At 33.8% G+C, this 72,089-nt stretch overlaps 1 protein-coding gene across 1 annotated transcript; it reads left to right on the plus strand.

Annotated features, from left to right (window-relative positions):
- Window positions 1–40,744: 40,744 nt before the first annotated feature.
- LOC149549175 (uncharacterized) lies at window positions 40,745–43,088 on the plus strand. Its single transcript, XM_089794279.1, has 3 exons — window positions 40,745–41,157; window positions 41,991–42,137; window positions 42,277–43,088. The coding sequence occupies exons 1-3, from the start codon at window positions 40,745–40,747 to the stop codon at window positions 43,007–43,009; spliced, it is 1,293 nt and encodes a 430-aa protein (XP_089650405.1). The 3' UTR covers window positions 43,010–43,088.
- Window positions 43,089–72,089: the final 29,001 nt, after the last annotated feature.

The following is a 72,089-nucleotide window of genomic DNA, read 5'->3' on the forward strand; positions in this document are numbered from 1 at the left end:
ACATTAGACATTACTCATACTCTGATCTAAATCATAAAGATCCAACTTAGCTTGTGTAATCCATGAACTATCTTCAACTAGTTTGGCTTTCCACTGAACTAGGTATTTCGTGTAGTCTTTTCTTTTGGTGCTCTTTCTTATTATACTCTTCAAAATCCTTTCAATTTTGTACATCTTCTTCTTAGGATAATCCAGGTTATTTTTCATCTTGTCATCTAATGCAAAATACTCAAAGATATATGTAATGTTGAATATAAGTTAAATGCCCATGTCTTATGGTAATTCAACTTTAAACAAATTCTCACTCTAAAACTTCCTCAAAACCTTATAAGGACCAAATTTTGTCATCTTCACCTTGCTATAGGTACCAACTAGAAATTTGGTTTTCTTCAAATAAATGATAACCTTATCACCAACTTCAAAATGTTTATGTCTCTTCTTTTTATCATCTCTTTGTTTGTATCCCAAATTAGTGTCTTCCAAGTTCATTTTCACTTCCTCATGAAAAGTCTTCATGAAATCTACAAATTCATTAGCTTTTGTACTGTTTTTTGTCTCAAGGTTCAAATCCCTTAATTTAGTAGTTCCCTTAGGATTCATTCTAGTAATAATCTCAAAAAGTGTCTTCTTAGTTCTCATGTTCATAGAATTATTGTATGCAAAATTTTCTTGTGCCAAAATCAAATCCCAATTAGTAGGCTTATCTCCAGCCAAACATCTCAACAAATTACCCAAAATTTTGTTCACAACTTTTGTTTGTCCATCTATTTGTAGATGAAATGTAGAACTAAACTTTAACTTTGTATTTATTTTCTTCCAAAGTGTCCTCTAAAATAACCAAAAAAATTAGTATCCCTATCTGAAACAATTGTTTTAGGAAAATCATGCAATCTTCCTACTTCCTTAGAGAATAATTCAGCCACATGTACTACATAAAATGTCTTCTTACAAGATATGAACAGAGCCATCTTTCAAAAAAATTCAACTACTACCAAAATAGAATCATTACCTCTCTGAGTTCTAGGAAATCCAAGAACAAAATCCATATTGATATCTTCCCAAGGCTTATCAGGTATAGGAAATGGTGAATACAAGCCCACCTTAGGACTAGTTCCTTTTGATGTTTAAAAAATATTTTAGCTTATAATCATCTTCTACACATCCTTGTAAATCTTTGACTCTACCACTATGCTTCTCCTTCATGATGTTCTCTCTCATAGATCTTCTAGGTATGCACAACTAAATTCCTTTGAATAACATATCCTCTTGAATTAAATATTAGTCCACTTATCCCTTACCATCTAATCCTTAAAATCTTTCCAAGGTTTTTCAAAATTAGGATAAGTTTTATACAAATACTTCAAATTATTAAAACTAAGTACCTCAACTCTCATTTCTATTAGCAAATTCCTTCTTCTTCTCAAATCATCAACAACCTTATTTAATTTTCCACTCTTATGTTTCAATGAAAAGGAAAAGATCTACAAAAACTCAACCCACTTCATATGTCTCTGATTCAACTTAATCTTACTTCCCAAATGCTGTAAAGCTTAATGGTTAGTATACAACACAAAATCTTTAGGCATCAAATAATATCTCCATTTCTTCAAGGCTTGAACAATAGCTTATAATTCTTTATCATGAATTAAATATTTTCTCTTAGCATCATTCAATTGTTCACTACTGAAAGCTACAGATTTTCCTTCTTGATCAGAACAACTCTTATAACACTTCCACTAGCATCACATTCAACTTAAAGAATTTTATTGAAGTCAGGAAAATAAAGTGTAGGAAATTTTGCAATCTAATGTTTCAATGTTTCAAAATTATGTTGTGTTCCACATGTCCACTTGAAGTCCTTTTTATCTCCACTCATAGTCTTAGTCATGGCATTACAAATAGAACTAAAATTTTTGATGAACTTCCTATAAAAACTTTCCAATCCCTGAAATGATCTTACCTCTCCAATATTCTCATGTATAGGCCAATCAAGAATAACTTTCATCTTTTTAGGATCCATCTTCAAATCATCAGCTAAAATGACAAAACCAAGATACACAATTTCTTCCTTCATGAATGAACATTTATTTAAGTTAATCATTGATTTCTCCTCCTTTATTTTCTACAATACTTGTCTAATAAGTTCAAGATGTTCTTCTTTAGTTTTATTGAATATTAAAATGTCATCAAGATATACAATTACAAAATTACCCATGAATCTCTTCAAATCTTCATTCATCAACCTCATAAAAGTAGTAAGTGCATTAGTTAGACCAAAAGGCATAACCAACCACTCATACAAACCCTAGTTAGTCTTAAAAGTAGTTTTCTAGTTATCTCCTTCTCTAATTATGATATGATGATAGCCACTTTTCAATTCAATCTTTGTAAAATAGTTCACTCCACTCAAACTATTCATTATGTCATACATCCTAGGAAAAGGGAATCTATATTTCACTGTGATCTTGTTTATAGATCTAGAATTAGTGCACATTTTCCATTGTTCTAATGTGCTAGCACACCAAGTACTACATAAGGACTCAAAATTTACCTAATCAGAACCTTCTTAAGAAATTCTTTCACTTTTCTATTTAATGCATCCTTTTCATTAGGTGTTAATCTATGTGGTGCTTTATTAGGAAAACTAGCTCCAAGTATCAAATCTATACAATGACTTATGCTTCTTACAGGAGGCAAACCATCAGATACATTGTCAAAAATAATGTCTTGAAACTTCTCTAACAAGGATTCAATCTCAAGTGCATGCTCTAACTCATCTTGTTTCTTAGTCTTTCTAGGAATCAAAGAAAACCAAACATTTTGTTCTTTCATATCTCTAGCAAATTAATTACCTTAAACCAAGCATACTCTAATTGTGGTACAATGATTCTCCTCAAATTTTTCTACCAAAGGAAATAATATTTATTTATTTCCATCTTACCAAATAGTATATTGATTCAATCTACCATCATGAAAAGCTTGTCTATCATATTGCCAAGGTCTACCCAAAAGAATATGACAACAATCCATAGGTATAATATCACACAAGACTTCATCATGATAATTTTTAATTCTGAATTTAACAAGGCATTTCTCACTTACAAATAATTTATGTTCATTTTGGATCCAAACAATATGATAAGGCTTTAGATGTCTCAATCTACTCAACTAAAAAATTTTAACTAGCTCCTGAGATGCCAAATTATCAGAACTTCCACTAGTAATTATAACCTTGCAATATTTTCTAGCGATCTTACATCTAATTTTGAACAAACTTATTCTCAAAATAGGCTCTCCATCAACTTCTTCATTCCAAAAGATCATTCTTAACATTAGGTTCTCACCATTTTCAAGTGCATTAGGTGTTTCAACAACTTCTTCACAAGCCAAAGTGTTTCTACTATTTCCTCCAATCTTCTTTCCAAAGTTAGTACATTCAAAGGCTCTATGTCCTTCTTCAGCATACTTATAACAAGTACCTTTAAACCAAGATATTTATTCTATCTTTCTAAAATTATTGTTTATAGTGTAACCAATATAGCTACCTCTAGTGTAATTACCTCGTTTACTAGTAGGTTCTTCCTTCCATTATAACTTTTCGTTATCCTACATTGTGTTGTCAAATCTTTTATTTTCTCCATATGCTATGCCTTTGCTTCTTTGAAATCTAACACCTCTTCCTCTCTATCTTTGATCATGTCTCCTTGTATTGATATGCTTCTTCTACATTGTCCATCTTCACATAGATGATCTCATCTTGAATTGAGGTACTCAAACCATTCAGGTCTCTAGCCACTTTCTCAAATTCATCATCCTTCTGTTTAGATTTGGTATCTAACTTGTCAAATTATTTAGTACACTCCTTCACACCTATGTCTTTTTTCCTCAAATTTTGTATTTTCCTCATCAAATTTGTTGGTCTAATTTTTTGCATAATAACTTTTCTTAAAATCATGGTATAAAAAATTAGATGTGAGTCCATTTTATTAGATCCTAGGGTTTTAGATTTTGGTCTTCTATTTTTAATACCTTTTAAAATCTATGTAAAACCCTAGGTCTTGCCCTTTTAAAGTTATCCTAGCATGAAATCTTTTAAAAGGACCAAATATTCTTTTCCCGCCTAGTTTGAAGTCATTGTTGAGTCCTTTTTGAAAAGTCTTGTCCCACTGTTGGATCTTGTTTGGATCCATGGATGTCGCATGCTCATTATAAAAAGTTATGAGGCTATTTACTATAGTGATATAGTGACCATCAAAAAACTCTATTATGGTACTACAAAATGAGGTCTGGCATCGAAAGTGTGCATTGATTTGAAAACATTATGGTCACATGCTCTATCTTAGGGTTGTCAATATCAAAAAGGATTCACATTGAGAAATTTTCAAGTGGTGTCACTAGATTTCAAGTTTTTCTGATGATTTTCTATGTTGCGATCAAAAAATCTATGGACCCTTTCGGTAGTGACATAGCGAATGCTTAGAATATAAAGAAAACAACAACCTTTTAAAGTTGATGGTGACTGTGGAATTCCCATGCAATTTCATAAATGTGCACGACCATTGTTTCTAACATCAATATTAATTGGTGAAATTTCAATTGATGTGTTATGCTTTCTTCATCATTGTAATTTAGTTCTCACTGAAGGTTGCTATGTCATGATCAAGAAATCATTGTGCTTCACCATAGTGACATAGCGACTACTTGAATAATGTAAAAGATGGTGTTCTTTTAAAAAGGGCAGTGATTATAAGGATCCCAAGGAAGATATCTTGCAAAGTATACTTTTATTTCTGTAGCAGTCATATCATGTATGGTTATTCTATTTAATTTTCTTGGTACCAAACTTTGACGGATCACCAGAAGTCACTATGTTGCTACCGGGAAGTTAATGACTTTCACTAGTAGCGATGTAGTGACTAGCTGGAATGTCATGATTTAATGATAGTTTAAAAAGGTGGCCCCAAATAAGTGTGTCATCAAAAATGAGTTGTGCATATCCAATGACATGGTGGCATCCTACTAAGCATTTATACTCCTGAAGTTCTGAATCAACCAAAGGTCACTATGTCACTATCAAAAAGTTAATGACTTTTTCCAGTAGCAATGTAGCGACCCACTTGAAAATAAAAAACATGAAAAAGTCAAGGAGGTGTGATTTCACTAGGGATTAAAATAATATATATGTGCCAGCATGTTAAGCCAAGTCAGCATCACCAAGAAATGTGGACCCACTTCCAAGTCAGAAGCCAGGTAAATAATTGTGATCGTTTGATTAAGTTGAGATCAACGATAATTGCTAACTTGCTATGGGAAGTTGCTCAAAGATTATGTATAATGATATAGTGAGTAAGGCAGATAAAGATGGGGCCCACCGTGTTTATATTGTATAATGCATTGAATATTCTCCACTTGATCAAAGGGAAATCAACCATCATCGCTTTGTCGCTATTGAAAGTTACTCACCTTTTATGTATGGCAACATAGCGAACAAGGAAAGTACACAAGGGACCCACCATTATAATAATAAGAATGTAGTAAAATGCCTACCATCATAATATTATCAGATCAAGGGTTATGGCTTCCTCGCTATAGCAATGTGCTCACTCTTTATGTATAGTGAGGTAGCGATTCAGTGATACGTATCCTCAAGGAAAAGTGGGTCCAACTTCAAGCGCCAACAATGAAGGAAAGGTACAGGTTGAAACATATCATTGGTTTGACTTCCAGCATGATAAGAAGAAAGATGAGTCAGGCCTATTTTTATCCTTGAATCGTAGGATTTTTCAATGATCAATGACACAAATTTAAAAAGAAAGGTGATGCCACTCTATTTTTCTACTCTGTGCATTTATGAGGAATGAAAGCTTCACATGTCAGAAGAATAGAGTATAATATAGGAGATTTCATCAGTTCCAATCTCACGCAAAAAAATATTTCAAATTTTCTTAGCACAAGAGCCTACTGAGAATATTGTGTTAAGACTAGCAAAAATGTGAAGCAATCTCCCATCTATTTGTGAGCTATTGCAGAGGTTCAGAAAAGAACAAGATTAGAAAATCAAGTAAGTACTCATATTATAACCTCTATAGCATTTTAGTTCCTATGAATTACATTCAAGATGCCTCCTAAGAAAGCAATTTTTGGGCAAGTAAATTATATGGATAGAAATGTTCATGATGATTTGCTAGAATTACTCCTAAAGTCCACCACTGAAAATGTATAGGTTAAAAATTTAATTTACTTAAACCCTAGGCTTAAGATTATTGATGGCTTGTATGAAAAAGGGAACTAGGTTAGGGATGCAATAACTTCTCAAACTAGTCTTGTTTTGTTCAAAAAATGGTTTTCAGAGAGAAATTTGTTTGCCTTGAATGCTAATATATGGAATTTTGATTTGGGAAAACTAGTAGTCCCAAGTGTTTTCATGGACTATGATTTACTTGAAACCATTACCAAGAATTATGACCAAGCTGTTAGGGTGGTGAGAAGAACTGATGGTGTGCCTCTGACCTCAATTAGCGCTGAGGAAATTAGAGAGGTTTTTTGCCTAGAGCCATTGACAGATTGTCATGTGCTAATTAATCTACAAGAACTAGAAAATGAATACAAGGAAAAGAAGGATGTGATTAGGGGAGGTGCACTCAGGGCACATATTGGCACAATAGGAACTTTTCCAGTAATCACTGCAGCCTCTGGGGAACCTTTTAAAAAGAGTTTTTTCACTTCTTGGGCTATAGAAATATACAGGACCCTATGTCATGTTTTTGGTGAAGACGAATAGGATTTCATGCCCATCAATCTTATGTATATGATGGTTCAAATTGCTTCTTTTGGTGTAGATGTTATTTTTTATTTTGCTTCCCTTTTGGCTGAAGAAATTCATATTGGTTTGGTTGGAATTGCGAAAGGAAAAGTAGAGAAAACTTTTGGCCATTATTCTCTATTGATGCATATGTTCTTATTTAAGGGAGTAACATACTTTGGTAAAGAGATGGATTTGAATAGAGAGAAGCATGGGGAAGCACTACCAGTCTAGTTATGGAATGCAGATATGACTTGGAATGCAGAGAAGGCTACCTTTGTTAGGTTTGACAGGTATTTCACTTCCAAGATGAGATGCTTCATATGAAGTGACAATCCTAGAATGCCCAAGGCACTAATGAATCTTATTAGGCCTATAGAAAATTCTTATGGTTTGAAAGTTTCACATAATTGGGGAGATATTATCCCATACTCTATTTCTACTATTTTAGAATTTATGGTTTTAAGGGGAGCCCTCATGTGTTGCCATACCAAGTACCTTTAAAGGTAGGAATGGCTAAAGTTTTGTGGCAGTTAGGAGGAGTGGAAGAGATGTTTCTATTGAAAAAGTCACTGGGGTTAATTTTTCCTTCTTGTATTGTGGCACACCAATTTGTGATTACTAAAGGGGGTTGGCTCTTTTTGCATAAAATTTTGGATTAGTACAAAATGGTTGTTTCCCATCCCCATTTTTGTGATAGTGAGGGGTTTTATAATTGGACCTTAAGACATAGGATTAAATTGGGAAAGGTCCAACATGACTCATACTATCTAGAGGACATTATAAGGAATGAGTTCTCATTGCAGGAATAGGAAACCAAAAAGGAAAAGTCGAGAGCCTATTCCCGAGTTTTAGAATTCATTCATTGTTTTTATTAGAAATATAGTCTTCTAGATAATGCTAATATAGAGGCTGATAAAATAAATAAGCTCATGAATACCTTCCCTAAGATAATGGAAGCTATGAATGAAAAGAAACAATTTTGTATTGATTCGTACCTAGATAAGGCCAGAGAGGTCATGAGGAGGTTGGCTTTCACTCCTAATGTAGGAGCTGCTCAAATAATTGTTCAAATGAGACCGGGCTATACTATAATTCAAAATAAGAAGGCCACTCCGGATAAGGGCAAGAAAATAATTGGATCCACTAGTGCAGTCCTAGAGGAAAGACCTGATGAACCATCTCCCAAGAGGCAGAAGAAAATAAAGGAAAATAGTCCTCAAGTTGAGGAATATTCACCCACTCAATCCCCTTTGAGGATTGGAGAAGAAAAACTCATTTTTGAGAAAATTGAACAAATAGGATTACAAGGAGGTGTGTTCATCACCCAAGTAGAATTGGATGAGGGAAACCCTCAAGAGCCTCCTGTACCAAGTTTGGATTTGACAGTTGCAGATTATAGAGGTAGGGAATTGGACCCTGTATTAGAATAGGCTACCTATCAATTTTTGTCGGATGACAGTTTTGTTAGATCTAGGGCTTTTCTCCAATTTTCATGGAGGGCCAATATGGGCAGATTTGAAGAAAAGTGCAATAAGCTGAGAATAGAGCACCCACAAAGGGATGAAACTACCCCACAAAATCAGGTGAAAGAGGAAATGATGAGGGAGTTTCAGGGTATAAGCCCTGAGGAAGGAAGGAAAATGGTCAGAGCATCAAACATTTTTTTTTCCCCCAATTGGGACATTGTTGATGCTCTTGTGTTTAATTTTATTTCAAATAAACTTGATTTACAAGATCAAAATAAGAAAGACTTCCAGGGCACTGCTTTTAGTGAAGATCAGGTTGCCTTGGTTATCTGGTCATTAAGAAGGGGATCAGGAGCCACCTCATCACAACCAAATGATTCTAGTTTGATGGGAACTATTGTTGTAAGAAGAGTGGCTGATATCTCTCATGTGTAGGCTTCACATTGGAATGTAGATTCATCTCAATTTGTTTTGGCCACTACAAAAAAGGAAGAAAAAGCCATGTTTGAACTACAAAGTAAGCATGGAACAATTTTGGAAGCTTACAATAAAGAGGTTCAAAAGAGGATTGAGTTGGAAAATAAGGTTATGAGAAGGTCTACCAAGCCAAAAATAAAATATCCCTTGCCCTCCAGTGGAGCCTTTTAAATCCACTCCTCTTATTGAAATACCAAACACCCCACAGAGGCCTCAATATTATACAGCAAAAGATTTTGATTAAGAAAAATTAAACTTTGGGCATTACATGTAGAGATGGAAGTACAATATGAGGATAAACTTAGAAAGGTGTTAATTTACTTAGTAGATAAAATTGAATGGTCCATGTTCTATGATCAATTGGAAAAAGTAATAAGTATATGGGAAGAACTGAAAACCCCTGATCAAGCCCTCAAGCCTATTGTTAATATGTGGCGAAAGAGGAAGAAAGAAATTACCTTTTATATTATTCAGTTATAAGGTCTTCCCATGACTATATTGAAAAAATATATGATGTTGCTAATGATCTGTCAAATTTTGATAATAGGAGAGTTGTTTTGCAACTAAAAGTTGTTTCTTGTTTAAGCAAGTACAAGAATCAAAAATTTGATTTGTTTCCTCATGCCTTGGATACAAAGAATAAATTAAAAAATAAGGATGAATGGGCTAAAGAATTGGATGACCTATTCTGCCTAAGGATGAATAAAGTTGTAAATGAAAAAGGGCATGCTTGGTGGGCCACCACAATAGAGGAATTGGTTAAAGTTTAGTTATTTTTTGATTCTTTGAGACAAGAAATTTTTGGTATTGATAATGAGGCTAACCATATACTAAAGAAGAAAAATGATATTTTGCAATTCAACCAGCCATATGATGTACAATCTAACACATAGATGGCAGATATTGCTTCTAGTGAGCAGTTAGAAGAGGTTGGTATAGATGATGATGAAGAACAGGAAGATGAGGTGCAGATCATTGACATAATAGCACCAGATCCAAAAGATGAGGAAGATCAAGCTCACCAAATGGTTCCATCTACAACCTTAGAGACCCAGGATGTGGACATGACAAAAGATCAACTAAGGGTAAAAGTGGTTTTGATAGTTCAAGATGAAAATAGTGCAAACCCATGAGTAGGAGTTGATTTATAAACATTACCACAGGATTCTTCATTGGCTATCCTAGTGGCTACATATTCAGAAGAGTCAAAATAGTGGTGGCAAATCAAAAGAGCCAGTAACTGGTTGTGATGTAACAGAAATAGGACCTACCAAAGTATAACTTGACGTGTTAGCTTTTTGTTACGTCATTGAGTTTTTTTTTTTTAGAGACTTGTCATTTTTCTCCAAGCCTGAGGCTTGTTGCATCTCACATTATATAAGTGAGATCCCAGGGTTGGAGAAAGGGTTCAAATACTTGTATATTTTTCAACTTTCAAGAAAAGTACAGTCGGTCCAGTCATGTGTAGTTATTTTTGAGCTTACTCCCAGTTATGTACTTTTCTAATGACAAATTGAAATGATAGTATCATTATGAATTCATGGATTCTTCATTGAGTTTCTATTGGTTCCTGTATTAGTTAGCAAAGGGATAATACAAAATTGTATTTACACTAGATATGTGTCATCATTTTCTATCTCTATTTCATGATTTTAGAAATTTTGAGATCATTTGAACAAGGTTCATTCAATTGAATGCAATCTGGATGGGTTGTATATTGGTTTATGGTTGCTTTTAATTAAAGGGAATATGTAAATGCTTCAGTAGATCAGTAGAATTCATGAGTTTATGAAAAGGATATCTCATAAGAATGGAAATAGGTGATTACGGTTGATAAATTCAATTACAAGTTAATTGAACAAGATCTCGTACTAATATTTGACTCTTTGCCCCATGGATAAAATGTTGGTCATATAAATCAGACATGTTTGAGAGTAAATTTTGCTTCTACATGTCAAAAAAAATTTGAAATTCGAAGTCATTTTCATTCCATTGTGTTCAAGACTATAATGTTGGTCACCACTTGTTTACATCTAAATTTGGAGTCTTAGGTAGCTGCTATTTCCAGAAATACTTGTAAATTATGGGAGAATTATGACCAGATCTACTTATGAGGGATGTATATAAACTTGAAAGCATTAAGGAAATTGATAAACTGTGTATGTACCTAAGGGTAGAAGATGAAAATCAAAATGAAAGTAAGATAATTTTCATACAACAGTTTGTATTAGAATCATCCCTAGGTATACCCACCTTGGTTTTGCAGATCCTAAAGAGTAGGAAACCATCCTTGGTTTTGTTGAAGTTGGGTCCAAATGGTTTACTTATGTAATTGTTAATGGGAAATGACTGATCCTTAGGTTATATGAGTGTTATCATTTTGGTATTGAGTATTTTGTTGATTCACTAGTTTTAAACACCAACAAAATTCACCTGCTAATCAATAGGGAGAAACTTTTTCTTAATCTTTCCAATCATCTTTTCTCATGTGTTGATCTTTGTTTTTTCCCCTTTTTCTATCTTTTAATTTGAAAATGATCCCACCAAAGTGAAGCATGTCCTTTCAACTTATCAAATGCTATTCTAACCTTCTTGTTATCATGAGTACCTTCATACTCAAAGTATTTATCCATCTTAATGATCCAATCCAATACAAAAAATTTCTCAAGTCTTGCATCATAGCAACAAACTTCAACAACATATCAAGCATTTTCCCTAGGAAAAACTCTATAAAGCCTTTCCTCATCTTGTTCAACCTCAAGTACAATATTAGCATTCAATTTTTCCTCTTCATCATCACTAACATCCTCAAGATGTACATATATTATTTACATTATCTCAATAGGTTCAAGTCTCTCTGAAATCTGCCTCAGCATGTCCATAATTGCATTATCAACATTTCCTTGGCCACAAACCAACTTGACAATAGTTCCTACAAGATCATAATCTTTTGCAAGTTATAGGTCAAATTTTAGATCTTTCACCCAATAATCAAATTCAAAAAGGTTCTCCATGATCCAAGCCCCAAGAAAGAACTTTCTCTAATACCACTTGAAGTGGGAGAAAGGAAAAAACTCATGAACATGTGGAATAAACTCAACTTAAACCTACCAATACTTCCCTTCCTAGAGTTACACATTGAAGCTACACACAGAAATTAGATAACCAAAAAGAACAAAAGGCAAAATGCAACACATTTCATAGGTTAATTATTTCACTTCACATATAAATAAATATCAACATGTCTAGTTATGAGGTGTTCCAGGTTGCGACCAATTATAAATAAAATTATGAAATTAGAGTCCTAGCTCTCATCTTCTATCTCTTCATCGAACAACGTTGCCTTCCTACATCTAACCAAGTTTCTTTTATAGTTAGATAAGCCCCAAGTCATCTTGTCAAGCATTTAATTACAATTTAGGTCCAATCTTGGAAGAGTAAATCAAAACTTGAGAAAATGACAACATAAAGTCATGCACACTTAATGATAGGTCCACACATGTGTTAGGAGTCAACTCCCAACTATGCAAGATTCCACATAACCATAGGAAAATACACCAAACATAACAACACACTACGCTAGATGAAAATAGAAGGGAAATAGAAAACCAAAAATAATGACATAGAAATCAAATCAGATGAAATATTAGAATTTGTACACTTAGGAAAAGGATCTAGAAAAGGTCCTCGACATGATATCAATTGTGTACAACATGAAACAAAAACCAACAACGACTACTTTGCAAAAAACTAACTTGTACAAAAAATAAGAAATATTTTTTGGTTGATGCAAGATTACTCAAAGACCCAAGATGCTCTTACATCGACTTTCCTTCTCATGTGTAGGGAGTATAAAAGATTTCTTTCCTTTTCTACAACTATTAGTATAGTCCAATATGAGAACACCAAAAATATTTGAATTAATATATAAGTTTAAAAATATTCGATTTGTTAATCTCATATTGGTTTTGACATATGAGTTTTTATACACTTAAGTCATTTACAAGTTATAACTTAGGTCATATTAAACAAATAATGCATGTCGAGCATAACTTGTGAGATAGCGTATTTTGAGTGAGATACTTAGTATGTGTTGAGAAATTAGTTAGTGCCAAGTCACTCAAGTGTCAAGTAAATAGATGATGTTAAGTGATTCAAATGTCAAGTAACCAATGGATGTTGAGTTGTTCAGATATCTAGTTACAACATTGAAGTTGCAATTGATGTCAAGCATTAGGGACTTCAAGAGCCGAGTAATACACTTTCAGCATAGTTGTTTGTAATAGCTCAAACTACTGTTTAAACCATTTTGGAGCTGACTTGAGGATTTTTTTATGATTCTAAGATGATAAGGATGAATCTTAATTGAGAATCCCTATGTAGTACATGCAACCAATCAGTTAAAGGAATTTTTTGTGTAGCTAGATGGATGAATTACAATCATTGATTCATACCTAACCCTAAGTCACCTAGGTCTTCTTAAGGAGGACAAGCCCTAAACTTTTTAAGAAATGTGGAAGGAGAAAAGAGAGAATTTTTGCATGCACAAATAGGGCATTCATGGTGGCTAAGGTGTTGTGAATTGAGATACATTGTAGAATCAGTTAGAAGAGAATAGAGAAAAGAGGTTAGAGGATAGAAGAGATACATTTGATTAAATGAGGATTAAGAATATATGCAAAGAGGTGATATATTATCTAGCAGTATAGTGCTAACCATAGGATCATTGTTGAGACATTTTAAGAGGTGAATCAATTAAATCTCTTAACAGAGTAGTCTTAACAGGTTGTTGTAAATCCTTTAAAAAGGTTCTTACTTCATTGTAAGTTAAAGTCCTTTTATCAAGCACACTTCTAACAGGGTAAAATCTAACAATCTTGTAAGCCTTTAATAGGGTAGACCATTCATAAGGTAGATCATGTTTCATGATCAAATATTGTAACCTTCATTGGATACACTTTATTACTATAATAGTGGAGATTTGTGGCTATCATCCCCACCCTAGTTTTACCTTCTTATTGGAGGGTTTCTGGGTAACCAAATATCTTGTGCCATACATGTGTTGAATGCTATTTTCTTCCATACTATGGATGAATATGCTTAGCTAGTTATTTCAATTTACATGCAAATTGTGAGATGGATGTGTGGTGAGTGAATTTATGGATAAAGTTTTGAAGGACCAATTCACTCTTGTCTCTAAGAGTTTACTTTCCCTATTGTATTTTTAACAATTGGTATCAAAGCATAGTTCTTTGGAAAGGAAAGCTTTGAGGAAAGATCTTGAAGATGGAAGTCTACAAGTTGGAAAGATTATTGGTAACCATAAGATTAAAATAAAACTTGCCCTACATTAGTTGAATGAAGCAAGAGATGAGTTGAAGTGATAATTGAAGAGAAGGAAAGGTATAGATATTGAAGAGAGTGACACTATTTACCAAGAGATTGACACTATTGAATTATTTGCAAATGGAAACACAAGTAAATTTGATGCAGCAGTCATATATCTAATGAAAAGAATGGAGCCCTAACTAAAGAGGTCAAAAATCTCAAGATAGGACAAGAATTCCAATCAATATTGCTATGTGAGGTGACTGAGAAGAAAAAGAAAGATAATGAAGACAAATTCATGATTGAGGATGACAAAAGGACACTGACCAATAGACTAGAAGAGAAGACATTAGAGGTGAATAGGATTGCTCACATGAAACTAGAAACATTTTATCAAATGATGATTTTTGATCATGAATTGAACAGAAAAGATATTGAAATCACACCACTGAAGTTGCAAAATGAACAACTGAGAAATGATTTGAAAAGAGAAAAAGAATTTGTTAAAATTTTCAATAGACCTAGTGAAGTCATCAAGTATTTTGATTAATTGATGAGATCTCCTAGATCCAACAATGATACTATTGGATTGGGTTACACCAGTACTAAATGAGGAGAATCATTTAAAAGTGGTGAAAAAAGGAATGTCAATGGTAAGAACTCCAAACCTAATTTTTATAATTATGGAAAATGAGGACATATTGCTAATATTTGCAGAAGCAAGACTACAAATCAAAAAAGCAGAAGTTCATGGGTCACTACCACAAGTGCAACGAGCAAGACATTAGGCACATGAATGTAGAGCCAAGACAATAAGCACATAAAGATTTGAAGGATACTTCTATAACTATCACAAGTATGGACAAAGGGCATATGAGTGTAGATCCAAGCCCAAGTGGTCATCAAACAAGCAGATAAATGTAAAGCACAATAGAAATTCTTATAATTGGGATTATAATACTAAGTATAGTTGTCACTATTGTCAAGAATATGGACATGTTCCCGAGAATGTCATAAGAACACATTTTAGAAGTGATTACAGTAGACAGTTAATTTAGACTACATGTTTTAGTTGCTTAAAGACTAGTCACATAAACAGACATTGTCCAACAAAGTCAAAGGCACCAAGCAGTAAGCTCAACAAAGGTAAAGGAAAGGAAAATGTTGAAGAAGTAAAAGTGTAGATGAAAAAGACATGGAAGAAGAAGGAATATTACGGCACATCAAGTTCATATGGGATCACTTCATTCAATGGATCAAGTGATCACACCATCCACAACTAGGCAATTAAAAGTTATGTGTGGGACTGATATTTCAAAGTTTAATTATACATCAGTTGCAAGGATTGAGGATTGAGTTCTAAAAAGATCATATATGCATGAAGTAAGATGCAAATTATTGGTTAGAACTTAGAAGAAATCTATAAGTTTCCATGTTGTTGTCGAGCATGAAAAGTTTCACCTAAGCTGCTGGGTGAAATCTAGTTGATTTTGAGCTATAGTAAGTGATAGTGTTGGCTGAGCTCGTAGTGGTTTCTGAGTGTGAAGGGAATTATATGGAATTTTATTGACTTAGAATTGCTATTGGAGTCTAGCTTACAACTATGTAAGCAATAAGCATTAATTGTGAAGTTTTGAGGGCTACATGGTGAATTTTTTTGATTCATTTGTAATTATTCAAGATTGATGAGCATATGAAGAGCTGAAAATAAATTTGAGAGATTATTCAAAGCATTTTCAAACTAAATTCAACCATTATTTGACACCTTTCATCAAATTTGTGAAGGCATTTATTGTGTGTTAAGTTATGTTGTTTGAATTTGTGTAAACCCTAAGTATCAAATATGGCGTCTAGTTCTTTTGCTTCTATAGTTAAAGAGGGAAAGAAAGTTTTGAATGTTCAATTAATCAACAATGAGATTAGACAATTGAACTTTAAAGAAAAACTTTACATTGCATACAAACAAGACCCATCTGGGGGATTATCCATGATACCACCACAAGCTTTAATGATTCAAGATGTAAGATGCTATTACACATGTAAAGTGGGTAGCATAGGTGACATGGAGATAAGAGATGTTTATGGAAAATTGTGTGAGAATGGTGTATTGAAAGATGAATTCAAGGTTGTAGAGAGAAAAGGGTTAACTCATGCCCTAGATTTTCCAAATGTGTTCAAAATTGAATGGACTAAGATTGTTCCTAGTAGAAATCATGACAATTTTGTATGGTTGGAGGATGACCCTATAAAAATCACCAAGAGGATTGTATAGAGGGTAGTAGGGTATCTAACCATAGAAAAGCCTAAGATCATGAGAAGTGATGCAAAAGAAGTTATTGAGAAAAACACAAGGGCAGTGTGAAATAAGAGAGGAATGACAATTGACACAATCATAGATCCTCGAATTTCTTTTATAGTAAGGATAATTGCACATAAATTCTTTCAATCTAGTAGATTGAACAATGTACCTTGCATTGATGTTGATGTAGACTACAAGATAGTCAAGAAGGATCATTATTATGACCTTGCCAAATTGTAGTTACAACAATTATTAAAAAACTTGGGAGCCATAAGGAAATCAAGGAGTACACAGTGCAAGTTTGGTTCAATACATGTATGTATATTTTTCTACGTGCAGAACACATTCCCTTCTTTTGGTAAAGTTGCATGGAAGACAAATAGATCTAAAAGTAGTATAGATAGGAGAATACAATGAGCAACTTGGAGAAAACTTTGAGTCTATAATGACTAGCTACTTTTAAGACTTAAAGAAGTCAATGAAACAAAGATATAGGATTCTAGTGTCAGTAGTTGAGAAGCACTTCAATAATGTTTGCTTTCTAGTTGGTACTGATTTCACATATGTATAGGCTACAATTACAAGGGTGAGATGGTTGAAGCCTCTAGGTTATGAGATAAATGTGGGTGAGGCATCTATAGAAATTACCACTTTACTAGTTGAAGAAGTAGATAAGGAAGCTACATCTTTTGGCAATTATGATGTAGCCAAGTCAAAGATAATCGTGGATTTGAAGATAACCCCCATAATAAGGAAAAAGAAAAAAATTGTTAAGAAGCTCAAAGAAAAATTTGGTGAAGGGACAGAAGAAGAAGAAGAAGAAGAAGAAAAAGAAGAAGAAAATGATGATGATGATGATGATGAAGGTGAAGATGCACCTACAAAGCACCACTGGCCTTTACTCAAGGTCACCAAGGTGAAGAGGAAGTCGAGCTTGATGAAGGTGTTGAGGGAAAAGAAGCAAATGAAGCACATGTAGCTAATGAAAAGAAGAAAATAAAAGCTAAAGCTCTAGCAATTAGAAAACCAAAGAAGGTTGTAAAACCTACACAACCTAAGCCTTTAGTTCCTACCACCAGGGCCAACACAAGATCTACAACTAAGAAGGTTCAAGAAGTACAAAAGCCAAAAGGGAAGAGAACTAGGATAGCTAAACATGAAGATGATTGTGAGAAGAGACAAAGGAAAAGGTACATTTCTCTAGCCAAGTCAAATGAAGAGAGAACATAATTTGATGACAACAGTCAATTTAAAATTTGAAGTCACAGTCCTTCTTCTGATTTGGACAACTTGTGTGAAAATATAAAGAATAATGTTGACTTATTTATATTTAAACATGTTGAGTTTGAAAAACTTGGAAAGATTGAGATGAACCAAGTGGAAGAGTCAATATATGTCATGACGAAAAAAATTTAGAAGACTCCAATTGAGCTTGCCAACTCTATAGCTAAAAGTTTATATGAAAGAGTTGAGCAAAAATGGCAATATAGTCTCACTATAGAAAGGAAAATCAGAGAGACTACACATATTCAAGTGATGCCAAAATTGGATAAGGCCATAATGTCAAAGGCCATTAACAAATATAAAGGGATAATTGCTCATAAATATAGAGCATTCAATATTTTGCAAAAGGACATTAAGGATGTTTTTCAAAAGTCCACTTAGATATGGAAGTCAATATATGGACTGACAACACCTAAGGAAATTCTATAGACACCTATTGAGGTAGGTGAAGAAAAAGGTGAACAAGTAGTAACAGATTTTACTAAAGATGAAATTGATAAATGTGCACGTGGAAGGCATTGAGAAAAATGTAGATACACAGGCAACAACTAAAGATGAGCAGTTGGTGAATATAGTAGAGTAGGTAAATGATATAGACCTAAATTCAAATGTTAAACTAAATGGTCTAAGAGAAAATTTCAAAACCAAGTCAATGAAAAGATATCAAGTGCCATTGGACTTTATCAGGTTGAGTTAGCAACCAAGATTAATAGTGTAAAGAAATTTTTAGAGAACACTTTCTCACTTTACACCAAGTTGTGTGATACAACTCTATTCACACAAGAAGTGCAGTGCCATATTGCAAATCTGGAGGGAGATATGAAGATGATAGATACTACTCTACCCAATTCTCTAGCTTAGAGTTTAAAGCACTTTAGGAATTTGATGAATTCCCAAGATCAGTTGGTAGCCCTACATGCTCAAGATGCAAATATTCAAGCTATATTAATAAGTATCTAATCCATGATAACCCCACACATGGACATATTACATAAGGAACTAGCCTTTACAGAAATAGTGATGAAGAAAGATCCCCATCTTTCTACACATGAAGGCTAGGTCACCTTGCTATTGAGTTAGCCATCCAAATCAAAACATTGGAGGTAGCTTTTGATAATTGGGATGCAGCTTTGAAGATCATACTAGTGGTCCATAAACCTTTCTTGGAAAAACACACTATACATGTATAACCCTTTGAAATTAGTGTCAAAAAGGGGGAGTAATAAGTTTTTGGGATTAATTTTTGAGAGAGACAATGACTCCAAGGAAAGAATGACTACAACTTTGGGTGAGACCAAACAAAGGGGGAGTCAATGATAGAAACAAAGTACAATATAATTCAGCATATGCATATTTACTTAGCAAGAGTATAGGTTTAGATTCAAAACAACACAATCAACTCAAGGGGAGTTATAAGATTTTGAGGTATGGTTGTTAAGTCAAGTTTTGGAAACTTTTGAAATTTTAAAATTTTGTACATATGTCGAATAGAGATAGTGAGTATCTGAGTATGCTCATAAGTTAATATCATTCATGCATGACCAACTATTTTTTCCACACATGTCAAATGAGGAGATTGTTAATCTCATATTGGTTTTGACATTTGAGTGTCTATACACTTGAGTCATTTACAAGTTAGGACTCAGTTCATGCTGAACAAGTAATGCATGTCGAGCATAACATGTTAGATAGTGCATGCCAATTGAGATACTTAGTATGTGTCGAGAAAATAGTTAGTGTTGAGTCACTCAAGTGACAAGAAGACAAATGATGCCAAGTGATTTAGATGTCAAGTAACTAATGGATACTAAGTCATTCAGATGTTAAGTTACATCATTGAATTTGTAGTTGATGTCGAGCATCAGGGAATTCAAGTGTTGAGTAATACAATTTCAGCATAGTTGTTTGTAATGGCACAAACTACTATGTAAACCATTTTGGTGCTAACTTGAGGATTGTTTTAAAATTCTAAGATGATAAGGATAAATCTTAATTGAGAGTCCCTATGCAATACATTCTACCAATCAGTTAAAGGGATGTTTTGAGCAACTAAATAGATAAATTACAGTTGTTGATCCATACCTAACCCCAAGTCACCTATATCTTCTTAAGGAAGACAAAACCTAAACTTTTTAAGAAATTTGGAAGGAGAAAAGAGAGAAGTTTTACGTGCACAAATAGAGCATTCATGGTGGCTAAGGTGTTATGAATTGAGATACATTGTAGAATCAGTTAGAAGAGAATAGAGAAAAGAGATTAGAGGATAGAAGAGATACATTTGATCAAAGGAGGATCAAGAATATATGAAAAGAGGTGATCTATTATCTAGCATCAGAGTGCTAACCACGAGATCATTACTAAGGCATTCTAATAGGTGAATTAGTTAAATATCTTAATAGGGTAGTCTTAATAGGCTATTGTAAATCCTTTAACAAGGTGCTTACTTCATTATAAGTTAAAGTCCTTTTATCAAGAACACTTCTAACGGGGTATAGAAATTCTTTAATAGGGTAAGATCTAACAATCTTGTAAACCTTTAATAAGGTAGACCTTTCACAGGGTAGATCATGTTTCATGTCAAACATAGTAACCTTCATTAGATGCACTTACTACAATAGTGGAGATTTGTGGGTGTCATCCCCACCCTAGTTTTACCTTCTCATTGCAGGGTTTCTAGGTAACCAAATATCTTATGTCATACATGTCTTGAATGTTATTTTCTTTCATACTATGGATGAATATGTTTAGCTAGTTATTTCAAACTACATGAAAATTGTGAGATGGACGTGTAGTGAATGAATTTATGGTTAAAGTTTTGAAGGACTTATTCAACTCTTAGAGTTTACTTTCCCTATTGTATTTCCAACGCAAGTTTGATGATACAAATAGAAATAAGATGATAAATATTTATAAAAAGTTAATTCTAATTGGTAGTTGGAGGGAATTTTAATCATTGGTTATGTTCCATGCCCAATGCTATAGTTTCCTACTATGTCTAGAACTAATAAATTTTGTCTCCAATTTTGAAGTTGTTAGAAGTTCAAGATGAAGCTATGAAAATACTTGGGGGATCAATCTTTCTTGTTCTTTTCTTCTCTTTAGCTTTGATGCTCCAAATAATAGATTAAAGGTAGAAGATAAGAACTAAAATTCAAGGAATGAGTGATCAAATTTTGTAATAATAGTCTCAAAAGATTCAATAAGAATGGGATGTTGAGACTTGGTCCAAGCATATGATTCTTCAAATAATTGGAGATCATCTTTGATGGTTAGAATTAAATCCCTATTATACTCAAGTGACAATGGGTAGATGGGAAAAATTTATAGAAAAAGACCCTTTGGAATGATAAGGGGAGCTGCTTTTTAGGAGATCGAGCAGAAGATACTTTTATATCCTGAGAGATCCCAAGCATATTCATGATTGGGATAGATAAAGTAAAAATATAAACATGAATGATATGGATAAATCAATATATTTACATATATTAACAATAATTAGAACCTAATTGGACATATTAATGATAATTAGAACTTGATTAAACATGTAATCAAGAAAGAGAAATGTTGAAATTGGCTAAAATTGGGAGTTATTTTGTGGAGATCTATATTAACAAGGTCACAGATTTTCTTGTTAGATCACTACTTTTCTAAGGTGGGTAACTCATAATGTCTTGATAGATCTCCAAACTTAAATTAGATGAAAGATTAGATTATCTTATTTATTGAAAGATCATGAGGTAACATTGAGTATGGGGCATTATGTATTGCAAGTTAATGATTCTAAAAAAATATTTTATACCTTGTATGTTATTGGAATTTTTCTTCTCATGAAATGTTTGAACATTCTATTGTGATTTACCCATAATTATAAGGGTTATTCTTGTGCTCATATGTAATTCCTCTTCTTTACTTCTCTTTTGCAAATGGTAATGATTGGAGGTTTTCTTAGTGGTTCTTTTCTCCATGAGCCTTTGAACTAGTGGTATTTATTTCTATTAATATATTATATGTGGCTTGCCACTTTTTCCCAAAAAATAACTTTGAGTGAGGAAAATGGTATGAAGCTCATAGAAAAGACAAGTCGACTTAAGGGTTGAGTAAACACTTTTATTAGACTCAAATGGAAAAGAGATTACATTTCATGTCAATTGGGTCATTTAATAACTACCATGTCATCATCAAACTATCATGTACATATATGGACAATTTTAGGCACTTTTCAAAGAGATTCAAAATTCTATTATAAGTTTGTTTCATTTTATTTGTAATGTGGATTTGGGGAAAAAGTTGATAATATTAATAATCATAGAAGATAACAATCAAATTTGAACTATAATAAATAGAATGATTATTAGTTTGGTACATGATATATATGAGTATAAGTATGTTTTTTTTATGTGCTTGTTTTTCTCCTTTGACTATCTTTAATATCTAAATTTAAAAAATGTATTTTTAAAACATATTTATACGAAAAGAAAGGAATATGTCATGTTATTTTAAAGATGATATTTTATATCTTGTTGCAACATTTTTAACCACTCAACCATCAGTACTAGGTCAAGTTGTAGGATAATGTTGACACAAAGTTGTGATGTGTGGTTTAGTACATGGGTATTAAATAGGATGATAATATTGTGAAGGTTGTTGTGTACTGCCCAAGAATTATTGTGTGACTAGTTAACCCAACTTTGTATCTATAGATAATCTATTGATGTGACATATTTCAAAATATAAATCTAAGATAAATATTTTTTTTTACTTAGTAAGTATTCTTACATTTCAAGAATATCAACAAGAATTATTGTTGAAAATTATAAATAACAAAAAAAAAACCATGTCTTAGGAGTTATCCTTTTATATATTACCTTCTAGAAAAAAAAATGGAATGTTCCCCATTTGAATTAGGAGGAAAATAACTAGAAGTGGATTGGTTTTGTCTAATAATCAAACTTTTTTTTTCAGTTGAGGGATCAAATTTACATCCATAGGTCTAAATGAGGCTTACATTTTTAAATACCTAACTCACCTAGAATAGGTAAATCTAGAGTTTGGGTTCAAGCCTTATTAAGACTTGTGTCATTTACTAACTTTTTTACAAAAATATAGTATTGTGCACAAATCATTATATTGAGACAAATATATTTAACCAAGTTTGAAAAAGAGGGGAAAGTAAATGAGTGAAAAAGATATGCTCCTTTCATCTGTATAGTGTCAAATTAGTTACAACTTGATGGTAATTTTGTATCTATATCAAGGCAAGAAAATATAAAATTAATGAAGATTTTCATTGTTGAAATCTATTGCAGATTATTGAGAATCTTGATTTTTTGGTCATAACACATATGTTCAAAATACATGTTGATTCTTATAAGTATATGCATAAAAAAGAAAAAAGAAATTGATGATATATAAAGTCAACTTTGATGTAAAGGGTGATGTTGGAAGGTAAATTCAAAAATAAGATGAATGTGTGTGTTAAAGGAAAGCAAATAATTGAATAGTGTAAGATGTATTTTTTCATTTTCAAGACCTTGGAGTATGTACACTTTATTATAACATATGTATAATATTTGTTTGTCACTTCAAGAAAACACACACACACACCAATGTGAATAAAAAAAAGGAGGGTCAAGTGAAGAGGTGAAAAAGGTATGTGTCCTTCTCACTTAAAGTGTTGAATAGGTTACAACTTGATTGTAAGTCTGGACGTTTATTGTAAAAGAAAACAAAAATTAATAAAGACCTCAATGTTGAAATATAATGTAGATAATTAAGAACCTTGACTTTTTTGTCATGGAACATAGTTTTAAGGTATATGTTTATTCATGTAATTGTATGCATTAGAAAGTACATTTAAGTATAACTAGAAAAAATAGATTGATAAAAATAAAGTCAATCTTGAAGTAAAGGGTGATGTTGAAATGTAAGTTCTAACAACATGATGCATGTGTTCATTGAGAGAAAATAGGTAATTGAATAGTGTAAGATCTGTATATTCATTATGAAGAGCATGGAGTATGTGCATATTCTTACGTACAAAATTTAATTGTACCACTTTAAGAAAAATTATAAGAAATTCATGTTTGAATTATAAAAAGTACATCTAAATTATTACTAGGAAAAATAAATCGATAAAAGATAAAGTCAACATTGATGTCAAGGACAATGTTAAAAGGTAAAATAAAAAACAAGATACATGTGCTCATTAAGTGAAAACAAATAATTAAATAGTGTCAGATGTATACTAATTCTCTAAAGTTTGGAGGATGTACACATTGTCACACATGAGTTATTTGAGCCATTTCTTAAGAAATTAGAAATTCACATTTCAAAATTTTGAATGGTACTTAGTAACCATTTATCAAAATATAAAAAATTGAAAATGAGTGTGAAATATGAACCATGCTCTAGCATATTGTTAAAATAAAGAGATAGATTCTCTAGAGTAACCACAATTATATTATAAATAGTCCACCCAATGAATCACATCAATTTTTTATAACCATTTTCTTACATAAATATAATATTTCTTTAGTCTGTATAAATAATTGATTATATTTTTCATTAAAAAATATGTAACTAATTTTTTCTCTAATATTTTTAATTTGAATTCATAGTCTATCAAATATATACATTCTATTATCTATCTTAATAACTAATAATATGCAAAAGTCTTGAGAAACTGAACGTGTTCCAATAATTGTGAAAGAATTTATTGTCCTAATATGTAAAACTTTTTATGATATAACACTAATAGTTATGAATAAAGCTATTGCTATTAATTTTTCATACTCATAATTGAATGAAATTATGTGTTCCTTAGATCTATAAAGTAACAAATTATGTGGTACTATATCAACACATCAATTGTTTATGACCATTTTCTTAAATAAATATAATATTTCTTTAGTCTACATAAATAATTCATTATATTTTTCTTTTCTATTCTTTTTAAATTTATAAAAGGCTTATGCTGATATTTATTAAATTTTAAATTTTACATTGTTGTTTATCCTAGTTCAAAGTGTAGGCACTAGGGGGAAAAGAACGAGGAAGAAAAACCCTAGTCTAACCTAGGAAGCGAACACCCTATCTATTTATGATACAGTTGCCTTTTTTTTTAGCAAAGGGCTTTGAGAAGGTATACCTTCTCTTACATGAGAGGAAAGACTTAGTAAAATATTATTTGATCTTCAATCTATCTCCATTTTTCAATGCTTTTTAAATTTTCCACTTTATTATGTTCTCACAATTCCAAAGTTTGAAATTCAAGTCACGAGATATTTTTTCCTACATAATCTCTTTCGACTAAGATCCTTGTTAGTGATAGTGAATCATATAAATCACATTGAATCAAAAATATTTCTATAAATAGCTTTACTCCTAATAAATAGAGAAAGTATATTTTCTTTAACCACTTTTGATATAGGAATTTATCTTATGATAAAGTAAATATTGAATTATTAGGAAAGTTACTATTAGCAATGTCTCATACTAAGAGGCACTAAGAATCCTGCATAACCTAAATCTAGAAGAGGAAATACACCTCTATGAAATATGATAATATAGAAAAAAATTATAATCAAATTAGTAACAAGTGGCTACTTAAAGAGAAGACCTAAAAGAAAAATGAAATAAGACACCATAGGTCAAGACATCAAAAATCCTACTTATCGCATAGAACCTATGAAAGAATTGCTCATACTGGAGTGAAAAATAAACTAATTGAATATTAATGCACCCTATTGTGAAATCTAGATGTAAAATATATTAGATCCTAAATATTTTATCTTATATTATTCTCCTAAGGACTTTTACAATTATTGGATTATTGGCTAATTTGATTGTTCTTTATTAAAGAATCTTCACCATCTACTCATTTGTTTTCTAATGTATCTACTTCCTTATTTCATTCTCAATATGTGTGTTTGATGCTTGTTTCTTCAAATTTGTCAACTATATTTAAGACATATTCAAGTTTAGAGTTTAATATCCAATTTGGTGTACGTTTCCTTATTGTGTTTAAAATGATTTGTGAATCTCCTTCGATAACTAGCTTGCTAAAACCAAAATCAAAATTATTAATTAATCCTTCAATTAGAGCCTCTAATTCTACTAGATTATTTGATAGCACCCTTAGAGACTTGGATCATTTTATTATCCACAAGCCTCTTTTAGAGTGGATAATACAACCTAGACCTGCAAGGCCTGAGTTTCCTCTTGAGGATCCATCAAAATTTAGTTTAGCCCATCATTTTGGGGAGGTTCCCATTTGCATAAAATCCTAGCTTATTTATTATATTTTGAGTATGTCATATGTGGGTTAATGAGATTATTTGCGCATTTCTGCATCCCACTCTAAAAAGAGCCTTCTTCTTTGTTAGAATTTCTCAAGTTATTATTTTCTCCTTCTATAATGCATGCTTCTAAGCTGAGAAATGAAATTAATTCCAAAGTTTCATTCATAAATGTTATTCTATTTCTTTCGTTCCAAATTTCTCATAAAATTATGGATGGAGATATTTTCCACAAATTATTATAGACCCTAAAGTGCCCATTTTCATGCCAACTATTTAGGAAAAATCTTAAATTGTCGTAGTGTAGTTGACCAATTAAGTTTTTGGCATAACCATAGCCAACACTGTTGGAAATATAAGATGAGTAACTAAGAGGGGGGAGTGAATCAGTTACCACAAAAATAAATCCCAGATCCCTTAGATGTCAATACAAATCAAAATTGAACTTTGATGTAACTTATTAAACACATAAGAAAAATGTTGTAACTAGGTAAATGCTTAATATGAAAGTCCTTAAGATATTATCTATGGTTAATATTACTTTAACTTCGTTTCATACATAAAATAAATAGCATGAACACAATTGACACCAAGATTTTAACATGGAAACCCAATTTGGGAAAAACCACCAATTGCAACTAGTTACTAATTTTCACTTTTCTGAAGTGAGCCATGTTAGGAGCCAACCCTGTTAAAGGTTACAAAACACACTATTAGGTGTGAACCTATTAGAGGATTTAATCACCTTGTTAGGAGTGGCCCTGTTAGAGGTCTTTAGACACTTCAATTTAAATTCCACCTTGTTAGAGGATTCACAAATAGATGTTAAGCCAACTCTGTTAAGAGATTTAGATCTCTACTACAATCTTTAGAGAGTAACAATGAGATGACTTGATATCTAATGCAACTAAATTGTCGATTACAAATCTTAATTTTGGCCTGTATACTTGATCCTTCCTAATCAAATGTATCTTTGCATCTCAACAAGGATATTCTACTTATCCTTCTAATTTGCTTCCTCTAAGCATCATCAAATCTTCAATTATGTTCCATACATTCAATCCTCAACTTGACCTTATATTTATATCTTACACATTATCAAGTCAACTTGACTATAACTTAGAATAATTAATATTCATTTTCTCAGTCAGCTAGAAGCAACAAACAAAACTATTGAACTCAATATGCCAAAATAAGAAAAACCTTTGTTAGCCGACCTTGCTCGGTAGTTACTAACTCAAAGCAATTTTCTTGTGTTAAACAAGTGAACTCAGACAACACTGCATATTCACAAAGTTCCTTTGGTAACCGAGTGAACTTGGTTAACGCTGGTTCCATCCAATATTTCCTTCATTATTCGAGTGGGTTTGGTTAACACTCAACTTTTGCAAACTTTACTTTTTCACCCAAGTGAACTCAGTAGACACTATCTTCTAAACTAGGAAAACTTTGGAATGCTCAACAGACATAGGAAATTGTCTTCAATGCCCAAGTGAGCTCAACATATACTGATTGGCAATGAGATGACATTTTGTGTAACATTAAAGACAATACATAATTAGTCAATTGTTTCAACAATCTCCCTCTTTGGAATTGATGGCAACACAACATGTCATAATGCAATGAAATTTTAGAGCAAGAATAAAGGAAGGAACATATCCTTAGTTTCATTCTAATTCTCATCCATGAGAACTCAACTCCCTCTATCAGTGTGAACTCCCTCTACCTTCAGTTCCTTCCTATGTTAGCAAAGTTCATTTTCCTTCTTTGACATTTCTTTCTCTTTATAAAATTTCTATGAGATATGACAATAAACTTCTCCCTCTTTGACATCTCATGCCAAACACAATATTTAGTGAATATCAATGTACCTTATGTACTAATTCATTTTTAATATGTCATTGTCAATACTGCATCAACTGATTGATCTTCAACATGATTCAGTTGATGCATCACTAAGCTGCATTTAGTGAGCTTCGGATAGGGGAGTAACTCCTAACTTACCTCTTAGATATAGAAATGCATCCTTAGGTTATGGTTTAGTGAATATGTCTACAATTTTTTCTTTAGTATTCACATATTCCAATCTTACCTCTTTATCTTGTACTAATTCTCTCAAAAAATGATATTTATAGCAATGTGTTTTGTTTTGGTATGCATTACTAGATTCTTTGATATATTAATTGCACTGGTGTTATCACAGTATATAACCACTGGATCCTTGATCTCTATCTTCATACCTGCCAACAGTTGCTTGAACCAAAAAAATATTAAAACAATTAACTATTGCTGCCACATAGTATGCCTCTTCTATGGACTAAGAAATACAATTTTATTTCTTGCTTGTCAAAGACACTAGTCTTTTAGCAAGAAAGAACTCTCCACCATTTGTGCTCTTTCTATCATCAACATTTCCTACCCAATCAGCATCTATAAATGCTTTCAAATTGAAACTGCCTCCTTCTTTGTACCATAAACCATAGTCTTCAGTACCTTTCAGATATCTAATGATTCTTTTGATTTCCATCATGTGATTTTCTTTGGGATTTGTTGAGAATCTTGCCACCATACCATATGCTAATGCAATATCAGGTCTCGTATGCACTACATACTACAATTTTCCAATCATTGATTTGTATGTGGTCACTGGTCTCATTTACCTCCTTGGAATCATCATTTTTGGAAAGCTTATGTCTAATAGACATAGGAGTTCCAACTGGTTTTGAATCTTCCATTTCAAATTTCTTTAGCATCTCCTTGATATATTTAGATTGAGTAATGTATATATGTCATCTTTCTTCTATTGGATCTACAATCCAACAAATAATTTTATCTCTCCAAACATAGACATCTCAAATTCTTTACCCATTTCTTTTGAAAATGCCTTGCACAAGTCATCATTTCCTATAAATAGAGTATCATCCACGAATATTTCTGCCAACACAATCTTCTTTTCTTGTCCTTCTTTGATATACAAACTATTGTTATCATTTGTTCTTTGAAAACCAATCTTTATCAAGTAGTTATGAAGTCTTTCATACCAAGCTCTAGGAGCTTTCTTGAGACCATATAATTCTTTGTGTAATTTGAAAACCATATCTCTTTTTTTGGGATCTACAAAACCTTTAGGTTGTTCTATGTAGACTTCCTCATCAAGAATTCCATTCAAGAATGCAGATTTTACATCCATTTGATAAACTTTAAATCCTCTGTGAGTTACATATGCTAGTAATGTTCTAACACCTTCTAATCTTGTAAAAGGAGCAAAAGTTTCACCATAATCAATACCTTCTTCTTGAGAATAACCTTTACATACTAACCTTGCTTTGTTTCTAGAAAATTCTCCATCTTCATTTAGCTTATTTATGAATACACACTTTGTGCCAATTACATTTTTATCCTTGGGTCTAGGAACAAGAGTCCAAGTTTTATTCTTCTCTATTTTTTATACTTACTAATTCATTGCTTCAATCCAACTTTCATTATCCAAAGCATCTTTAACATTTCTAGGTTCAAATTTAGCAAGCAAACATGTACCTTTCAATTTGTTTCTTGTCATTGTTCCATCTAACTTGTCTCCAATGATCTGATCAGGTGCATGATGCATTCTGACATATCTTGCTAACATACGTACTTTGGATTTGGAGTTTGTTCCACTAACTTCCTCATGATCTTCTATATTAATCTCAAGTCCCATTTTCTATGACTCAAGTCCATTAGACTCAATTTTCTTTAGCAACAGCTTGGTAGCTTCTAACTGTGACTTAGGTCCTTCAGACTATGACTCGGGTTGCATTGGATGCAACTCGGTAGCTTTTGGAGAGTTTGGGGACTCAGGAGGTGAGGCCTCTTGACTTACAGATAGATTTGGCACTATATCAAGTTCAAAGTAAATAAATTTTCTGTAATCCTTAGGTTCTTTGTTGATCTATTCTTCACTTTTTTCTACAAACTCATCAATTCTCACTTGTGCACTTTCTATGATTTTATGAGTATAAAAATTTAAACATTTGTATGCTTTACTTTTGTTTTTTCTTATCTTGACCAGATTATCAAAGTTTACATGACTTCATATTTTGTGACATAACTAGCTTTCTTCTACTTGAGCAATAAAACATGAACTTTCACTGAGATCTAGACAGAATAGATTACCTTTTGTTTTTTTTCCAGAGGGAGTTCACATTGATAGAGGGAGTTGAGTTCTCATAGATGAGAATCAGAATGAAACTAAGATATGTTCCTTACTTTATTCTTGCTCTAAAATTTCATTGCATTATGACATGTTGTGTTGTCATCAATGCCAAAGAGGGAGATTGTTAAAATAATTGATTCATTGTGTATTGTCTTTGATGTTACACAATTAATCAATTGTTTCAACAAGCACTTCCTAGAAAAGGGACATTGGAACAAAAACTATTGAGTCATCTCAAATTCATTTTCACATAAAGAGCATCTTGAGGGTCCCTTGAAGCCCATCTTGGTAAGCTTGTCCGTCATTAGGATTCTCTCTTACAGAGTTGCCCAAAGAAAAATTCTAGCCTTGTGTAGACATGTTGCATCCCAACAAATATTTAGAGGGATGTCTATCTTTCCCCATTGTTGGGGGTAAATAGTAATTTCATATCCTCCTTTAATATTGTAATTCCCTCTTTTTTAAGCAACCCAAATTAATTTATCCTTCCTTTCTTATTATTAGCTTGTCTATTTTTTTGAAATTGTTCAAAAATTTGTTTATCCTAATTTGACAAATTAGTTTCTTTAATGGAGTCCACTTCCAATCTATATATTGGTCAGAATTGCTTACGTGTTTATACTCACTTACATGATGACCCTACAAGTTAATTAAATTATCTTTAATATTAGTTAGGAGTTTATAGCTATTAGGTGGAGGAAGTCCATCCCATGAATCTTCCTAGAATAGAGCCTCCTAACCTTGACTAGTATCCAAATTTAGATTATTGGTAGTTGTTCTTCCAGCTTTAGGTAGCCATTTACCTTTCCAACTTTTCAATTTTTATCTATCTTTTTTAATATGAGTTTCCAAGCTTTAGTTTCCCTTACACCTTTTTCCAATTAGATATCGAGATATTTACAAGGGAAAATTCTTTTCCTATACCCAATTGTATTACAAATATTTATTTCTATTGTAGGAGAGGTGTTAAGATAAAAGATCTCTAATTATTAGGATTTACTTTTTGACCTGACACTTCCATATAGGTATTAATAATTTTTTTAAATTTATAAGCCTTCTTCATTGTGCTTTCATAGAGAATGATTGTATCATCTACAAATTGTTGATGAGTTATTTTAGGAACTTTCTTTGTTATTGTGATACCTTTAATTTTTCCATCTGACTGGGTCATTTTTATTTCTCTACCAAATGCTTGTGTCATTATGATAAATAGAAAAGATGAGATTGGGTCTCCTTGTCTAATACCTCTAGATATGGTGAAGAAACCTTCAAGCATGCCATTAATAAGAAGGGATATTTTGGAAGTTGAAATACAATTACATATCAAGTTAATCCATTGATGTGAAAAAATGAATGCTTTCATAAAAAATGTCAGTCAACCTTGCCATAAGCTTTTTGAATGTCTAACTTCATTAACATATATGGTTCCTTATTCATTTGAGCCAAATGTATTAGTTCTTCAATTATTATTATACCATCAAAGATTGATCTACTTGGGACGAAGCCAATTTGTTCTTCTGAGATCAATTCTTGTAGGATTGTTTTCATCCTATTTAGCTAATGCGTTAGACATCATTTTATAAATTGTATTGTGTAATGCTATAGGCCTGAGATCCCTCAATTCTTTGTGTTTTTTTTTTTTTTTTGAGAACTAGTGTTGGAAATGTATTATTGATTTCAACTAAGAGAGTTTTGGAATTTTTGGTCACCTCAATGATCTTTGATAAGTCATATCCTAGACTATTTCAATATTTTTGAAAGAAAAAGGCTTGGAAACCATCAAGTCCTAGAGATTTTTCTGGATTGAGACTCAACGATGCTTCTTTAATTTCTTCTAAGGAAAATTTCTTATTTAAATATTCATTATCTTCTATGATTAGAAATTTGGGAACAATAGTTTTATCCTTATTCTAAGCTATTAGATTAGAGGAACCATAATTATTTAAAATGCTAGTGTAATAATCAACAAAAATATATGTTATTTGACTTGGGTTATCTATATCACTTCTAGTATCCTCCTTAATTTTCACTATAATATTAATATTCCTTTTAATAAGAGTTTTACTATGGAAAAGTTTTGTGTTTATGTCCCCTTTGGTTAACCATGTTTTACATGATTTTGTTTCCAATATATTTCTTCTTTGGCTAAAATGTTCTCCTATTTTGCTAGTAGTTCTTTTTCCTTTATATATTTATTGTTATCCATTCCATATTATATTGCTTCTTCATTAATCTTTTTTAGTTCTTCTTCATTATCTAATTTCTCTTTGAAAATATTGTTAAAATATTCTTTATTCAATTATACTATTTTTTCTTTTACCAATTTCAATTTTACAAGGAAACAAAATATTTTCGAACCTTCAAATTTATCCTCTAGCCACCATTGTTCTATATGTTTTAGGAAACAATCATCCAAGAACCACATTTTCTCGCATTTGAAGGGATTCCTAGCTGGTTTATGTTGTTCTACTAGTTCTAACTTAATTGGGAAATGTCTGATTCTTCATTAGGGACTATAGTTGTGTTGAAAGAGAAGTTGAAAGGTGCTTAGATCACCTTTATAAATAAACTTGTCTAGTCTTTTTACTTTGTGGCAAAAACCTACTCTTCGATTGTTCCATGTATATATGTCATTGGAGGTAGGGATGTCAATTAGATTATCTTTTGAAAATCATTCTCTAAAATCTATCATAACATGTGTTACTAATTAAACACCGCCATTTGTTTCTTCTAAGTTTAAAATGGCAGTGAAATCTCCTCCTATGAAGATATTTTCTATTAAATTAGCCCCCATAAATATACCAATTTCATTCCATATTGTTTTCTTTTTTGTTGTTGCTATTGGTCCATAGTCATTTATAAGTATTACTTGAATTTCACTTTTGAAACTTCTAATTTTTCCCTTCAATCAGTTATTACTGGTTACCAGTGACGTGTAATCAATCTTCCTCGGATCCCAAATGATTCCAATTCCTCCAATGGACCCAACTGATTCTATCATTTCCATTTTTTAAATTCTCATTTTCCTGCTAAGTTTGTCTCCTTCTTCTTTATTTAGTTGTTCTCTTTTTTCTTTCTTTTTTGGGTATTAGGATGATTTATTACTCAAATAATGATAAATTACACTTTAACAAGTGTTTATTTTTAGGAATGTTTAGGCCTCTAACATTCCATGATGCAATTTTCATGGCTCTGTGGGAAGGAAATTCCCCTTCCCTACATTAAGTAAATCATTAATCTTTTTTTGATTCCCATCCATGCCTATGTCGATTGATCTAAGCTCTACATGAGATTTCCTCCCACATTTTTTTCTTTATTTACCACACTTTGGATGATCTATACCTTCTATATTTGTTGCAATACCTAAATTTTCTATATTAGTATTCACATTTTGTAGAGTATTATCTATTGTTACATCTTCTATTTCTTCCTTCTCTTCTAGTAGCTCTTGCATTATTTTTTCACTTATTACTGATTTTAGAATTGTATCCTCCTCTTTATTAGTATTATTATTTGAATGCTTTGTTTGATCCATGTTTCTTTTACCATCAGTAATCCTTTATTTTATCTAGTGTTTGATGGACTCTAAGCTCTTCCCACCATTAGGAATTATCGGTTAAATTCTTTTTCATTTTATCTTTATTCCATCCGTTACATATTTCATCCTGACTCATTTCCTTACTGATCCTTATAAAATTCTTTACTTCTTTTGGTACTTGGGTCTATTTTTTCTACTTTCTCTCTACCATCTCTTCATGCTTACTTGATTGGATGTCATCCTCAAATAGTTTTCTTCCTCCTACTAGATTTTGTCAAAAATTGTATGATTTTTTATTATTCTTTTTAGCTTTACCCTTTATCTCATTAGATTTAGAATTTTCCAATTGTTTATCTATTGTTGTTGTTAGAGGGCTTCTCTCATTTATATTTTCTCTTATTATGTCTAACTTGTTCAAACTCTCCTTGCATTTGTTGGATCTAGTATTCTGCTGTCCTTTTTCTGATAAATCTTGACTCTTATAGTCCTTATTGTTGATATTTTCTATGTTTAATCATTTTGGGCTGATATATTTATCCTTGATTGCTATTAAATTTGGTGAAGGATCCTTATTGTCTTCATTTATGTTTGATATTTCTTTTTCTACACTATTCTCTTCATCATTATTAGCCTCAATTATGGGTAATGCACTTTGTTTCATTTTACTATTATTTTGATCATAATCAATATCTTATGATTGCAATTTGTTGCTAATATTCCTTAGATCCTTACTAGTCTTTGTTATAGTAGATTGAATCATATGTACTTCATGCTTCTCTTCCAATAAGATTAATTGATTGCTTATATCATTTTGAATTAAGCTAATGACTTGAGTCAATTGTCTATATTTATTCATGTTTTCTTTGATATCTTCAATATACGTATTGTGTTGTTTTCAATTTTTACATTGTTGCAATCCAATGATATTCTCCTCATAGTTGTTTTTCTCATTGGTATATCTTTCATTTCCACTTAAATTATTATGAATTATATATCCTAGATCTCCATTGGCAAACTGTTACTATCTTGGATTCTCAGTACTATTACAACAAAGGTTGTTATCAAGGTATTTGTTTAGATCTTTTTTCACTATTTCTCTTTCCTCAATATCCTATTTTGGAAGGTATATTTTATTCGCTAAACTAGGTTTTAATAAACTGAGGTTATGCTGATGTGATAGCCATGCTATAGGTTTAACCTGTAGGTACATATTTTCTTGAGAAAAGTTTATTTCCATATCCTTTATCATGCTATATGTTTTTGTGATGATCATATTTAGTTTAGAGTTTCTGTTAAAAACTTTAAAGCTTAAGTCCTTTTAATCCTTGTTAGATCTTAATTCTAGAAGGGTTATATTGTGGATATGTCCTTCAAATTTTGAATATCTTATGTTGTATAATGATCTATTTGTTGTAATTTTGATTAGTTTTGCCTCTTATAAATTAGGTTTTATATTTATTGAAATCTTAGCTTCATTTGTTTTCTTAAAATTATCTTCAAAACCTATAAAGTTTCCAATTGAAAATCCTATGCGCTACAATATATGAAAATGTAACATTTCTACTGGTAATGATCTGATTGTTATCCATGTTGGAAGATATAGAATTTTCATTAAAGTTAGGACTCCACTTAATAAAAACTTACACTATAACCTTTGTAAAAACACAGAAGCCCTAAAAGTAATTTGTTTCTAATACTCTTACTTTTTCAATGAAGGTACTCTTGACACTTAGAGAAGATATACTTACATGCTCACGACAAATTTATTTTATCCATTTTGTTAGATCTACTTCCTTTTTTTTTGGACCATTTCAAAATGCAATAAGCCCAAATTTTTACACTCAAACCATTGAACTAATTTGATATGCTTATTGTTTATGATTAGGATATTACCCATATCCATCCAGTTAATGCTCGAATGCACTAGCTTATAATTTGTTTTACTATTTCCTTCAAGATTTTGTCTTGCATTAATACTATCTTTTACTTGACCCTCATTTCTTTGTGGTTCTGTTGTTAATCTTTTTCCTATGATTTAGTAATTTTCCTTATACTTTTGAATATTATTTTCAAACTGCTAGTTGATTATTTGATTTTGCATACCACCCATTTTTTGCATATATAGTTTTTACAAGGTGGCTTTTATGCTTCTCAGCCAGGGCATCCTTCACTTGCTTCTAAATGTCATTAATTTTACATAATTCTGATGATTCCTTTTTCTTTCACACTTCCTTATCCCTACTATCGGATCTTCATTAATATTTTATAGAATATCAAATTTGTTTGCTACTAAAAACATGTTTTGGAGTGCATATTTCATTTTGTTGAAGTAACTAGGTTTTTGTATTCATATTGAAGTTCACTCTTTTTCTTGGCATAGCCATATTGTTTTTTGCATTTTTAATCAAGGAAGATAAGTATTTCAACTCCGAGGGATGTAGAGAAATTTTCTCCTCAAAGTCCTTTTTTCCTTATCGTGTGTCAGCTTTTGAATGTTGTTTGATATATTGATTGATTTATTTTCATCAATTCCTTCCCCCTACACCACAAATCAATGGTTTTAATAATTTGTTCATGGAAATTCAGATTTTCATTTTGATCTCACAACTCTTCAATTTCAATGGAGTATTTTTGGTTTCCAGGGGTATTACTCCTATCATTCCCTACAATACTCTGTTTTGTTTTCAAGGATTGGAACCTGAATTTATGCCATGAGGGAAGGAATGGAATCAAATTCAAATATAGCAGATTCCCATGGGCTAGACTAGGATTTAAATTGTAGGCCTTTTATAATCCACACTTCTTCTATTGTTCTCTATTTGGAGAATTAACTTTAGATCTAAGGTAATTTTTCAAGATGTATGTGTCTATAAATGTTATGATTCCTTTTCTGGTTTGACTATAATTGATTAGTGGTATTGCATATACCTACTTACCCTTCCAAGTGACTAGTGAACTCAACAATTTTTAATGTAGCAACAAAGTATTATTTGTTAGATTGTGGTGAATGATCAAGAAAGTACTGTACATACTTCATAAATTCTTTGGGGTTTGAGGCATCACCCCAAAAAAAAAATTTGGGCCATGGCCAACGTTGTAGCTGACATATGGCTGACATGTTGTAACCCTAAAACGGCATAAAATACTTGTATAAAAGGGTTTAGGGTTAGGTATTTTCATTAGGTTGTGATGCAAAATTGCTTCTTGCGGCGGTATTGAGTTGTATTGGATTACGGATTGTAATCAAGTTGTAATCACTAGATTGTAATAATATCGAACTTGTAGTTTGGTGGACGTAGCCTAGGGATTGGGTGAACCGTGTTAAATCTTGGTGCCTTGTGTTCATTTCTATGTGATCAATTATTTTCTGTTATTGGTTATATTTGCATGTAGTTTTTATTTTTGTCTGTGGTTTTATCCTAACATTATTAGGTTCTCTAATTTTATTTACAAGTGAAGCTCTGATTAATATTTCAAATCAATGGACTCTTTCTGCTCTATCTTTCTAAAGCTCTAATGAATAGGAGAAAAAAATGCCCTTCCTCCTATCACGTACCTTTCACAATTTTTCAAGGTAAAATTTCCAATATTCAATCTTTATCGTTGCCTTTTTTTTTTTTGTAATAATTGATTTTCATTAAAAAAATATGTAACTAATTTTTTCTCTGATATTGTGAATTTGACTTCATAGTCTATCAAATATATATATTTTATTATCTCTCTATATAACTAATAATAAGCAAAAGGCTTGGGAAGTCAAACATGTTCCTATAATTCTGAAAGAATTTATTGATCTAATGTGCAAAACTTTTTATTCAATATAACACTAATAGTCACGATTAAAGTTATTGCTATTAATTTTGCATACTCATAATTGAATGAAATTATGTGTTCCTTATATCTATAAAGAAACAAATTATGTGGTAATATATCACCATGTCAAAAAAATTTGACCATTTTCTTAAATAAATATAATATTTCTTTAGTCTACATAAATAATTTAATATTTTTCATTAAAAAATATGTAACTAAATTTTACTCCAATATTTTGAACTTGACTTCATAGTCCAGTTCAAATTTTAATGCACAAGTATCTTGAGGAAGTTGGCAATCCTACATGCTGGAATTGTTATGACCTTGGAGTTGGAGGACTCAATCGAAGAAGAGGTGATGCTCAATTGTTATTGGGTAGTTCCTGGATGTTGTATTGATTAAGGAGCTCGATTGCTAAAGGAGCTCAGTCACTAAAGGAGCTTAGCCTATACTAATACTCAACATATACTATGCTGCAAGGCTTATACTACATTTCTCAACTTACATTGTATTGCTCGACATGTGGGTTTCTCATCTTGTATTGTTGCTTGGCTATACTTGGAGACTTTGTTGATACTTGGCAATTTGGCATATTGATTGGTGTTCTTGTGGATTGGATCAGCCAACTTGGTGCATTTAATACATGTGATCATGACATGGATGGATCTGGAGAAGCGTGTGCACTTATTTGGGCCTTGGATCTTTATCCTAGGTGCATTTAATGGGTTTTGTAAGCTAACTAAGGCATTTTATATTTAACATGTGTTGTAGGTCGACGTGTGGCTCAAATATGTATTTAATGTAAGGGTTTATTTAATTTATAACTTGCTAGACCGACTTGTGGCTTAGTTGGGTATAAATAGAGGGTCTTGTGGAGTCTTCAATCATGTCATCTAGCATGGAGAAGATGGAGTAGCTGAGGAGGAGCAGAGTTTAGCAAAGCTAGTAGATGTGACTTGTGAAATGAAGAGATTGTTTGGTGGCCTACGAGCACAAGTTTAGATCTTGTAGGAGGTTTCTACCACATTGTTGTTCTGTTATAGATCTGGATTAGCTAGGGTTTGGGATTGGATCTGTAAGGATCTTGTAGAACTATTACTTTCTTTGTATTTGGCCATAACCAACAAGGCCTTATAGCTCGGCACATTGCATGTAATCAATTGTTTTATGAATAAAGAATTGAGTTTGGCATCAAATCTTGTATCTTGCATTGTGTTTCCACTATATGATTTTTGTTAGGAGCTAGGACATCTCCTTTGGGGATTCTCTTGCCTTGCACTGCATCAAATATGTACATTCTATTATCTATCTTTACAACTAATATGCAAAAGGCTTGAGAAATTGAACATGTTCCAATAATTGTGAAAGAATTTATTAATTTAATATGCAAAACATTTTATGATATAACACTAATAGCTATGCCTATAAAGTTATTGCTATTAATTTTGCATACTCATAATTGAATGAAATTATGTGTTCCATATATCTAAAAACCAACAAATTACGTGATACCATACCAATATGTCAATTAAATATGACTTAGTGCTTAAATACTCATTTTGAAATTTTTAGAGTTTTCTTGGGCACCTTGACCAAATATGTTTGATGCAGTATCATATTGATGATGTGGCCTTAAACCTTTAGTTAAACAAGCACGAGCCTTGACATTGTAATTGTCACTGAGAGAGTTGAAATTAGGATGCTCGACTAATAAATCCTTCCTAAGTAGGAAATATTTTCCACCACAAGTCAAATTCATTGGTCCATATTTCACGAGTTCACTTGAGCGGTATCTATTACAACAATGTATAGAACATTTAACATCCATTGCATTAAAGTGATGTTTATAATTCACGAAAATGAATAAAATATTTAACACTCATTGTATTCAAATGATGTTTATAGAAATGAAACATTAAATATATTATATTATAAAATGTACTCCAAACATTGATAAAAGAAACTATTACACAATTTAATTCAAAATAATCATTTACACAAAATCATCTACTCAAACCTTCCTTGTAGTAGCTATTGCTTCGAATTTGATTTTTTTATATACGGGAGATGACCTAGTAACCACCTGGGCTAACTTCAAGTACCTAGAACTCCTAATGCATGCGTCAAAATTTGCCAATTTTTTCGATAAATCTTTGTAGGTAGAACATGAGCAGCTACTAGATAGTCTCCCTATTACTTCTTAGAAATTTAAAGAAAACATAACTAAATGTTCCCTTCTTGGAAATGACCTAAACAGTTGTCACAAATTGTACATTGTACCACAACACTACTATCATAAATACGGTCATACAGCCATCAAATTTGACGTCATATTCTTACAAAAGTAATGCACGTGAAAATCAGGTTAGGTGAGCTGTCGACGCCAAAGAAAACAACAGGTACATTTTCTCTTCTGATTTCTTTCATATTATAATATAAATTTCTTCACGAGTGTTCCATAAAGAGCACCTATATTTTCACTAGATTTTCCAAGCTCTGTAAAAATTTAATCAAGTCCGTATGAACGCTGACTTGTGAGAGCAAAGCTGACGACATTTTTAGTTGGAAAAGCTTCTTTCAGATCTGCACACAAAACTACAAAAGAAGACTAATGCAAAATACGGCCTCTGCAACATACGGCCAAGCAACCCATGTTCGAATCTGCAGGTCAACTCTTTGTCATCTTCTACCAAAACATAAATAAAAAAGTTTGCCAATACAAAACTAATCTTTTTCATTTCTGTGAAACTGCCATTCATCCAGAGCAAAAGAAGAAAAATGCAGGACAGCCAGTAAAAATCGTTTCTTGGGTCATTCAAATCAGTGTACAGCTGACCATGGATTCATTAATTTCATGCTGCAAAGAGGTAAAATGTCAACGAGGGTTGACAATTAAGTAGTCAATATCGTCCATGCCAGATCTCCTCCACTATAAATAAAACAAGTGGCATCTGCCTCCAGTGCTTGTTATCCTTATCTTGATTGTTCTATAAGATGTCGGCCTTGGGAATGAGTTCGTCAAGCAATTAGAGATTATTTTCATGATTGTTCCAAGGCAGGTATCAGTTTTATGAGATTCTGAGATTTGGGTGTCCGCCATGGATTCAGAAAGTTGCGAGCTTGAAAGCATTGGGAAGAGAAATTGGTCGGATTCGTATTGTTGCAGCCTTCCTCCGGCCAAGAGATTCAATAAAAATGCAATTTTTAATGGCTTAGAAGAGATTGAAGAAGATGATTTTAGTTGCATGAGTGATTTGATTCAAGCGACCGGCGACTGTGAATTCTCAGATGGGAATCTGAGATTTTACGATGAGTCGACCCCGAATTCAACTCAGACGGATCTGGATGATCTCTTGACGAGCCTGCTTACGGAATCTGAGATTCCCAATTCGCTTTCTGTTCCTGAGACTATTAATGGCTTCCATGAAGATCCAGAGAAAAAAATGGGGGGTTCAAATTCTTTTTATTCTGGACCGACTCTTACAGACATACAATCTGCTTTGTCGATGTATCATAAAAAGGAGCAATCTTTACCCACTTCTTCATTCTTTCATTCACCCACCATTTTCGATTCGTTGCAGACTGCAAAGCCGCCTCCATCTCAGACCTGGCTGGATTCGGTTTCCTACGGATCTTACCGCAACTTCTCCAGTTCAATGTGAGTTTTTTTTTGCAGTAATGTTTTGTTTTTCAATTTGATTCTATAAGATTTTTTGGATTCATGTTTGTTATTGTACTTTATGATGGTATATCATGGAGTGTTGTCTGAAATGTTACACAACCAAATTAATAAATAGTAGCTTGTAGGGTTCAAAACAACAGCCTTTTTAGTTCAATAAGAATTTTTTATAGTTGGGTATTCAGTCTTTGTAACAGTATGATTATTTGTCACTGCCGGTTTTGGATTGGGTTGAGTGAAATCTTTTTGCATGGACGTTCAGGAGTACATTCTTTGATCCATCCCTATCGCTTTCATTTTGTTTGAGCTTTCTAATATCTTGATGATTGAATCACAGAATATTATCCGAAATACTAATGTTTTAAAATCTTACATAACCAAACAAATTTGGAAACAGCATTTAAAATCTCATAGACTCAGAAAAATCTGATAACAGTATTGGATAATTGATTACTCATTATATTGCTCTTGACAAGGCTCAAGTAAATCTCAGATCTTGACAATACTAATGTGCTTTGATTGGATAGTTATCATAAAGATTGCTTCTTGGTTTTTTCTAATAATTTGATTGGATACCTACTATAAAGATTGCTTCTCGAGTCATGTATTTTCTGCTGAATTGTTCTGGATCACAATCAGTGATCCATATCATGAAGAAGAAGATATATGTTCTCCAAAACATCGATCAATAAAGCAGTCTTAATCCAGAATAGATGCTTGAAAACTTTTTTTATGACTTAAAATTTTATGTGGATTTGAAGAATTTGCAATTGGGTTATTAACTTATGATTGCTTACATGTTGTGAATTCAGAAACGATAAATTCTATGGAAGATTAGGCCGGGCCAAAAGCGAGGCAAAGTATTCACTGAAGGTGAAATGCCCGGGGAACAGCATAGGTGATGGGTATAAATGGAGAAAGTATGGTCAAAAGTCGATCAAGAACAGCCCATATCCAAGGTATAACACCCAAGCTAATACATTGCATCCATTAAATACTTCACCCTATTTTATTGCAATTATATTATATTTCAAAGACCAACATTAATAAGTATGACGACCTTGTGGGCACTGAAGAAAATGTGTATTAAATGTGTAGGAGTTACTACAGATGCACAAATCCAAAATGCAGAGCAAAAAAGCAGGTGGAGAGGTGTGTTGATGATCCCCAAACAGTAACCATCACTTATGAAGGCCTCCATCTTCACTTTTCTCACCCTCCATTGCAGATTACTCAACAACCCAACTATTCTCTTAGTCAGCAAGATAATAACATTTATGAGGGGAGAAACAAGAAAGCTTCTCTTCTAGACAATGGGTGTTTTAACAATGAAGGTGGCGACCTAATGCATTCATCTGAATCTCCCACCATTGTAGCTTCCCATCAAGAAGCAAAAGATAATTGCTGCAAATCTCTGCGAACTAGGGGAAGCGTACCAGTAGCCATTATAGCTGATCTTCTAGATAGATATAATGGCCGCTTTAACAATGACGGCAATGATCTGATGCAATCATCTGAATCTCATGCCGTTGTGGCTGTCCGTCGAGAAGAAACAGATAATTGTCGTGAATCTTTGAGATCTAGAGAAAGCATACCAACAACCATTATAGCTAACTTTGCACACCCACAGATTTCAAACAGTGGATCAGAAGAGAGTAGTGATATAATAGATGGAAGTTGTATGAATTTTGGAGTAGTTGAAGAAAAAGGTGGTGGGTGGGGTAAGGATGGCCTGCTTCAAGATATTGTTCCAGTTCAAGTAATAAATCCACAATATTCTCTGTCTTCTCCTGCTTCTTCATCATCTTCTTCTCCACAAGACAGAAATTAGTTCAAACACTTTAGTCCAAAGATGTATATAAAATGTGTTTTTTCAAAATAAATCCACTATATTCTCTATCTTCTTAGTCAAAGACCTATTTGTTGAATTATTGTAGCGAATAATAAAATGCTTTAGTTTTGAAAAGGAGCATGTTTTTGTTTACTGGTTAATTCAGAAGACTCCATTAATGGTGTCTAGATAACTGCTCCGAACATGTTTTTTTGTTCCCATGTCAGTGCAGCTCAGAAATTGCTTTTGTAATTGCAGGGACTGATGTTTTAGGCATTCACGCCAAACGTTGTACACCTCAACCAAAAGATGTATGTTATTCATAAGAAAGAAGTATATGGGATCAAGACATTGTTTTTTCTTTCTCAAATGTGACATTTTAGATGCCATTTTCTTGATTATATTATCTGTCAACAAGCACTTGGGATTCCCACATCTGATTCTCTGTTTGCATCGGTAAGACCAAATGATTGTGTGTCTCATGAGGAAGGGAAGAAATATTTAGCAGTAATTCACTATGAATGTGTCATGACTTGTAAATTTTGTTTTGTCTATTTTCTGACTTCGAACAGTATTCTTTTTTGTTTCTAGCACTCCTTTTTTTTTAATGGGAAGAACTTCTGATGTACAATGTTGTAAATTTATATAAATAGAGTGTTTACTTTTTCAATTTGCAATAAAATAAAACCCGATTCTTATGAAGCTTATGATTGCAGTTTTTATATTTTTAGTATATTAAATTAGTAGCAGTGTTAATGTTAAAGAAAATGAGAAGAAAAGTGTTGTATGAGTGAAATATTGTATGAGAGGATCTCTTTTATCTGTTTTCTTCCTTACTTAAAATCGAGTCTAAGTGATGCAGTCTAAGTGATGCAATTAAAAGGTTAAATGGCTAAATATAAATAATAGAATTTGTGGACTTTTATGTTTCATTATGGAGTACTTATAGTATAATTTTATTCATTGATTTACTTTTGATAGTTGTGTGCCTATCTAATAGAGGCTTCATCATTTTAGATGAATATTGTAGAGGTTTTTAGAACTTTCAAATCTAATTGTGATGACTCTTCATTTCTTTAACAAAAATTGCAAATACAACTACCAATATTTGTTCTTCCATGCTTCTAATGAATCTTCAATGAATTTTATGTGTATAGACAATCCTTTAATTAGGATGCATAGTTACCATACATCACATATTTGTTTGAATAATATCATTTAAGCAACATTAAAAAAGTTAAGATAAAAAATATCTTCCAATGGTAAAAATTGCTTTGTTTGGTGCCTTGGGAAAATACCATGATGAAGGCCTGGTAAATAGGAATCATGTGTTGTAGGCGATCACTCTTATTTGTGAGAACTCTTTTTATTCCTCATTAAACTCTTTACATATCTTGCAATCACATTTCATACGATAAATTCCTTTGTCCTGGATTATTTTCTCATGTTCATTTCCATTCTTTATTATGACTCCATCACACATTCATCCCATCCAATTTGTCCCTTCCAAAAACACACATAAACCTCCTTCATCTCCCTCAATAATCGATCATTCATCTTCCTCCTACCTCACACTCCTTCCTATGACAAACTCATTCATTTTCATCATCTTCCACCAACTCTACCTCATTTCCTTGTTTTTAGTGTTTAAATGGGGACATTCCCTTAGTGACATTATATTTGGAGTTGCTTCAAATATATTACTCTCATCCATTGCATGACTCTCTATTTTAGTATCATTCATTGATTCATTCAACCACTAAGAGCAAAAGACACTATTTATTCCTTATCCAAAATTACACCTATTGCCCTACCATTCTTGTTCAACCCATCTCGACTACCTCTACCTTTACCATCTTCACATCTAATTCCATATGAAATTTGATCACTCAACCCCCTTGGCTTCAAGTTCACACTAGTTCATGTTTAATGTTTTTTTTGAGTGTTTGCATAAGTTTCCTTTGGTTGTCTACATATATTTATATTTTCATTACTATTAGTCATAGTGCAACATATACTACACAATGACACTCACCATAGTCTTAATATGACAACTTATGTCACATGATAAAGTTCTCTTTGGAACATTTTTCTACTTGTGAACTACGTATTCTCAATCCACCAAAGCATACATGGATAACTTTTAATAATCCATTATACTATGGTGGTGGAAGTGGGTCGGCATCCCTTGCGGGATTTGTGAAAAGGGACTAGAACCAACTCCTATGTTTTATAAGTCTAGTAATTGTATTCAGCATTAGAAGGTCGACCTTTTTGTGGAACAACAACACTAGTGGCTAACAAGTATTGTTAGAGTTTGGTCACATGTTCAAATCCACATAGGTTAGTGATGATGGGTGGGGAATTTTCGACAATGAGCCAACATCCCTCACAGGATTCATGACAAGGAACTAACTAACTTTTATGTTCTATATGTTTGGTGGTTGTATTTGGCATTAAAAGGTCAATCTTTTAGTGCAACAAAAATACTAGCGGCTAACACATGGTGCATAATGCACTAATGTAGGCAATGATTTTCTCTTGCAAGATATTACATCAATAGCATTATTTATTTTCCATCCTTACATGCATTATCTTCTACCTAAAGAGCACAAAAAAGTATAGAGAGGGCAAGTGAATTAATATTTTACCACTTTTGGACTTAATTCAGAATTTAGTCTTCATATATAATTTGATTTTTATTATTTTTACTTCACAAATTAAATAAAAAATACTAAGTAAAATATTCACAGATCCAGTAGAATAAACACAAGATTTTACATGGGAACTTTTGAAAAGAAGAATTATGGTGAAATTGTTGGAAACATACAATTGGAACAATTTTTGGTTTGCCATTGATGTCAAATATATTGATGAGACATGTTGCTATCTAATCTGAATGTCATATCTATTTGATTGATGAAGAGTATTTGAGAGGGTGCTCATAACAATAGCACCTAGAGGAAAGGTTGAGTTATGGAAAGGAAGCTACAATGAACATTTGATTAGTTAGACCTTGATAAGACAAAGTGATTTTTTATATAATGAATGTAAAGCTTAACTAAGCAAAGAGTAAAAGATTAAGAAATGGAAAATGATGCTAGTGTCAACCCAACCACAATAAGTCTCAAGAAAATCTAGTGTTGGCCGAGCATCAGTATCGACCAAGAAAGTTAGTTGATAACGAGCTAGAAGTTATACAATGATAGAGTTTAGCAACTTGGTTGATTTCTTGGGATATGGAAATCGTGATGAAGATAAGATTGAAGAGTTAGATCATTAAATTCTAGGTGAAGACCTAATAGATGGATTCTAGAGAATTTTATGTTGACCTAATAGTCAAATCATTTGTCTATTAGTGACTTAATAGTTGGTTACATTTCTATTGAGCTTTAAAGTTGCTATCGAGCTTATCATACTACTAGCAGTGTGAGCCAAGTGTTTTAGTTGCTACTGAGTCAATCAGTAAAAATGCAGTCCATGTCAAGTTTCATAATGTCTACCGAGTCTAAGACAAGGTATAGTGTTAACCAATCTCTGTAGTTTCCATCAAGCTTGTAGTGTTAACAAAGTGAACAAAGGTAGTGTTGATCGAGCCATGCAGTGTCAATCAAGTCTACTGAGTTCTTCAGTATTCACTAAGTCATCCAGTGCTGACCGAGTTCCTATTACCCCAAGTAATTAATATGAACCAAGCATCTACATCAATAGAGTGCCAGAGTTTTTAAAGTGTTGAGAAGTGTTGTTGAGTGTCAAAACATCACCCAAGTGGTCTTCAGAACTTGAGTTACAGTAGTGAGCTAACTTTGTGAAGATTGTTTGAATTTGGTATTGTAGCCGACTCCATAAAGTAATATATTGGATTGGTATATATGTAATACATTGTATCATATCCAAATATTGACAAGAACAAGAAGAAGAAACATATGAGTGTGAATTAAAGAAGGCTACAAGAAGTATAAGGAAAAGTAGAGACTTATCTATCATAGCTAGGTGATCATTGTTATTCAAAGGAATCTCATTCAGCAAACTAAGTTGCAGATCAGAGATCATCCATTGATTCATCCTAACAGGTGTATCAGTCAAATCCTTTAACAAGGTGGACTTAATAGTCTCATTCCAAATCTCCTAACAAAGTGAATACTTCATTGTATGTTGTAAATCCTTTCATAAGGTGGACCTTTTTGGAAATATAAGAGTAACTAAGAGGGGAAGGGTGAATCAGTTACCACTGAAATAAATCCTAGGTTCCTTAGATGTCAATACAAAACATAAATTTTGTTGAAATTATTGTTACTCAGTTAACACACAAGCACTTGGTTAACACTAACAATATGTTGTAACTCGACAAGCATTATAGTTAACACTATTACTTGGAAAATAAGAACATGAAAATATTAAGATATTAATTTTGATTACCTTTAATTAACTTAGTTTCATACACATAAAATAAATAGCATGAACACAAGTGATGCCAAGATTTAACATGAAAACCCAATTTGGGAAAAACCACCAATTGCAACTAGTTACTATTTTTCACTCTTCTAAAATGCACACTATTAGGAGCCAACCCTATTAAAGGTTACAAAACACATTGTTAGGTGTGACCCTATTAGAGGATTTAATCGCCTTGTTAGGAGTGGCCTTCTTAGAGGTCTTTAGACACTTCAATCTAAAAATGCTACCTTGTTAGAGGATTTGGCAAATAGCTATTAAGCCAACTCGGTTAAGAGATTTGATACACCACTACAATGGTTAGAGAGTAACAATGATATGACTTGATTCTTGATGCAACTGTATTGCTAATTTCATATCTCAATTCTAGCTCAAATACTTCATCCTTCCTTATCAAATTAATCTTTGCCACCCAAGAAGGATATTTTGTTTATCCTTTCAATTCATTTCCTCTAAGCATCTTCTTATCTTTCACACATTCTCTTATATTCAATCCTCAACTTGACCTTATATCATTAATATTGTTAAGTCAGCTTGAATACAACTTAGAATAATTAATATTCATTTCCTCAATTGGCTACAATGTTATAAACCAAAACAAGGAAGACAAACTGTTAACCGAAAATGACATTATATTTGGAGGAAAAAAAGCACTTTGTAAATCATTTGTTGATGAAATGAAGAAGGAATTTGAGATTTCTATGTTTGGTGAATTCAAATTCTTTTTTGGATTGCAAGTCTATCACATTAAGTTTGATATTTTCATTACTTAGTCCAAATACATCAAGGAGATACTAAAGACTTTTGGAACGGAAGAATCAAGACCAATAAGCACACCTATGTCTATAGGACATAAATTATCTAAGAATGATGAATCTGTTGATGTGAACTAGACATAATATAGATCAATGATTGGAAAATTGCAATACAACATTCATAGTAGACCTATAGCTTTAGTAGTTTGGATAGTTGCTAGATTTTCAAAAAATCCTAAGGAAAATCATATGATGGCAGTAAAAAGGATTTTGAGATATCTAAAAGGTACAAAAGACTATGGATTATATTACAAGAGAAGTGATAGATTTGAGCTAAAGGTATTCATTAACTATGCTTGATAAAGAAATATTGATGATAGAAAAAGTATAGTGGTGGTGCATTCTTTCTAGGAAAGAGATTAGTGTCGTGGAAAAGCAAGAAACAAAATTATATTTCCCAATCAATAGTCGAAGTTGAGTATGTGGCAACTGTAGTGAACTATTTGAACATTATGTGGATCAAGTAATTACTGAAAGGAATAAAAGAAGAGATTATAGATCCAATGGTTGTCTATTGTGATCTAACACCAGTGCTATCAACATTTTGAACAATCTAGTGATGCACACTAAGACCAAGAAAATTTCTATCAAGTATCACTACTTGAGGGAACTAGTTCAAGACAAAGAAGTGAAGTTAGAATATGTACACACCAAAGAAAAAATTGTTGACATATTCACTAAAGCCTTACCTAAAGATGCTCATCAATATCTTAGAGGTAAATTAGGAGTGATTTCCCTAAGTAAAGTAACTTGAGGAGAAGAGGTGCATTGGATCAAATGAGCTACTTAGGATATCCTACACATTGATGCAAAACAACTCTACTCTGGGAGATGCCTAAGGTAGATAGCCACAAACAACATAGCATATCAGTCATAGATAGATGATAGAGAACTCAGCCAGACATGCAAATATCTACATAATCTAGATGCATGAAGTAATTGAAGGTAGGAATGCTAAGTGTCTTTAGTATGTTGGTCAAAGAGGGAGAGATACATCAAAGAGGGAGAGATATAATATAGAGGGAAAGTTACACTAATGAGAGAGAGAATGATAGAGGAAGTTTCTAAACTTGCAAAGATGAGAGTTAGAATGAAACTAAGGATATTGATCACTCATAATAGTGAAATTTTTTGGATTGGAAGGTAACAAAGACAAATATTGTTGTAAATATATGAATTGTAAGATACATTGAGATGTTAAGATATTGAGGTATTTCCATCAATGCCAAAAAAGGAGATTGTTGGAAACTTACAATTGGAAAAAAAAAAAATTTGTCATTGATGTCAAATCTACGGATGAGACATGTTGCTATTTGATCTAAATGTCATATCTATTTGATTGATGAAGATAATTTGAGAGATTTCTCATACCAATAGCATGATGGATATTTGAAAGGAAGCTACAATGGACATTTGATTAGTTAGACTTTGATAAGACAAAGTGATTGTTTATATCATGAATGTAAAGCTTAGCTAAGAAAAGAGTAAAATATTAAGGAATTCCAAGTGATGCTAGTGTCAACCGAGCCACAGTAAGTGTCGAGAAAATCTTGTGTCAATCAATAATCAGTATTGACCAAGCAAGTTAGTTGATGTGAAGCCAGAAGTTGTACAATGACCAAGTGTCAAAACTTAGTGATTGTCAAGTGATGATATTTTGAATGTATATGACGAATCGTGGGTTCCAACCAACTTAGTTGATTTCTTGGTATATAAACCATGTTGAAATAAGATTGATGGGTTGGATCATTAAATTCTAGGTGAATATTAGGTGAAGACCTAATAGATATATTCCAAAGAAGTTTCTAAAGGATGATCAAGAAGATGGACAGAAACAATGAATCATATTGAACCAAATTGTAAACCCTAAGATCTACAGTGATAATGGAAAATGGAAAAGCAAGAATTACCTATTTAAGGAGGTATATAGCCAAACTTTAAAGAGGATGCGCACAAAAAATGGTGGATCAGAGGCGCACCAGGGTAGTGTGTAAGAGTAAGAGCGAAGAAAAAGGAAATTGCTAGTGCAAATGTTGTTGAAGTTGATAAGTGAATTTGAGCAAAAGGCTTAAATTTTGATGTGAAGGGGATGACTGCTTGAAGAGTTGTTGAGTGAGTTAAGAGAAAAAGTTGACAAGGGGACTTATCAGTGAATCAACACATGAACTAAACAGTGATCTGAACCTACAAAAGTGAGTTGTAATTATATAGATCAAACCCTATTGTTTTATTTCTAATCATTATACACATTTTATACTGAAATCTTTTTAATCAGTGGTTGACCTAACAGTCATATTAAGGACTTAATAGTCTATGTAAATCCTTTACCAAGGTGACATTCTAAATGGAATGATCAAAGTCCTCTGACAAGGCCACTCCTAAAAGGGTGATTAAATCATTTAACTAGGTCACATTTAAGAGTGTGTATTGTAACCTTTAATAGGGTTGGCTCTTAATAGAGCTCAATTTGAAAGAGTGAAAAAGTGGTGACATGTTGCTGGTGGTTTTTCCCATATTGGGTTTCCACGTAAAATCCAAGTGTCAAACTTGAGTTGAATTTTTTATATGTTTTACATTTGATGAAGTTTGTTGTGATGTAGAGCCTAATCAGACTCAAAGGTTTATTTGGCATAGTTTCCCCCTAGATTATTTCTATGGGGGTTTGGGTGTAGCACCCCTACGGGGTCCTAGGGAAGCACCCCAGGTGTGAATGACCTTATATTGTAAAAGGCTTCGACTGCTATTTTTCTATTGGATGACTTATTTTAGCTCTAATTTTGTAAGTGGAAAAGCTTGTATAAAATGGTTTAGGGTTAAAGATTTCATAATGTATGGTGATATTGTAGCTTCTTGCAGTAGTATTGAGCTATAAGGAATTGAGGATTGTTATCACTAGATAATAATAATATTGGACTTGTTGTTGGTGGATGTAGCCCAAGGAGTGGGTGAACCACATTAATTCTTTGTGTCTTGTGTTCTCTTTTGTGCAAAATATTATTTTTTGATATTGATTATATTTGCATGTAACTATTATTTATGTCTGTGGTTAATCCTAACAAAGTTTACATTCAACAAAGTATGTTATGTTTAGAACAATATTTTTTTAATTAGTACAGTAGAGACTAAGAAACAACAAGATAAGCAGAACAATGAATGTTTTGATGTTTAATTGATCAAATGGTACTTATGGACCTTGAGTAATTGATTTAAGCCCCCACCCCCCAGTTATTGTAAACATTTCTATGGAGAGAGAAAGTGAATCAATATTTTACCACTTTTGGACTTAATTCAGAATTTATTCTTCATATGAAATTTAATTTTTATTATTGTTACTTCACAAATAAAATAAAAAATACAAAGTAAAATATTCACAAATCATGTAGAATAAGCACAAAATTTTATATGGGAACTTTTGAAAACAATAAATTATGGTCATATAAGTTACTTGTCCAAACTCACAAGTGAAATAAACTTACAACATAATTTGTAAGCGTTACTCCATAAAAGACACTAGTATCCTTATAGAATTTTGAGGATCAAACCTAAAAGACACAATCCCATAAATAAACACCAATTTGATTGTTGAACTCCATCTCAAATGAATCTACATGCACCAACCTCAAATACATTAAAATGATTGTGAAGGACGAATGATTTTTCCTTACACTTAGCAAGCACCAACTCAATTTACACTAATTTGCATACACTCTATCTAAATAGGGAAAATATTGTAACCACCTTACGATCTCAACACGTCGAGTTTTAAAATAAATCAATACAAAATGCTCATTGCAGACGTGCACCCACACACCATAATAGAAATATTTTTTGTCCCCTCTTACATACAAATTCTAAAAGATTTATACTAAATATTATCATATGTTTTAAACCTCATTTAAGTGTCAACTTAGATCAACTAGATCGAAATTGGTAAATTGATCTAGCATTAGCTATAGAAATTCATTCCTTATTGCTTACATCTTGGTTGATTTGGGGTCTATATTTTTTAATAAGACTTAGATATTGATTAATTTGAATATCAGTCATAGAGATATTTTCTTTCATGGGAAGATAAATGTTCTAGTGCAAAGATCAAGTCTGAATAATCCACTAGAGTAAAATGGGTGACTTTGAAAAGTCATTAGAAATTAAAACAAATCATAGAAGAATTCCATAGTCATGATTGGTCAAATTATTTGCATTGTAGACATCTTAAATTCACAAGGTCACATCGAAACATTTTTCTCACACTTTCAATTGAGATCACTAATGTAGGTTCATCTTAAATCTTAATCAACCGAGTAATAAACATACATTGTGGCTCAAAAATAATTCAGATGGCTTCAAAGTTACTTACTTATTCTAAGCTTAATTTTTAGCTTAGTGTTTGATGTTAAAGGACAACCTATTGATTTTTCAAGGATATGGAGAACTTCAATCTTGGGCATTGAGGAGATCTATGCATGTAAGAGAATTGAAATTGTTTCCAGATATTAATCATTAGATTTTACTTGTATTATTTTATTTTATTTTTAACACTAATGAGGCTAGTATTCTTGGAGAAGCTATGAGTGTGGATGATGTAGATTCTTGTGAAATATATGGATGGAGATATTAGTTTAAAGAAGAAAATCTTGGGATCTAGTAATTTCTTTTAAAGAAGTTAGACTTGTTCTAAATGTAAATAGAAATTCAAGAAGAAAATCTTGGGATCTAGTAATTTATTTTAAAGAAGTTAAACTTGTTCTAAATGTAAATGGAAATTCAAGAAGAAATGTGATCTAGATGATGGTGTTGAGAAGTATAGAATAAATGGGTGTATTCGAATGTGGTGAAGAATATGTTCAAACATTTATGAGGTAACTTTGATTACTCATATGATTGATCAATGTGAACACCCCAATCAATAGACTGGAAGGAAATATCGAAAGGAGGGTTGTGATGATTGATGTGGATAAAGACTAGGATGAGTCTATTGCCCGTTCAAGGGTACCAAGTCCAGAAAGAATCCCTCTGCATCAATGATGGTGAGGGGGAGGGATCTAGCTAGATTCCTTCTTTATATTTTTATGACTTGCTCTAATGTATTTCTATTCTAATAATTACCTTGTACAATTCCATTTGTATCATTTTGAGACATTGATATCGATAGTACTCCATTAGCACTCATTTTTTGATCTTTTGATTCTTTCATGTCATACATTGATGACACATATATGATGATTCCAACCTGATTGATGAGTCCAATTCATGTTTTATTATCACTCATTTTGGTTCTCCATCCCTCGAAGAACTTTTAGGGCCATTTTTTATTTGTATCATTATTTAAATCAATAATACAAGTCTTATCTTATTTAGATCTCAACACACTTCTCTTTGAAACCTAATTTTAAGTGTATCCTTTACCTTATATATAAGCATTATTAAGTTTAGTGCAATTAAAGCTTGACATTCATTTTGTGTAATAACCAAACCTTGTTATTTTTCCATCCAATGAAATTTGAATCAAAAGGTGTATAGCTAATTTGGTTAGCATGGACTATGTGAAAAATTTAAAGCATCCAACTACTATTATGAACTAAATTAATGTCATATAATGTGTAGGCCTTGGCTTTCTTGGATCTAGCCTTAAAATTGGGATGTCCATTATGGATTGGCCTTAATGCAAAATTTCCTTGGGGAACTTATATAAGGAAGCCCTTATAATTTATTTCACATGCCACATATACAAGTTTCTTCACAAGAGAATGTGGTCTTCTCAAGAGAAAATGTGATTTGACGAATAGCAAGATATAAAGAGGTATCTACAATTATGTATTTATGGTGGATTTTGTAGTGATTCATCGTGTTTTGTATCAAAATTTTGAGGACTTATCCTAAGAGTATTGTTTCACCGATCAAAAGTATAATTATTTCAATTCATGTATTTACTTTAGATCTAAAAATAAATTCCATGTCATCATTATTATTGAATTGGTTCCAAACCTGAGGCCTCACTAATATAAGTCCCTATAAAACACAAACACCATTTTCTCTCTTGGTATATAGGCATAAGTCTATAAGTAGGTTTTAGATTCAATTTGAGAGTAAAAGAGCCTATAAAAGATAGAAAATAGAAATTTTATGTCATGCATGACAGGGACTAGAGAACCTAGCATTATTGTTTCCTAAGACTAGGAAACCTAATGCCATATTTCTAGTGATTTTCCCTAAAAATTGATCTACCTAGGTAGTTTGGAAGCCCATGAGACCATTTCGACTTTTAATTTGAACATGTGACACTTGGAGGACTATGACACCTATTGATAATAACCTACCAATTTTGAGATCATATTTTAGACATGTGCTCCTTCCTACATCCATATACTATTTTTATACATCATTTTTTATTCATGTATCTATATTTGTCTATTCATGTTGATTATTTTTAATTTTTCCTTTTTGGGCCTATTATTTGCATTGTCAATTTCTAATCACATCCATATCAATTCAAACACAAAAAAGAGATCAATTAACCCATTTTCCTATCTTTACTGAGGTTTGTACTTGGGCCTAATGCTTATTCTTGAATGTAATTTATGGGATGGGGTTTAATTCCTAGTTTTAGATACTATTTTCCTACACTAAAATAAAAATGCATGTTCAGTTGAAGAAGTTTAATTGTTCAATGAAATTGTAGATGGGTGAAAAGATTCATTGAAAATAGAGAGGTTAGATAGTGTTCTAATTACATGGGCCTTAGGGATTTGAGTAATTGATATTATAGACTATTGATAGGTCTTCGACAACTGTGAGAATTTTGGGATTAAGGCTCCTCGATCTTAGCTCATTCTAGTATTTATTTTATTTATTATTTTTTGTATATTCATTTTTTTCTAAATTTATAACTTTCTATTTTGTCATATTGCTTTGTGGGACCTCTTGGTGAGGTGGCATCCTATATGGTGGCTAATGACTATAACACAATTCCTATTTTCTTGGACAATTGTACCCACCTTCAAGGATCTATATTTTAGACTATTTTGGTGTGGCATGTCATTACTTGAGTGAGTTAAGTATGATAAGTATGACATATTTGTATGTTGCCACGACTATGAAAACTTCTAAACTTAACTATGATAGCCATTAGTTTTCACAAGGGTCAAGAGGATTTGTATCTTAGTATATAACATTTCTCACATGTGTTCATATCATGCATGTCAAAGATACTCATTTTTCTATATCATGTATATTTAGTTGTGTGGCATGTTGGTTTGACATAACATTGGAAAATTGTAAATCATGGATGTAGTTTTTTGTTTAGTTATGGTATAGTAGGATTAGGCTAACACCTTTCATGCCATTTAAAGTGGTTTTGTGCATGAAAGCTATATTTGATGTTTTGGCAAGTTTTGAATGGTTATTTACCTCTCTTTTTTAGTATTGATGATGATAGTGTGCAATATTGGACTCTTGTTCACACCTAGGCATGAGACTTATTTTTGGAAAATTTTGGCATCCACTCTTTATGTTGGAGTAGTTATAAATTTGTGGTGTCTTGGCTCATTTTCTATGATGGGTTAAACTATTTTTGAGATGTCATTGTGATGCAAAAATTATTGGAAATTTGTTCAATGCTCCCCTTGGGATTCGTGACAAGGGCTTAATGACCTCCTATGTACTATAAGTTGAGTGGTTGTATCAAGCATTAACAGATCGGTCTTTTGGTGCAAGGGCAACCCCACTCTAACAAGTGGTATTAGAGCTTGGTCACAGGTTCAAATCCTCAGACCCTCAGGTAACGCTGAGGGGGAGATTGTTGGAAATTTGTTCAGTGCTCCCCTCGAGATTCGTGCAAGGGCTTAACCACCTCCTATGTACTATAAGTTGAGTGGTTGTATTGGGAATCGATAAATCGGTCTTTTGGTGCAACGACAACCCCACTCTAACAAAAATTACTCCAAGATTGTAGATTATCATGATTACTCATGTAGATCATTGGGTGTGTCCATTGTAATGTGACTATTATATTGCTAGTAATACAATTGAGCTCTATCTCTCAGAGAGTAGGTTTTTCAAGTAGAAGTGTTTTTCCATGCAAATCACAATGTTATGTTGTACATTGATTTAATCTATAATTAATTTAATGTGCATCTAAAAATGTAATGGTTAAGGATATTTTGGATTTACTCTCTTAATTATGTTAGTGTTGGAATCTCTCTCTCTCTCTCTCTCTCTCTCTCTCTCTCTCTCACACACACACACACACACACACACACACACACACACAAAATGAGTATGTTATAAAATACAATTGTATTATAAAGTACACTTGTACTATTTAAAATATAATCATGTTACGACTAATTATATATATATATATATATATATATATATATATATATATATATATAATGGAAAAAATCACTAATCTGGTAATTGTTTATCCCCCAATTTAGTGTGCTCACCCAATTTTGTCACGTTGACTTGATAATAAGATTGTCTCTTTTCTATGTACCAATATAACTAGGTATTCATTCAATCTAAGTGATTAAAGATTATAATGTGACTACTAATAACTCATGGTTGAGGATTTTAGATAATAATAAAAAATTACTAAATGTATTGCTTAATTTATATGTTTCCTTACACATATTCTTATGTTTAAAGAGGTTTAATGTGAGGTGTGAAAGGAGGTGAAATGGGAAATGCAAAAACTAGGCTACACATAAAAATGAGTGATAAACCCTATTAAACAAATAACCAAAAACCCAATTTTTTTTCTCTTTTAGTCGATGGCATTATTTGTATAGGTGACAATCTTGAGGTATAAATCATCAAAGTGCATTCACGTTCTTTCATAATTACGAATAATGAAGAGAAAGTGAAAAAGGGTAACCCAATCCCACGTTTTAAAATTTGGCTATGATCTCTTTTTAACATGGTGTTTATAGCTAAGATATATGTGCTATTACAACATCACACTTCTTATGAATATACAATTATATTTATGCTTAAAGTAATTTTAAGTCTAGTTTGACAACTTTTTATCTCCTCACCTTGATGTGTATACCCTTCACATGTCCTCAAATTATTCAATGTTAGACAAATCTATTAAGTTATAAATTTAATTGTTTTATACTTTTGGATTATTTCTACAACTTTCTACATTTTTAGTGAGCATAAGTTCCAATTGCATGAACGAGCTTATAACCAACTTTTATAATATAATATTACTCATTTTGATTATGTAAGCATGATGTAATTCCAATAAACATTCTATAAAATATATCATACTAGTGTAGTACTACCTTCGTTAAATTTTAAAAATACCCTTATAATGATCATGTGTTATGATAGTACTTAAGACCTTCCAACAAACTATGCAAATGTCCAATCCATTCTTCTGTATGATGAAGTTGATATTAAATGCTTCTAATTACGACATGATGCTTATCTAGTGATATTAAATGTGTGCTCCTAAATACTTCAATATGGGAACAACACCGTTGAATTTTTTTTTGTTATTATAATGTAACATAGAAGTGACGAACATGAAATATGCGTATACAACCACAAAATTCAATAGGAAAAAATTATGTTTTTATAGTTTGACACCAAACATTTGTTTTTGTGTCTACATATGATAACTGTAATATGAAACTACCTAATACTCTTTATAAAAGACACATAACTATACTACGAACGAAATGCACATACCTTACCCTTTTAAAAAAATTAACATGATGTAATCTCATTTGAATATGGAAGTAAAATAATGTGGACAACATCTAAATACTAAAGTAAAACGTATCTTACCAAGGGGAGCACTTAGTATTTTTTTCACTTATACCTTAGTTTAGGTTTTAGCTAATACCAAAGAACAGGGGTACCGCATCTTTTATTGCCATTTTTAATCTTTTATGGTGATTCTGTATGACAGCCTAATTTGGGCATTCACGCATTGTCCAAATCACCAAGTCATACTTTCGCCGGATTTCTCAGCCAATTATGAAGAAAAAGCAAGATCGATTTTGAGAATTAATTGAGTCCGGATGAACGTTGACAATCTGACGTCATAATCGATGCAACAAATCTACAGAGATCTGACCAAAATTACACGGCAACGAGACCCATGTTCGAATCTGCAGGTCAACTCTTTCTCATCTTACATAAAATATCTCTTTTTCAATTTGCGTGCTGTGACTTCAAAATCATGTTTTCTAAATGAGTTATGTGATTTCTTCTTCTCAGATACCAAGTAAACCAGATTGACAATTGAGCAGTGTGTTATACTTATCGCTGGGCCATTTTTGTACTGGATTCTATATTCCCATTTGCATTGGGAGCAAATGCTATTTAATTATCGTTCATGTACACAATACCATCATGTTAATCATTACGTTTTTTTATAATTATTGTCTTAAAAAATTCTAGTATTTGCACATAAACATTCCAAAACAAATCACCATGAATACTAATAGTCGTCATTTTTTTTTCCATTTTTCAGTTTTCTTGATTGTTGATTGATCCATTTGTGCAAAAAGTACTATAACGGCTATTGGGAGTCTTAGTGACAGTTATCGGCGAACATTTTAAAATGGCACTTTTAGACCATCTGATACCGAAAAAATCAACAGATTTTAACATACGAAATAAGAAATTAACCTAGACGAATTTAGAACTTGATAATTGCTGATTATAGGTATATCAAACCATTCTCACGACGCTATAGAAAGCATTTATTTCATATGTAGTGTTTAAAGTCGCCATTGTTGACTTCATATATTCACATGGTATTGAACAAGGATCACTTGATATCTTTAGACATCATTAATTTGATATGCACTCTTTACACTTGCCAACTTTGACTTCACACATTCACAAGGTATTGACCGATGACCAATATTTGATGTTTGTTTTTATATTCTGATTTCAGAAATGAGTCATTCAATGCAAGATTGCACCATGTTAAAAGCGTTGAAGCGAGGCAAAGTGTGCATTAATGTGCAACAATTACTCAACAACCCAATTATTCTCTTCATCAGCAGTGTAATAACATTTGTGGACAGGAGAAAACCAATTAAGCTGCCGAGTAAAACAATGGGTACAATGGCTGCTATAACAATGCAGGCATATGAATCGCTTACCATTGTAGCCACCCATCAACTGCTTCTAGAAGAAAGTGATAAATGCTATGAGCTTCTACAAGAAAATGCTAAATGGTGATTCAGTTTCTTAGAAGAAAATGATAAATGATGTGGATCTCAATTTTTTTTTTTAAATAGTCATTTATAACATTCTTTGATAGATGTCTTTTGTTTAAAAAACTCTTTACTTTTATTAGTTTGGTTACAGGGTATCTTAGATGGACGTCTGTTAGTTACTTTACTTTTTCGAATGTTGTTTCTCTGTTGTTAGTTGTTGTTTTTGGAGTGCTAATGTAGGTTAGGGGGAGTTCATTTTTGTGGATGGTAATATGCTGGTAGTCTGCGAGTTTGTTTTGTATGGACGAGTCCCCTTGTTTTGGCTGCTTAATATTTCAAAAACATTCTTTGATAGAGTAAAAATAGAAGGGGACAAATTTATGTTCTCGTCACGATTTCAAACTAAATCTATGTTCTCATATTTTCTTCTTATTTAACTTTTCATGAACTAATTGCTAATTTATGTATCAAAATTATATGTACACTTTTAAAGTTTTGTATATTTTAAGGTTTAGTATTTTAAGATATAATTATAACTTAAAATAAAGTCATAGTTATTGTCAAACTAATTAATGTTGAAGAGAATGAATTAAAAATCATCATATGAGAGAGTTTTGTTTACATATAATCTTATATCTCTACTCTTTTTTAGAGTTGAAGCAAAGAAGCATAAACTACATTTTTGTTTCATGGAGGTTGAGATCATGAGCTTGGCAACCTAACAAAGGTATGAAGCTTTCAATCACACTAGCCTAGAAAGGGCATTCACGAGCCTATAGGATGAAACCTCTTCAACTAAGAGAAAAGGATTGAGAAATATCAATTCCACCAAATTTGCTTAGGACATGATTCCAGCCCTCTTCATCTCTTTCTGTGTTTTTTTTTCTTGATATCTTTATAAAATATGATTCTATTAAACAAAAACACAATTGCATTATAAAATATGATCATGTTGTAAAATATAATAATGGTATGGCTATTTATAAATAACATGATGGCTATTTATAAAAACTTCCTGCTCATAGATGGTTTGAATTTTGAATCAACATGGCCTTGGAGGGCCTAGGCCTATAGAAGATTCTAGTGTGCTCGGACCTACACATAGTGCTGGTGCTTTATAGAGAAGATTCCCTTGCTTTGTCCAATAATGTTTTTGGTATGGACATCATACATGAGCCCCTTTCCTCAGAACCTAGAGTTGACTCTACTTGGAAGGAGGATGGGAATGTTGGTTCTTCCCTTATCCCCAACAAGGGGTGGAGAAATGCACTCATAGGGGGAAAGGATGGGAACCCCAAGCTAGTGGATCCCAAGGTTACCCATGGTGCTACCAGACTAGAAATCACCTTCTCGAATTGTGTTGTGGAAAGCACTTCTGCCTCCCTGAAACATTGTGTAGTGAGTACATTTATTTTCTTCCGACCCATGATTGAGATGACCAGGAAATGGATGGCACAAAAGTGAACTATGAAGGGTAGTGTAATGGTCTCAGTCATGCCCAATGGCCTTTTCTGCTTCCACTTCATAGCTGTTGGTGATCTAGTGGCCACCCTTTCTAGGACATGGTACTATGGAAAACATTGTTTAGCCTTGGCTAAATGGCACCTTGGATTTGATCCTAGCCAAGAACTCCAAAGTCTAGCCCTAGTGTGGGTTTTCTTGCCAGGCTTACTGCTAGAATTCTAAGATGAAAATGCCTTAAGATGGATAGGAAACACTTTTGGACATTTTGTCACTACGGACTAGGTAGCTCTACAAAAATCTAGATTAGTTTTTGCTAGATTCTATGTGAATTTTACCATCAACAAGGCACTCTCGACCACAGTCACATTGGCTATTAAGTGGGGTAAAAAGGTCCAGACTGTAGAATATGAGAACATTGACCTCTATTGCCAAAAATATGGTCATTTTGGCCGTTCAATGATGCATTGCAATGTCCTAACACAAAAGGATAAGCAAAAGGAGGGCTCGCTCAGTATAGTCAAGTCTACCACAGTGCTAGGGGAATCTTCGTCTACTCCTATGGGGTTAGAGATTGAGGGGAAGGAGGATAACCTAGAAGGCCTGACCATAGAGGCTAGATTTGAGAAAGATAAAGTGGTAGCTGACCCACTAGTTATGTTGTCAAGTGTTGTGATGAAAAATGGGATCGACATGGTGGAATACCCCTTTAGGAAGGAGATTGATGACCTCTTGAAATCTCCAATTGCAGGAGGGGATATAACACGCCAGACTCTAGAAGATGGTGAGATTAGGACCCTCGAGGAGACCCAATGGAAGAAGAAATTATATGCAATTATGTTGTTGAGTGCCAAGTGAACTCGACCAGGATTCCTTTGGTGACCCCGATCTTTTTGGCCCAAAAACAAACCACAGTGTTTGTGAACCCTATTAAAAACTCCTCACCTATAAAGGAGGTAGGAGGAGTATCCAACAAAGGAGAACTAGAAAATATTGTTAACAACCCTCACTGGGGGAATGTAACCTTGAAAAGGCTCAAATTGGTGACTCTAGAGGATGTTGCTGCCAAAGTCATGAGAAGTATTGAGGTGGTTGAAGATATGATGGCTCACTCAGCCCCTTCCTCCCCTCAAATGAGTGTTATGGGAGATTGGGAATTCCCTAAGAAGAAAACTAGGGGTGGAAAGAAACTAGATGTCGGGGTGACAAATATTATGGGATGCTCTAACAACAAAACAACACAAACAAAGCAAACAACAAGGGAGGTGGCCAGTGGAAGATAGCTTACACTAGAGACAATCAAGAAAATGTAAGAAATGAAATTCCTTTCTTGGAATATTAGGGGGTTGAATAACTCCCAGAAATAATATGCTCTTAGGCAATGTATTCTAGTTGAAAAGGTAGATTGTATTCTCATACAGGAAACTAAGATAACTGACCAAAATTTCATTAAGCTTGCTGATAAGTTATGGCTCGGGGCTACCTTCTTCCATTTGGAAGTGGAAGGGGCCTTGGGGTATAGAAACTATGTGGTATCCCAATGTCTTGACTAGCAAGGAGGTCCATAAGGAAAAGAACTTCATGATTACAAAGCTCAGTAATGACAAGATATTGTGGAACCTAGTGAACATCTATGCTCTAAATGCAAGGGCTGGCAAATGGGAAGCTTGGAGGAGGCTAGGAGGAGTATTGAGAAATATGAAGAATAAAAATATTATGTGCATGGGGGACTTTAAAAGCCCCCTATATCCCTTGGAAAAGCTGAGGGGACAATGACTTTTGGGAAAGCATGCAATATCTCTTCGATTTTATTAATACCTATGACCTCATGGATGTTGAACCATAGGGTAACCCTTTTACTTAGAACAATAACATGAAGGGAAAGGATTTGATCCATGTTATATTAGATAAACTCTCAGTCTCAAGAGACTCACCACACTTCATACCCTCCTCCCTAGTCAACCTTTGATCATTCCCCAATTTTGTTCAATTGGGTGAGGAAGCGGGCCTAAACCTTTTAACTATGAAATTATGTGGCAATCTCATCTGGACTTCATAAATAAGGTGGAAGTATGGTGGAACATCAGAGTGGATGGGACTACAATGTTTAGGCTTACCTCGAAAGTGGATAATGTTAGGAGGAATGTAAAGGAATGGGCAAAGAGATCTTTTTGGGATGTTTTTGAAATCAAAAGGGAAGTTGAAGAGGAACTTAAAAGGTTACAAGTAGCCATGGCAGCAAGGGACAACATGAAGGCTACCACCCAAGAGGAGGAGTGTTGCCGGGAGAACTAGAAGCAAGCTATTAAATGAGGAGGCCTTTGGAAGCAAAGAGCCTAAATTTCATAGCTCTTTAAAGGTGATAGGAATACCTCCTTCTTCCATAGATCGGCTTCAAAACACAAAAAATGCAATGCCATTACCTCCCTTGAAGAGGAGGGAGGAAGGGCCTGGAAGGAACAAGGATATATGGGGGTGATCTCACAATAATGGGTTCCACTTTGTGACCAATTTTGACACTGAAATCAATATTTTTGAAACAAACCTCACGTTCAAGTGACTATATCTCTAAAACTATGAATAATTTCTAGATGACATAAACTGGGTATGTGCAGGATCATGGTGTGCCAAAAAGTGGCAATGTGAAAAAAATAGAGTTTGAACACGTCTAAAAGCGCTTCAAAATCCGCTCTGACTTTTTTTCACATATCCAGGTACCAAACCTGGAAAGTAAGGCCCAAGCCTTATCGGATATCGGATCTCATATCAGATATCCGATATGAGATCCAATATCCGATATCGGCGGCATAAAAATTGGAGAGAAAAGGGACAAAAATTAGAGGGAAAAACAAATTTGTAAGTGATATAACTAATTTGAGTTATGAAATATGTAAAGATATGATATATAATCTATAAATATATAATATAATAACATAACTATTATATATAAAATAATATATAATCTATATATTATATAATAATATAATATAATATTATATATATATAACGTAATGTAAAGATATAATATATAATCTATTAATATATAATAATATATTATGTTATTATTATTATTATTATCTATAAATATAATATATATTATTATAATATATTATTATTATATTTACTATATTTTTATTAAATATAATAACGTAATATATTATATATATGTTATTAATACATATTATTATTATTATCATATATAAATTATAATCTATAATATATTATTATTATTATTATCATATGTAAATTATAATATATAATATATTATGTTATTATTATTATAATCTATAAATTATATATATATATATATATATATATATATATATATATGATTGTTATACTATATTATTATTATTTTTACTATATTATTTCTAGTGGAGTCATTTATATGGGTCAAAAGGGCTCACAGGATGACCTATGACCCCTTTCGACACATTCCATGATGACATATGTCCCTAAGGGATCCTAGGACCCCTAGGGACATATTAGAATAGTTTATATGGGTCGAAGGGGGTCACAGGATGACCTATGAACCCTTTCGACATATTACAAGACGACATTTGTCCCTAGGGGTCCTAGGACCCTTAGGGACATATTTGAATCATTCATATGGGTCGAAGGGGGTCATAGGGTGACCAATGACCACCTTCAACACATTCCACGATGACATATGTCCTTAGGGGTCCTAAGACCCCTAGGGACATATTAGAATCATTCATATTGGTCGAAGGGAATCATAGGGTGACATATGACCCCCTTCGACACATTCCACAATGACATATGTCCCTAAGGGTCCTAAGACCCCTAGGGACATATTAGAATCTTTCATATGGTTTGAAGGGGGTCATAGGGTGAACTATGACCCCCTTCGACACATTACATGATGACATATGTCCCTAGGGGTCCTAGGACACCTAGGGACATATTAGAATGCTTCATATGGGTCAAAGGGGGTCATAGGTTGACCTATGACCCTCTTTGACCCATTAAATGATGACATATGTCTGTAGGGGTCCTAGGACCCCTAGGGACATATTAGAATCATTATTATGGGTCAAAGGGGCTCATAGGGTGACCTATGACCCCCTTCGACCCATTAGATGACGACATATGTCCCTAGGGGTCCTAGGACCCCTAAGAACATATTAGAATCGTTCTTATGGGTCAAAGAGGGTCATATGTTGATATATGACCCTCTTCGACACATTACATGATGACATATGTTCCTAGGGGTCCTAGGACACCTAGGGACATATTAGAATGCTTCATTTGGGTCAAACGGTGTCATAGGTTAACCTATGACCCCCTTCGACCCATTAAATGATGACATATATAGCTAGGGGTCCTAGGACCCCTAGGGACATATTACAATCATTCTTATGGGTCACAGGGGGTCATAGGTTGACCTCTAACCCCCTCTGACCCATTACATGATGACATATGTCCCTAGGGGTCCTAGGACCCCTAGGGACATATTAGAATGTTTCATATGGGTCAAAGGGGGTCATAGGTTGACCTATGACCCCCTTTGACCCATTAAATGACAACATATATCCCTAGGGGTCCTAGGACCCCTAGGGACATATTAGAATCTTCAACACATTACATGACGACATATGTCCCCAAGGGTCCTAGGATCCCTAGGGACATATTAGAATCATTCATATGGGTTAAAGGGGGTCATAGATTGACCTATGACCCTGTTCGACCCATTACATGATGACATATGTCCCCAGGGGTCCTAGGATCCCTCGGGACATATTAGAATCGTTCATATGGGTCAAAGGAGGTCATAGGTTTACCAACGACCCCCTTTGACCCATTAAATGACAACATATGTCCCTACCGATCCTAGGACCCCTAGGGACATATTAGAACTGTTCTTATGGATCAACGGGGGTCATAGGTTGACCTATGACCCCCTTCAACCCATTAAATGATGACATCTGTCCCTAGGGGTGCTAGGACCCCTAAGGACATATTACAATCATTCTTATGGGTCAAAGGGGGTCATAGGTTGACCTATAACCCCTTTTGACCCATTACATGACTACATATGTCCCTAGGGGTCCTAAGACCCCTAGGGACATATTAGAATCCTTCTAATCGGTCAAAGGGAGTCATAGGGTGACCTATGACCCCCTTCGACCCATTACCTGACGACATATGTCCATAGGGGTCCTAGGACCCCTAGGGACATATTAGAATACTTCATATGGGTCAAAGTGGGTCATAGGTTGACATATGACCCTCTTTAACCCATCAAATGATGATATATCTCCCTAGGGGTCCTAGGACCCCTAGGGACATATTAGAATCATTTTTATGGCTCAAAGGAGGTCACAGGTTAACCTCTAACCCCCTTCGACATATTACATGATGACGTATGTCCCTAGGACCCCTAAGAACATATTAGATTCGTTCATATGGGTCAAAGGGGGTCATAGGTTGACCTATAACCCCTTTCGAACCATTAAATGATGACATATGTCCCTAGGGGTCCTAGGAGCCCTAGGGACATATTAGAATCATTCTTATGAGTCAAAGGGGGTCATAGGTTGACTTATGACCCCCTTTGACCAATTACATGATGACATATTTTCCTAGGGGTCCTAGGACCCCTAGGAACGTCTTAGAATTGTTCACGACCCATTACATGATGACATAGTCCCTAGGGGTCCTAGGACCCCTAGGGACATATTAGAATCTTTCATATGGGTCTAAGGGGGTCATAGGTTGACCTATGACCCCCTTCGACCCATTATATGACGACATATGTCCCTAGGGGTCCTAGGACCCGTAGGGACATATTAGAATCGTTCATATGGATCAAAGGGGGTCATAGGTTGACCTATGACCCCCTTCGACCCATTAAATGATGACATATGTTCTTAGGGGTCTTAGGACCCCTAGGGACATATTAGAATCGTTCATATGGGTCAAAGGGAGTCATAGGTTGACCTATGACCACCTTCGACACATTACATGATGACATATGTCCCTAGGGGTCCTAAGACCCTTAGGGACATATTAGAATGCTTCATATGGGTCAAATGGGGTCATATGATGACCTATGACCCCCTTTTACCCATTAAATGACAAAATATGTCCCTAGGGGTCCTAAGACCCCTAGGGACATATTAGAATTGTTCTTATGGGTCAAAGGGGGTCATAGGGTGACCTATGACCCCTTTCGAACCATTACATGACGACATATGTCCTTAGGGATCCTAGGACCCCTACGAACATATTAGAATGCTTCATATGGGTCAAAGGAGGTCATAGGTTGACCTATGACCCCCTTCGACCCATTAAATGATGACATATGTACCTAGTGATCCTAGGACCCCTAGGGACATATTAGAATCATTCTTATGGGTCAAAGGGGGTCATATGTTGTCCTATGACCCCCTTTGACCCTTTAAATGATGACATATGTCCCTAGCGGTCCTAGGACCCCTAGAGACATATTAGAATCATTCTTATGGGTTCAAGGGCGTCATAGGTTGAACTATGACCCCTATGACCCCCTTCGACAGATTACATGATGACATATGTCCCTAGGTGTCCTAAGACCCCTAGGGACATATTAGAATTGTTCATATGGGTCAAATGGGGTCATAATTTGACCTATGACCCCCTTCGACCCATTACATGATGACATATGTCCCTAGGGGTCCTACGATCCCTAGGGACATATTAGAATCGTTCATATGGGTCAAAGTGGCTCATAGGTTGATTTATGACCCTCTTAGACCCATCAAAACTATTCTAATATCTACCTAGGGGTCCTAGGACCCCTAAGAACATATGTCATCATTTAATAGGTCGAAGGGGATCATAGGTACCCCTATGGGCCCCTTTGACCCATAAGAACGATTCTAATATGTCCCTAGGGTTCCTAGGACCCCTTAGGGACATATGTCATCATGTAATGGATCGAAGGGGGTCATAGGTCAACCTATGACCCCCTTAGACCCATAAGAACGATTCTTATATGTCCCTAGGGGTCCTAGGAACCCTAGGGACATATGTTGTCATGTAATTGGTCGAAGGGGGCGATAGGTCACCCTATGACCCCCTTTGACCCATATGAACGATTCTAATACGTCCCTAGGGGTCCTAGGACCCCTTGCTATATATGTCATCATTTAAGGGGTCGAAGGAGGTCATAGGTCAACCTCTGACACCCTTTGACCCATATGAAGCATTCTAATATGTCCCTAGGTGTCCTAGGACCCCTAGGGACATATGTCGTCATGTAATGTGTAGAAGAGGGTCATAAGTCAACTTATGACCCCCTTTGATCGATAAGGACATATGTCATCATCTAATGGGTCGAAGGGGGTCATAGGTCACCCTATGAGCCCCTTTGACCCATAAGAACGATTCTAATATGTCCCTAGGGGTCCTAGGACTCCTAGGGACATATGTGGTCATGTAATTGGTCGAAGGGGGTCATAGGTCAACCTATGACCCCCTTTGACCCATAAGAACGATTCTAATATGTCCTTGGGGGTCCTAGGACCCCTAGGAACATATGTTATCATTTAATGGGTCGAAGGGGATCATAGGTCAACCTATGACCGCATTTGACCCATAAGAATGATTGCAATATGTCTCTAGGTGTCCTGGGACTCCTATGTACATATGTCATCATTTAATGGGTTGAAGGGCGTCATAGGTAAACCTATGACACCCTTTGATCCATATGATGCATTCTTACATGTTCTTAGGGATCTTAGGACCCCTAGGGACATATGTCATCATGTAATGTGTCGAAGTGGGTCAATTGTCAACCTATGACCCCCTTTGACCCATAATAACAATTCTAATATGTCCCTAGGATTTTGAGGACCCCTAGGGACATATGTCATCATGTAATGTGTCGAAGCGGGTCATAGGTCAACCTATGACCACCTTTGACCCGTAAGAATGATTCTAATATGTCCCTAGGGGTCCTAGGACCTCTAGGGACATATGTCATTATGTAATGGGTCGAAGGGGATTATAAGTCAACCTATGACCCCCTTCGACTCATATGAATGATTCTAATATGTCCCTAGGGGTGCTAGGACCCCTAGGGACATATGTCATCATGTAATGGGTCGAAGGGAGTCATAGGTCAACCTATGATGCCCTTTGACCTATATGAATGATTCTAATATGTCCCTAGGGGTCCTAGGACCCCTAGGGACATATGTCATCATTTAATGGTTCGAAGGGGGTCATATGTCAACCTATGACCCCCTTTGACCCATAAGAATGATTCTAATATGTCTCTAGGGGTCCTAGGACCCTTTTGGACATCTATCGTTACGTAATGCATCGAAGGGGGTCATAGGTCAACCTATCACCCCCTTTGACCCATAAGAAGCATTCTAATATGTCCCTAAGAGGCCGTATGACTCCTAGGGACATATGTCATCATGTAATGGGTCAAAGGGGGTCATAGGTCAACCTATGACCCCCTTAGACCTCTAAGAATGATTCTAATATGTCCCTAGGGTTCCAAGGACCCTTAGGGACATATGTCATCATGTAATGGGTCGAAGCTGGTCATAGGTCAACCTATGACCACCTTTGACCCATAAGAATGATTTTAATATTTCTTTAAGGGTCTTAGGACCCCTAGGGACATATGTCATCATGTAATGACCTATGACCCCCTTTGTCCCATAAGAACGATTCTCATATGTCCCTAGGGGTCGTAGGACCCCTAGGGACAAATGTTGTCATTTAATGGGTCGAAGGGGATCATAGGTCAACCTATGACCCCCTTCGACCCATATGAATGATTCTAATATGTCCCTAGGGGCTCTAGGACCCATAGGGACATATGTCGACATGTAATGTGTCGAAGGGGGTCGTAGATCAACCTATGACACCCTTTGACCCATAAGAACGATTCTCATATGTCCCTAGGGGTCCTAGGGACATATGTCATCATGTAATGGTTCAAAAGAGGTCATAGGTCAACCTATGGCCCCCTTTGACCCATATGAACAATTCTAATATGTCCCTAGGGGTCCTAGGACCCCTAGGGACATATGTCATCATTTAATGGGTCAAAGGGGGTCATAGGTCAACCTATGACCTCCTTTGACCCAAATGAACAATTCTAATGTCCCTAGGGGTCCTAGGAGCCCTAGTGATATATGTCGTCATTTAATAGATCAAATGGGGTCATAAGTCAACCTATGACCCCCTTTTACCCATATGAACAATTCTAATATGTCCCTAGGTGTCCTATGACCCGTAGGGACATATGTCATCATGTAATAGGTCAAAGGGGGTCGTAGGTTGACCTATGACCCCATTTTACCTATAAGAATGATTCTAATATGTCCCTAGGGGTCCTAGGACCCCTAGGGACATATGTCGTCATGTAATGGGTTGAAGGGTGTCATAGGTCACCCTATGACCCCGTTTGACCCATAAGAACGATTTTAATATGTCCCTAGGGGTCCTAGGACCCCTAGGGACATATGTCATCATGTAAAGGGTCAAAGGAGGTCATAGGTCAACCTATGACTCCCTTTAACCCATAAGAATAATTCTAATATGTCCCTAGGGTTCCTATGACCCCTTTGGACATATGTCATTATGTAATTTGTCGAAGGGGGTCATAGGTCAACCTATGACCCCCTTTGACCCATAAGAAGCATTCTAATATGTCCCTAGGGGTCCTAGGACCCCTAGAGACATATGTCATCATGTAATGGGTCAAAGGGGGTCATAGGTCAACCTATGACCCCCTTTGACCCATATGAACAATTGTAATATGTCCCTAGGTTTCTTATGACCCATAGGGACATATGTCATCATGTAATGGGTCAAAGGGGGTCATAGGTTGACCTATGACCCTGTTTGACCCATAAAAATGATTCTAATATGTCTCTAGAGGTCCTAGCACCCCTAGAGACATATGTCGTCATGTAATGGGTTGAATGGTGTCATAGGTCATCCTATGACCACCTTTGACCCATAAGAACGATTCTAATATTTTCTTAAGACCCCTAGGGACATATGTCATCATGTAATGCATTGAAGGGGGTCATAGGTCAACCTATGATCCCCTTTGACCCATAAGAACGATTCTCATATGTCTCTAGGGATCGTAGGGACATATGTCATCATGTAATGGGTCAAAGGGGGTCATAGGTCAATCTATGACCCCCTTTGACCCATATGAACAATTCTAATATGTCCCTAGTGGTCCTAGGACCCCTAGAGACATATGTCATCATTTAATGGGTCGAAGGGGATCATTGGTCAACCTATGACCCCCTTCGACCCATATGAACGATTCTAATATGTCCCTAGGGGACCTAGGATCCCTAGGGACATATACCGTCATGTAATGTGTCGAATGGGGTCATAGGTCAACCTATGACCCCCTTTGACCCATAAAAATTATTCTCATATGTCCCTAGGGGTCCTCAGGACATATGTTGTCATGTAATGAGTCAAAGGGGGTCATAGGTCAACCAATGACCTCCTTTGACCCATATGAACAATTATAATATGTCCCTAGACATCCTAGGACCCTTAGGGACATATGTCATCATTTAATGGGTCAAAGGGGGTCATAGGTCAGCTTATGACTCCCTTTGATCCATATGAACAATTCTAATATATCCTTATGGGTCCTAGGACCCCTAGGGACATATGTCATCATTTAATGGGTCGAAGGGGTTCATAGGTCAACCTATGATCTCCTTTGATTCATATGAATAATTCTAATATGTCCCTACGGGTCCTAGAACCCCTAGGGATATATGTCATCGTTTAATGGGTCGAAGGGGGTCCTAGGTCACCCTATGACCTCCTTTGACCCATATGAACGATTCTAATATGTCCCTAGGGGTCTTAGGAACCCTAGGGACAAATGTCTTCATGTAATGGGTCGAAGGGTGTCATAGGTCAACCTATGACCCCCTTTGACCCATATGAACGATTTTAATATGTCCCTAGGGGTCCCAAGACCCCTAGGGACATATGTCATCATGTAATGTGTCGAAGGGGGTCATAGGTCAACCTATGACCCCCTTCGACCCATAAGAATGATTCTAATATGTCCCTAGGGGTCCTAGGACCTCTAGGGACATATGTCATTATGTAATGGGTCGAAGGGGATCATAAGTCAACCTATGAGCCCCT

This window comes from Cupressus sempervirens, chromosome 7 (assembly GCF_028749045.1).
Source record: "Cupressus sempervirens isolate cs-2001-9-10 chromosome 7, ASM2874904v1, whole genome shotgun sequence".
In the NCBI taxonomy this organism is placed as follows: domain Eukaryota; kingdom Viridiplantae; phylum Streptophyta; class Pinopsida; order Cupressales; family Cupressaceae; genus Cupressus; species Cupressus sempervirens.

What these genes read in the sequence shown, in the direction of transcription:
- LOC149549175 (XM_089794279.1), top strand. Translation starts at nt 40,745, where the DNA reads ATGAGTGATTTGATTCAAGCGACCGGCGACTGTGAATTCTCAGATGGG. An exon ending in CGCAACTTCTCCAGTTCAAT is followed by an intron (nt 41,158 to 41,990) that starts GTGAGTTTTTTT and finishes TTGTGAATTCAG; the next exon opens with AAACGATAAATTCTATGGAA. An exon ending in AAGAACAGCCCATATCCAAG is followed by an intron (nt 42,138 to 42,276) that starts GTATAACACCCA and finishes TTAAATGTGTAG; the next exon opens with GAGTTACTACAGATGCACAA.